Raw genomic sequence first — 72,089 nt, 5'->3', positions numbered from 1 at the left:
AATGGGAGCGACAGAGAGGGAAAGGCAGTTGGAGAGACAGAGAGTGAGAGAGGCATCGATGGAAGGAGAGAGAGGGAGTGACAGGAAGGGAAAGACTGATGGAAAGACAGAGAGCGAGAGAGACAGAGATAGAAGGAGAGTGTGGAGAGAAAGAAAGGGAAAGACAGATGGAGGGACAGACAGAGAGAGACAGGGAGAGAGATGGAGTTACAGGGAGGGAAGGACAGATGGAGGGACAGAGAGAGAGGCAGAGAGAGAAGGAGAGAGAGGGAGAGACAGAGAGGGAAAGACAGATGGAGGGACAGAGAGAGAGAGACAGAGAGAGAGACAGAGAGAGAAGGAGAGAGAGGGAGAGACAGAGAGGGAAAGGCAGATGGAGAGGCAGAGATAGAAGGAGAGAGAGGGAGAGACAGAGAAGGAAAGACAGATGGAGGGACAGAGAGAGAGACAGAGAGAGAGCGGGAGTGACAGAGATAGAAGGAGTGAGACGGAGAGACAGAGAGGGAAAGACAGATGGAGGGACAGAGAGAGAGAGACAGAGAGAGTGGCAGAGACAGAGAGAGAAGGAGAGAGAGGGAGTGTTAGGAAGGGAAAGCCAGATGGAGGGACAAAGTGAGAGACAGAGAGAGAAGGAGAGAGATGTAGTGACAGGGAGGGAAGGAAAGATGGAGGGACAGAGAGAGCGAGACAGAGATCGAAGGAGAGAGGAGGAGTGACAGAGAGGGAAAGACAGATGAAGGGACAGAGAGAAAGACAGAGAGAGTGGCAGAGACAGAGATAGTTGGAGAGGGCCTTCTCTGTTCCAAGGACAGCAACCCCTGCCTATCCTCATAGCTACAATTCTCCAGTCCTGGCAACATCCTAGAAAATGGGAGAGAGACAAAGTCCCGTGTTCATAACACATGGATAAAGAGGTTAATCATCTGAGCTGTAACTCTGAGACAGAGACAGAGAGGGAGGGAGAGAGGGAGAAAGAGAGAGAGAGGGGGAGGGAGAGAGGGAGGGAGAGATGGTGTGGGGGAGACACAAACTGAGACGTGGACAGAGGCAGTGAAAGAGAGAGAGGGAGAGATAGAGAGGGAGAGTCAGAGAGAGCGAGGCAGAGAGAGAGAGAGGCAGAGAGAGAGAGAGATGCAGAGAGAGAGAGAGATGCAGAGAGAGAGAGAGATGCAGAGAGAGAGAGGCAGAGAGAGACAGAGAGAGAGGGAGGGAGAGATGGTGTGGGGGAGACACAAACTGAGACGTGGACAGAGGCAGCGAAAGAGAGAGAGGGAGAGACGGAGAGAGAGAGACAGAGAGAGAGAGGCAGAGAGAGGGAGGCAGAGAGAGGGAGGCAGAGAGAGGGAGAGAGAGGCAGACAGAGAGCTAGAGAGAGACAGAGAGAGAGGGAGCGATTGTGTGAGGGAGGCACAAATTGAGACATGGACAGAGGTTGAGAAAGAGAGAGAGGGAGAGACAGAGAGAGAGTGCTGGGGGAGAGACAGATAGAGAGTGAGAGAGGCACAGAGAGAGAAGACGACACAGAGAGGCAGACATAGAGAGGCAGACAGAGAGCTAGAGAGAGACAGAGAGAGGGAGAGATGGTGTGAGGGAGGCACAAATTGAGACGTGGACAGAGGTAGAGAGAGAGAGGTAGAGATCGAGCAAGAGAGAGAAAAAGAGAGAGAGGGAGAGATAGAGAGAGAGGGGGGGTGGGAAAGACAGATAGCGAGGGACAGAGGCAGTGTGAGAGAGGCAGAGTGAGAGAGGCAGATTAGAAGGTAGCAAATGTAACTCCACTATTTACAAAAGGAAAGAAAGAGAAAATGGGGAACTAAAGACCTGTTCGTCTAACATCAGTCAATAGGAAAATGCTCGAATCTATAATAAAGGATGTGATAACAGGACACTTAAAGAGAGATTGCAGGGGGTGGGGGGGGGAAAGAGAGAAATGGGGGGGAGAGAGAAATGGGGGGAGGAGAGAGAGGGGGGAGAGTGTGTGAGTGAGACGGAGCAAAGGAGAGGGATACTAGGTTAGGTGGGACAATAAGCTGTGAGGAGGACACAAATAGACTACAAAGAGAGATGGTTTGGGATAGACAGCGATAAATGTCCCAGTGTTGTGGGAACATAAAATGGCCACTGAAAATGAACCTAAAATGGCTGACTGATGTGTGTGGATTTCCACAGATGAGAGGAGAGAGAGAGAGACAGACAGACAGACAGAAAGAGAGACAAAGAGGGAGACAGAAACCAAGACACAGAGCGTGATCGCAGGATATTTGTCGTCGGACAGAGGAAGAGGAGGAGGCCATTTGGCCCCTCAACCCTGTTCTGTCATTCAAGGAGCTCATGGCTGATGTGTGATCTAACTCCATGTACCTATCTTTGCCCCTTAATACCTTTGGTTAACAAAAATCTATCAAACTCAGATTTAAAAATTAACAAGTGTCTCAGCATCAATTGCTGTTTGTGGAAGAGAGTTTCAAACTGATACCACACCTGGTGTGTTGAAGTGTTTCTTCATTTCACTCCTGAAAGGTTTTTAGACTAGGTTTATATTTTTAGACTATGCCCCCATGTTCTAGACTCTGCAGCCAGTGGGAATTGTTACTCTCTGTCCACCCCATCAGTTTCCCTTATTATCTTGAAAACAATCATCAAATCACACCTGAGCCTTCAAAATTCCAGGGAGACAGAGTAAAGCTCCAGCTACACTGTCCCATTAAACATTCCCAAGCTAAGCACAATGTTGGGTTTGACACAGAGTAAATTTCCCTCTACACTGTCCCATCACACACTCCCAGGGCAGGAACATCATGGGGTGGATACAGAGTGAATCTCACTCCGCACTGTCCGAGAGAGACAGAGAGAGAGACAGAAAAAGAGAAACAGAGAGACATAGACTGACAGGGTGACTAAAAGAGAAAGAAGGATATTTAACAGGGGATATTGGAAGAGGAAGATGCAATTTAACCCCACAATCCTGTTCCGGCATCAAATGTGATCTTGGCTGATCTGTGATGTAACTTACACCATATATCCTGCCTTTGCCCCTTATCTCTTAATACCTTTGGTTAACAAGAATCTATCAATCACAGATTTAAAAATTAACCAATAAGCCAGCATGAAATTTGCACAACCAATATAATTGTGTGGGTATTTCTGTGTGTTTGTGTTTGTGTCTATGTCTGTTTGGGTGTGATGGCTCCCACAGTGGAATAGCTTGCTGGATGTTTAAAATGGAGGCTGTTCCTTCTGGATCATCAAAATTATCCGCCTGGGCCCCAACTTCATCTACATTTCCCCCTCACATGATGTTTTTTTCTCTCCATATCTATCTCTTATATGTTTGTGTACACAGCAGTGAAGGATTACATCAAATTAATATATCTTACATTATCCTTTTCATCCACCTCAACAATCTCTCTCTCTCCAATTTTGTCCCTCTCTACAGCCCTCTCTCTGCCTTCATATCTAACCCTCTCTCCCTCTGTCTCTCTCCTAATGTCAGAGATAGTAGGAGGGAGAGACAGAGAGAGAATGTTGAAGGAACTGTACTCTGTTCCTAAGCTGTGCTGAACCTGCTCTGGGAGTGTTTGATGGGCTACATTAATCGGCCGTGTACAGTCCTGTATCAGGCTGTGAAGAAGCACAGCTTGTTCAGTGTACAACGGGTCAAAGGGAACGATTCACTCCTGTCTGCTACTGGGAAGAGAGACTGACCTGAACATCAAGGCAGCGTTTGACCGAGTGTGACATCGAGGAACCCGAGTAAAACTGAAGTCAGTGGGAATCGGGGGAAATCTCTCCACTGGTTGGAATCATACCGAGCACAAAGGAAGATGGTTTTGGTTGTTGGAGGTCAATCATCTCAGTCCCAGGACATCACTGCAGGAGTTTATCAGGGTAGTGTCCTCAGCCCAGCCATCTTCAACTGAGATCCCAGCAGAAAGTGCTTTAAATACTGAGCAGGTCAGGCAGCATCTGTGGAGAGAGAAACAGAGTTAGTGATTCAGCTCGATGCTTTCCAGATTTCCAGCATCCACAGTATTTTGCCTCAGATAATGAAGCAATCCAGAGCCACATGCACCGAGACCCAGACAACATTCAGGTTTGGACCGACCAGTGACAAGTAACATTCACGTCACACAAGTGCCAGGCAATGACCATCTGCAACAAGAGAGAATCCAACCACCTCCCCTTGGCATTCAAAGCATTATCCCATCGCTGAATTTTTCAAAGAGATAGAGAGAGAGACAGGGGGTGAGGGGGAGAAAGAGAGAGAGAGAGAGAGGGGCAGGGGGTATAAAGAGAGAGAGAGGGAAAGAGGGGGTGAGGGGGAGAAAAAGAGAGAGGGGGGTGGGGGGATGAAGAGAGAGCGAGAGGGGGAGATGGGGGGGGGGGAAGGGGGAGAGAGAGAGAGAGAGAGAGAGAGAGACGGAGTGAAGGAGAAGGTGAGGAATAAAAAGTCCCAAAGACGTTGCACAGGGTGCATTCTAAAACAAAATCTGACACCAAACCCACAGAAGTTCAGATTAAGTGTGATGACCAAATGTTTGGTCAAAGAGGTTAGTTTTAAGGAACGTCTTTAAGCCGGAATGAGAGATAGAGAGACGGAGAGGTTTAGGGAAGGAATTCCCCAGTATTAACAGGCAGTGACATTAATTCCTGATTGTCGGTAGAGATTTGTTCGGAAAGGGTATTAATGTTTTCGGAGCAGAGACAGCTCGATGTGGATAAGGAGCAAATCAGCCATGACCTGAATGAATGGGCAGGACATTCTCGAGGGGACGAATGGCCTCCTCCTGTCTTCCGAAGGGCTTTATTAATATCCCTGCCAATGCATTGATGGTTTTCTGCTTCAAAAAATGAGCAGTTTGGGGTTCTCTCTAAACCCTCCCACCAGCCTCGGAACGACTCACGGATTCATGTCCAAGGGAACTGATCAATTGTTCTGGTAGAATTTCCCCCTTTGTTGATGGGTTAATAAAGCCGATGGGATCCTGAGCTTTATAAACAGGTATAGAGTGTAAAAGTCAGGAAGTGATGCGTAACATTTATAAAATAATAGTTTGTCCTCAGCTGCAGTATTGTGTCCAATTCTGGAACCACACTTTAGGAAAGACATGGAGGCTTTGGTGAATGTACAGAAGAGATTTACTAGAACGGTTCCTGGATGAGATTATTACAGTTACACTGATAGACTGGAGAAACTGGGCTTGTTCTCCTTAGAGCAGAGAAGATTAAAAGGAGATTTGATCGAGGTGTATAAAATCATGGAAGCTTTAGATGGAGGAAATAAAGAGAAAGTGTTTCCAATGGCTGAAGGATTGATAACCAGAGAGCACAGATTGAAGGTGATCGGCAAAAACAAACATTGGCGACATGAGGAAAAGGATTTTTTTTCCACACAAGTGCTTCAGATTTGAAATGCAATGTCTGATCGTGGTGGAGACAGATTCAATAGTAGCTTTCAAAAGGACAATTGGAGAAATCATTGAAAGAGAAAAAAATCAACAGGCACTTGGAGAGGTTTGAGTTCATTCGGGAAAGCCAGCAAGAATTTGATGAAGTAACAGAGAAGGTTGATGAAGGGAATGCAATGGATTTTATATGGATTTGAAGAAAGCGTTTGACAAAGTGGCACAGAAAAATCTGGTTAACAAAACTGAGGCTCATGGGATAGGAGGGCCAGTGTCAGCTTGGATCAAAAATTGGTGAAAGGACAGAAAACAGGGAGTTGTGGTAAATGGTTGTTTTTCAGACTGGAAGATGGTAGACAGCAGTGTTCCCCAAAAGTCAGTGCTTCTTGTAAAATTTTAATATTTGCCGTTAACAAACTTGGAGGAGATGCAAACAGTGAAGGTGACACCAATCGACTGCAACAGGACATAGATAGGTGAGTGGGATGGGCAGACAAGTGGCAGAAGGAATTTAATACAGGGAAATGTGAGATGGGCAGAAGGGATAGGGAGAGGGAATATAGACTTAATGGCCCAGTTCTAGGGAGTGTGCAGGGACAGAGAGACCTGGGGATACATGTACATACATCTTTGAAGGTGGCAGGACATATTGAGAAAGTAGTCAGCAAAGCATATGGGATCTTAGGCTTCATAAATAGAGACTTTGAGTACAAAAGCATGAAAATTATGCTGAATGTTTACCTGTGGAGTTGGGAGATGTGGGCATGGTTCTGAATGAATTCTCTGGGTCCGTCTTTATAAAAGAGGGGGAACAATGCAGACATTGTAGTTAAAGAGGAGGAGTGTGAAATATTGGATGGGATAAACAGAGTGAGAGGGAAATATTAAGGTGTTTAGCATCTTTGAAAGTGGATAAATGGTCAGGCCTGGATGCATTGGAACCAGTTCAGAGAAGGTTCACTCGGCTGATTCCCGGGATGAAGGGGTTGTCTTATGAGGAATGGTTGAACAGGTTGGGCCTAAACTCATTGGACTTTAGAAGAATGAGAGGTGATCTTATTGAAACATACTAAATACTAAAAGGGATAGACAGGTTAGATGCAGGTAAGATGTCTCCTTTGGTTCGGGAGTCTAGAACCAGGGGACACAATTTCAAAATAAGGGGGAAGCCACTTAGGCCAGAGATGGGGAGAAATGTCTTTGCTCAGAGGGTTGTGAATCTTTGGAATTCTCTACTCCAGTGGGCTGTGGAAACTCAGTCTGGGAAAAAGGCATTGAAGTGGATGATCAGCCATGATCGTATTGAATGGCGGAACAGGCTTGATGGGCTGAATGGCCGACTCCTGTTCCTATGTTCCCAAGCTGCTGAAATAGTTTCTCCCAAACTATGCCATCAGTTCCCCTTAATATCTCTACATCTTGGAACAAATCACCTTGATCCTCCTAAATTCCAGGCAATAAATCCCTAGTTTGTGTAATATCACCTTGTAATTTAACCCTTGGAGTCCAGTTATTATTCTGGTAAATCTACACTGCACTCAAATGGACATGGACCCCCCAAAGTCTCTTTGAACCTCCAGTGTTTCTATCTTTTCACCATTTATAAAGTACTCTGTTCTAGTCTTTTTTACTGACATTGAAATCTAACGACCACAGTTTTGCCCATTTATTTAAGATATTAATATCTCTTTGTAATTTGATGCTTCCAGCTACACTGCTTACAATGCTGCCTATTTTTGTGTCATTGGTAAACTTGGGTATGTTGCATTCTACCACAACATCTTAAATCATTAATAAATACAGCAAACTGAGACACACACGGGCTTTGCACTAGTAGACAGGAGTGAATCATTCCAACCGAGAGGCTTTTTAATTCCAGATTTATGTTTTTTTAAAGAAAAAATAGAATTCAAATTCACAACAGCCCTGTGTGGGATTTGAACTCCTGCTTTTTCAATCATCAGCTCAGGCCTTCAAATTAAAACCCATAAAAAGAGATTCATTTTCCTCCTGCTGTTGTCTGACTGACTGAGGTTTTGTATATTGTTCCCTTCTCCTCTTCTTCCATGTGTTTGAAGTCTTTGAAGTTTGTCAGACATTGGTAAACTACTTCATGTGGTGTTCTGTAAATACCTTCAATTCTGTGTATCTGGAAGGGACACAATTCAAATTCTCACCTTATTGCATCAACTAAAACCTGCAGGTCCATTCAAACAACTCTATTTCCTGTCTCTGCAAAGATAACTCACACTTCCACAATGCAGGAATGTCTGAATGGAAACAGCTTTTGACACATTTCCCAAATTGTTTGCTGACACTTTTCAGGATGAAGCTAAATTCAACTGACAAGACTCGAAGCCCCAAATTGAATCTTTCAGATATAAAAACTGACGCAGATCTCTCCAGATTCCCGATCTCTCTGAACCAGCACCCATTTTAACATTGTACTATTTAGTTTATATCGCTTTTCCTCAGCCTTCCTTCCTAAATGCATCATTTTACATTTCTCAGCATTGAAGTTAACCTGCCATGTGTCTGACCATTTCACCAGACTGCCTCTATCCTCCTGAACCGCACACTGTACCTGCCCTGACAGTGTTTTATGGAACAGAGAAGACAGAGATTTACTACTACTATTCCCTTCTCTGTTTATTACATTTCAGATGGTACAATGTTGAAGTTATGCCCTGTAAAACCCAAGTCCAATTCATTAATATATATCAAAAAGATCAGTGATCCTAATCCAAACCCCTGGGGAATACCACTGTACCACAATGTGCACTGTATACAGTCAGTACAAAAGCAGGGAGGTTATGCTGAACATTTATAAAGCTCTATTTCAGCCCCAACTGGAGAATTGTGTCCAGTTCTGGTCACCACACTTTAGGAAGGATGTGAGGTTCCTTGAGAGGGTGCAGAGATTTACCAGAATGGTTTCAGAGATGGGGGATTTTAGCTACAAGGTTAGGTTGGAAAAGCTGGGTTTGATCTCCTGAGAACAAAGGAGATAGAGGGGAGATTGAATAGAAGTGTATAAGATTATGTCAGTCAAAGATACCGCCCTCCAGTCTGAAGCAACCATTCACCACTACTCTCTGTGTCCTGTCCCTTAGCCAATGTTGTATCCACTCTGTCCCTGTCCCGTTTATTCCATCAGCATTCCTTTCGTGAATTAGTCAATTATGAGGCAGCATTATGACCTCCCATTGAGGAAATTGTTCCCAGAGCACAGAAAAACACACACAGACAGGCAATGACCATCTGCAACAAGAGAGAATCCAACCACCTCCCCATGGCATTCAAAGCATTATCTCATCGCTGAATCACCCAGCATCAACATCCTAGGGAGACATTGACCAGGAACTGAGCTGAAGTAATCACATCAGTACTGTGGCTACAAGTGACTCACCCCCTGACTCCCCAAAGCCTTTCAACCACCTGCAAGACACAAGTCAGGTGTGTGATGGCATCTCTCCACTTGCCTGGATGTGTGTAACATCGACAACACTCCAGAGGCTCGACACCATCCAGGACAAAGCAGTCCACCTGATTGGTACCCCATCCACCACTTTAAACTTTGATCAGATCACCCCTTACCCTTCTAAATTCCAGGGATACAGAGTAAAGCTCCGTCTACACTGTCCCATCAAATGCTGCCAAGCTATTAGTTAGCTATTGAGTAAATCTCTGTCTTCTCTGTTCTATAAAACACTCCCAGGGAAGGTACAGTGTGGGGTTAGATACAGAGTAAAGCTGCCTCTATATATGCCTCTCTTTCTCCTCCTCCATCCAGATGGAGAGAGTAACAGTGAGAAAGACAGGGATAGATATAGAGAGGGAAGAAAAGGGAGAGGGAAGGATAGCAATGGGGAGAGATTACCAGAGAGAAAGAGGACGAGATTGGCACGGAGAGTGTCGGTCAGCATTCCCGCAAAGCTGTGTGCAGCATCCTGGAAGGTATGACACAGTGAGAGATTGAGATTAAGAGGGTACAGAGAGAGAAATAAACAAGGAGAGAGTAGCAGAGAGGGGAACTAGTGATTGATTGAGTGAGTAAGAGAGAGGGGAAGACGGAGATGGAGAGAGATTACCAGTAAGAGTAGCTCTCCACTTCTCTCTCCATGCATATCTCTCCCTTTCTCACTGTTACCCTCTCTCCATCTATATTCCTCCCTCTCTCCTGGTGTTTCACACTCTACACCTATTTCTTGTACCTCTGTGTACACAGAATTACATCAAACTATGATCACATTTGTCATTTGCAATTTTGATCTAACCAACAACATGACTGTCTCCAACATTATCTCTGTGTCTGTGAATAGCGGGACCTTGGAGTGAATGCTCACTGATTCCTGAGGCTGACAGGACAGGTGGATAAGCTGGTTAGGAAGGGATAAGGGAGACTTTCATTTCCCGACCAGCGGAAATAATCTCTCAGTGTCCACCCTATCCAGTCCCTTTAGAATCTGATATGTTTCAATGAGATCACCTCTCATTCTTCTAAACTGCAGAGAATACAGGTCCTATTTACTCAGCCTCTCATCACAGGACAATGGCAGAGAAGCTAAACAAATACTCTCTGTCTGTCTTTATGTTCTCTCTCATGCTCTGTAATCTTCCTTGAATCATTGAACACTGCAGTTTGTGGATCATTTCACTGTTTGCTGTTGAGCTGATGAAATTGTTTGATTGGCAGTGATAATATTTTTGGACCATTGTATTGAGTCCAATGGGTTGCAACTAGGATTACTGGGTGATTTCTCTCTGCAACTTTTAATCTTTAATTAAGCTTATCTGGGCATTAACCTGCAATCTGTTTTTATATGTCTGACTCCACTCATTCTCCCGGGGATAAAGTTACTTTTGTCTGATTGTGCATCCAATTAAATGACTGTTTGACATGGCGAGACTTTCTTTCCTGTGAACGTGTGCTGATGTCTCTCTCTCTCTCACACACACACACGATCTGCCTCTCTCTCTGCCCACATATATCCCAGACTTTCCCTCTCTCTCTGACGGACACTCTATCTCTCATTCATTTTTCGCACTTTCTGTACATCCTGTGTCTGCTCTTTTCCTCTAATTTCTCATTTTCCTTCCCACTCTCTCTCTCTCTCCATCTCTCTCTCTCTCTCTCTTCTGCTCTGTTACTCTCTCCTCACCTTTATCTTTCCATTTATCTGTTTCCTCACTCTCAAACCCCACCTCTCCCTCACTCTCCACCTTCCTTTCTCCTTGATCTCTCTTCACATCTCTCTATCACTCTCTCTCCATCTCTGTCCAATTGAGGAGATTCTCCCTCCATTTCTCACCATCTCTTGCTCTCTCACTCTCTCCCTCTCACCTATTTTCTCTCAGTCTCTCCATCTCTCTATGATTCTTTCAAGCTCAGTTCTTCCTCTCTCTCTCTCTCCCCATCACTCTCTCTTTTCTATTTCCCTCTCTATTATTTGCTCTCCAAGTCTCTTGCTCTTTCTGTCCATGTTGGGTCCCTTTAAGAGTTTGGGAGAGTTCTGGTGGTGCAGGGTCCCTTTAAGAGTCTGGTGCTGACCCCCCTCCCCCACCCCAGGGGCGGGGTAACAAGTCGCCCAAACCGCGGCTGCGCGGAGGCTGCAGGCAGCTTTTGACCCCTTGACCTCCTGTCACGTGGGGTGAGGCAGCCAATGAGATCTCACCGACGCCCCGGCGGGAGGGCGGTGTCATCAGCCGCCATGTTTGCGCGACGTCACCCGCCGGCCTCTTCTTTCCGCAAACAGCAGCTGAAAGGAAAAGGAGAAGCGGCTTCAGCTGTCGATCTCAATGGAGGAAAGTTGAATGTCTGAGCCGGGGGGAGAATATAAAAAAGCGGCGGTTAACGCTCTTGTGGAGATGCGCATGTGCGGAGCATCCTCCCAGAGTGCAGCGCGGCCTGTACCGCAGATAGGGGCCTTTCTCACTCGCGGGGCATTGTGGGAGGCGCAGGACGCCATTGCCCCCTCATTAACTCAGTCAAAATTAACTCATTCCCTCTCAGCTCTCTATCCCTCCTTTTCATATTGCAGGCTGAAATGGGCTTTGTCGGCATCGATTACTCCATCCCGGGTGTGATCAGATACTCTGTCCCTTCGTAAATGATTTCCCGTCCCTCCATCAGCTTGTGATTGTTATTGGCTTTTCTCCCACCAAAATGGTTGCTGAATTTGTTGGTCTTTTTCTCCTGGCTTCATAACTGACCCCCTCTCCCTCTGTCTCTCTCCTCGTGTCAGAGATAGCAGGAGGGAGAGATAGAGAGAGGAAGACAGAGAAAGACACAGAGAACAACCCCAGCTTCTCCAATCTATCCACGCAACTGAAGTCCCTCATCCTGGAACCTTGCTCGTGAGTCTTTTCTGCATCCTCTCTAATGCCCCCACATCCTACCTAAAGTACGGTGTCCAGAATTGGACACAATACTAGATGAGGATGAAGCAGTGTTTTATAAAGCTTCATCATAACCTCCTTGCTTTTATACTCTAAGCCTCTATTTACAAAGCCTAGGATCCCATACGCCTTTTAACCACTTTCTCAACTAGCTCTGCCACCTTCAATTTGTGCATAGACATCCCCAGGTCTCTCTGTTCCTGCACCCACTTCCTTCTGTTCTTAGGTTCCCATGACAGAGAGGGACAGAGGACAGGGAGGTCTAGAAATAATGAGGGGGAGAGAGAGCAAACAAACAGGAAACACATATGGGAACACCACCACCTGCAAGTTTCCCTTCCAGTCTCACACCATCCTGACTTGGAACTATATCACCATTCCTTCACTGTCACTAGGTCAAAATCCTGGATCTCACTTCCTAACAGCACTGTGGGTGTACCTACCCCACATGGACTGCAGCGGTTCAAGAAGGTTCAACGGCAATTGGTGATGGGCAATAAAATGCTGGCATAGCCAGTAATGAACACATCCAACAAATGAATAAAACATAATAACAATTTGGTACCAAGTCACTAAAGGAGATATTGAACTGGACACAAGAACACAAGACGCAGGAGCAGGAGTAGGCCATTCTGCCCCTTGAGCCTGCCCTGCCATTCAATAAGATCATGACTGATCTGTATCAACACTCAACTCCTCTTTCAGGCCTGCTCTGCAGAAACCTCGACTCCCTGAGAGGGTTGAGAACAAATATTTTCCCACAAAGACAAACAGGGTGAGACTCCCAAATCTAGAGCCCCTTAGAAAGCAAGAATCAAACCAGGTAGAATAAGGCACAAAAGGGAAGCTTATATCAGATACCGAGAGCTCAATACCACAGAAAGCCGAGAGGAGTGAAGAAAGTGCAGGGGTGAAATTAAAAAGAAAATTAGGAAAGCAAAAAGATAGTCGGAAAATAATATTACCAAGTAAAATCAAGGAAAGCACAAAGATGTTTTATAAATACATGAAGAGCAAGAGGATAACTAAGGATAGAGTATTAGGGACCAGAAAGGGAATGTGTGTATGGAGGTGGGAGATGTGGGCACGGTTCCTAATGAATACTTTGTCTCCATCTTTATAAAAGAGGGGGAACTATGCAGACATTGTACTCAAAGAGGAGGAGTGTGAAATATTGGATGGGATAAACAGGGTGAGAGGGAAATATTAAGGTGTTTAGCATCTTTGAAAGTGAATAAATGGTCAGGCCTGGATGCATTGGAATCAGTTCAGAGAAGGTTCACTAGGCTGATTCCTGGGATTAGATTAGGGATACTGCACTGAAACAGGCCCTTCGGCCCACCGAGTCTGTGCCGACCATCAACCACCCATTTATACTAATCCTACACTAATCCCATATTCCTACCAAACATCCCCACCTGTCCCTATATTTCCCTACCAACTACCTATACTAGTGACAATTTATAATGGTCAATTTACCTACCAACCTGCAAGTCTTTTGGCGTGTGGGAGGAAACCGGAGCACCCGGAGAAAACCCACGCAGACACAGGGAGAACTTGCAAACTCCACACAGGCAGTACCCAGAATCGAACCCGGGCCCCTGGAGCTGTGAGTCTGCAGTGCTAGCCACTGTGCCGCCCTTAAATGATGAAGGGGATGAAGGGGTTATCTTATGAGGAATAGTTGAACAGGTTGGGCCTATACTCATTGGAGTTTAGAAGAATGAGAGGTGATCTTATTGAAACATACAAGATTCTGAGGGGACTTGACAGGGCGGATGTTGGGAGGATGTTTCCCTTGTGGAGGAGTCTTGAACTAGGGGGCACCGTTTAAAAATAAAGGGTCTGCCATTTAAGACTGAGCTAAGGAAGACTTCTTTCTCCCAGAGGTTGGTTAGGCTTTGGAATTCTCTTCCCCAGAGAGCAGTGGAGGTTGGGTCAATGAATTTACAAGGGAGTCAAGGGTTATGGGGGGGCAGGCAGGAAAATGGAGTGAAAGTCACTATCAGATCAATCATGATCATATTGACTGACAGAACAGGCTCAAGAGGCTGAATGGCCTACTCCTGCTCCTATTTCTTCAGATCTAGTGTATAAATTGGAGGGTTTGCTCTCCACTTTTTAAACCATTTTTATAGCAGAGACAGGTCCATGTGTAATATAAACAGAGACAGGGTCTAGTGCAGACCTAACTAGTGCATTGATAACTGAGACTAGTGTAAAAGGTATCAAGGATACAGAATTCTAAATATACATTCAGGGGAAGTTTTTTAGGCCAGTACGTAGCAAGGTCAACAAGAGATGGGTCAGTTTGACACTTAGTTTTAGGGAATGAAGCTGGGCCGGTGGAAGGCGATTTAGAAAAGGTGGACTGGAAAACGGTACTTGAAGGTAAATCAGTGTCAGAGCAGTGAGATTGAATCATTTCATCCTGGAGGATTTATTATTCCAGAGTTATTTTTTATTTTCAGAGAAATTCAAATTCACAAGAGCCCAATGTGGGATTTGAACTCCGACTTTTTCAGTCATTAGCTCAGGCTTTCAGATTACAAACTGTAAAAGACATTCACCTTCCTCCTGTTGTGACCTGACTGTCTCAGCTTTTGTGTATTGTCTCCAATCTTGTTCTTTCATGTGTTTGAAGACTTTGATGTTATTCAGACATTGGTAAACCACTTCATTCTCTCAGGACATCGGCTTAAATACCTTCAGGGACACGATCCACAATCTAATTCACACCCGATTCAAGCAACCAAAATCTTCAACTCCATTCAGACACCCCGATATCCTGTCCCTGCACAGATAACTGACAGTTCCACAATGCAGAAATGTCTGAATGAGAAACCACATTTACCTGACACAAACCAAGCTCCAAATTGAATCATTAAGATATCGAAAATACCACAGAAATGTGACTTGTTCCTTGTAACAGTGAGACTGAAACATTTCAGGGTACTATTCAACCAAGAAGGATTCCGAGAAAAGTCAGGATCAGGATTGAAAGAGGAAGAGAGACAGCAAAAAGCGGGGAGTGAGAGAGGGGGTAGAGAGAGAGAGGGAGAGACACTGTCAGCTCCTGGATGGGGAAGGATTCTCTGTTCCTTCACCCATTTTAACATTGTACCATTTAGTTTAGACAGAGAGACATAGACTGACAGGGTGACTGACAGAGAAAGAAGGATATTTAACATCGGATATTGGATGTAATTTAACCCCACAACCCTGTTCCGGCATTCAATGAGATCAGGGCTGATCTGTGATCTATCTTGCACCATATATCCTGCCTTTGCCCCTTATCTCTTACTATCTTTGTTTAACAAGAATCTATCAATCACAGGTTTAAAAATTAACCAATAAGCCAGCATGAAATTTCCACAAACAATATCATGAGGGTGTGATGGCTCCCACAGTGGAATAGCTTACTGGATGTTTAAAATGGAGGCTATTTCTTCTGGATCATCAAAAGTATCTGCCTGGGCCCCAACATCATCGACATTGCCCCCTCTCCCGATGTTTTTTTTCTCTCCATATCTATCTATTTCTGTTTGTGTCCACAGCAGTGAAAGATTACATCAAATTAATATATCTTACATTATCCTTTTCATCCACCTCAACAATCTCTCTCTCTCCAACTTTGTCCCTCTCTACAGCCCTCTCTCTGCCTTCATATCTAACCCTCTCTCCCTCAGTCTCTCTCCTCGTGTCAGAGATAGCAGGAGGGAGAGACAGAGAGAGAATGTTGAAGGAACTGTACTCTGTTCCTAAGCTGTGCTGAACCTGCTCTGGGAGTGTTTGATGGGCTACATTAATCGGCCGTGTACAGTCCTGTATCAGGCTGTGAAGAAACACAGCTTGTTCAGTGTACAACGGGTCAAAGGGAACGATTCACTCCTGTCTGCTACTGGGAAGAGAGACTGACCTTCACATCAAGGCAGTGTTTGACCGAGTGTGGCATCGAGGAGCCTGATGGACAGATGGAGGGACAGAGAGAGAGACAGAGAGAGAGGCAGAGATCGAAGGAGAGAGGCAGAGACAGAGAGAGAAGGAGAGAGAGGGACTGACAGAGAGGGAAAGACAGATGGCGAGACAGAGATAGAAGGAGAGAGAGGGAGAGACAGAGAGAGAGAGAGAGAGAGACAGAGTGAGAGGGACAGAGAGAGAGAAAAGGAGAGAGACGGAGAGACAGAGAGGGAAAGACAGATGGAGGGGCAAAGAAAGAGACAGAGAGAGGAGAGAGATGGAGAGACAGAGAGGGAAAGACAGATGGAGGGACAGAGTGAGAGGCAGACAGAGATAGAAGGAGAGAGAGGTTGTGTCAGGGAGGGAAAGACAGATGGAGGGACAGAGAGAGAGAGACAGAGAGAGAAGCAGAGAGATGGAGTAACTGGGAGGGAAGGACAGATGGAGGGATAGAACAGAGACAGCGATAGAAGGAGAGAGAGGGAGTGTCAAGTAGGGAAAAACAGGTGGATAAGGTAGTCAAGAAGGCATACAGCATGCTTGCCTTCATCGGTCGGGGAATAGAGTATAAAAATAGGCAAGTCATGTTGCAGCTGTACAGAACTTTAGTTAGGCCACACTTAGAATTCTGGTCGTCACACTACCAGAAGGACGTGGAGACTTTGGAGAGGGTACCAAAGAGGTTTACCAGGATGTTGCCTGGTCTGGAGGGCATTAGCGATGAGGAGAGGTTGGATAAACTCGGATTGTTTTCACTGGAACGACGGAGGTGGAGGGGCGACATGATAGAGGTTTACAAAGTTATAAGTGGCATGGACAGAGTGGATAGTCAGAAGCTTTTTCCCAGGGTGGAAGAGTCAGTTACTACGGGACAGAGGTTTAAGGTGAGAGGGGGCAAAGTTTAGAGGGGATGTGCGAGGCAAGTTCCTTACACAGAGGGTGGTGAGTGCCTGGAACGTGTTGCCGGGGGAGGTGGTGGAAGCAGGTACCATAGAGATGTTTAAGAGACATCTTGACAAATACATGAATAGGATGGGAATAGAGGGATACGGACCCCGGAAGTGCAGAAGGTTTTAGTTTAGGCAGGCATCAAGATCGGCGCAGTTTTGGAGGGCCGAATGGCCTGTTCCTGTGCTGTACTGTTCTTTGTTCTTTGACAGATGGAGGGACAGAGAGAGACAGAGAGAGAAGGAGAGAGTGAGAGCGACAGAGATGGAAAGACAGATGGAGAGAGAGAGAGAGAGAGAGGCAGAGATGGGAGAAGAGAGAGGGAGTGACAGAGAGGTTTCATAAAAATCTATCAAACTCAGATTTAAAAATTAACAAGTGTCTCAGCATCAATTGCTGTTTGTGGAAGAGAGTTCCAAACTGATACCACACCTGGTGTGTTGAAGTGTTTCTTCATTTCACTCCTGAAAGGTTTTTAGACTAGGTTTATATTTTTAGACTATGCCCCCATGTTCTAGACTCTGCAGCCAGTGGGAATTGTTACTCTCTGTCCACCCCATCAGTTTCCCTTATTATCTTGAAAACAATCATCAAATCACACCTGAGCCTTCAAAGTTCCAGGGATACAGAGTAAATCTCCAGCTACACTGTCCCATTAAATATTCCCAAGTCAAGCACAATGTTGGGTTTGACACAGAGTAAATTTCCCTCTACACTGTCCCATCACACACTCCCAGGGCAGGAACATCATGGGGTGGATACAGAGTGAATCTCACTCTGCACTGTCCGATAGAGACAGAGAGAGACAGAAAGAGAAAAACAGAGAGACATAGACTGACAGGGTGACTAAAAGAGAAAGAAGGATATTTAACAGGGGATACTGGAAGAGGAGGATGCAATTTAACCCCACAATCCTGTTCCGGCATCCAATGAGATCTTGGCTGATCTGTGATGTAACGTACACCATATATCCTGCCTTTGCCCCTTATCTCTTAATACCTTTGGTTAACAAGAATCTATCAATCACAGCTTTAAAAATTAACCAATATGCCAGCAAGAAATTTGCACAACAAATAACATGAGGGTGTGATGGCTCCCACAGTGGAATAGCTTACTGGATGTTTAAAATGGAGGCTGTTCCTTCTGGATCATCAAATGTATCTGCCTGTGCCCCAACTTCATCTACATTTCCCTCTCTGCCGATGTGTTTTTCTGCCATATCTATCTCTTTCTGTTTGTGTACACAGCAGTGAAGGATTACATCAAATTAATATATCTTACATTATCCTTTTCATCCACCTCAACAATCTCTCTCTCTCCAACTTTGTCCCTCTCTACAGCCCTCTCTCTGCCTTCATAACTAACCCTCTCTCCCTCTGTCTCTCTCCTAGCGTCAGAGATAGCAGGAGGGAGAGACAGAGAGAGAATGTTGAAGGAACTATACTCTATTCCTAAGCTGTGCTGAACCTGCTCTGGGAGTGTTTGATGGGCTACATTAATCGGCCGTGTACAGTCCTGTATCAGGCTGTGAAGAAGCAGAGCTTGTTCAGTGTACAAAGGGTCAAAGGGAATGATTCACTCCTGTCTGCTACTGGGAAGAGAGACTGACCTTAACATCAAGGCAGCGTTTGACCGAGTGTGACATCGAGGAGCCCGAGTAAAACTGAAGTCAGTGGGAATCCGCTGGTTGGAGTCATACCGAGCACAAAGGAAGATGGTTGTGGTTGTTGGAGGTCAATCATCTCAGTCCCAGGACATCACTGCAGGAGTTCCTCAGGGTAGTGTCCGAGGCTCAACCATCTTCAGCTGAGATCCCAGGAGAGAATACTGGAAATACTGAGCAGGTCAAGCTGCATCTGTGGAGAGAGAAACAGAGTTAGTGATTCAGCTCGATGCTTTCCAGATTTCCAGCATCCACAGTATTTTGCCTCAGATAATGAAGCAATCCAGAGCCACATGCACCAAGACCCAGACAACATTCAGGTTTGGGCCGACCAGTGACAAGTAACATTCACGTCACACAAGTGCCAGGCAATGACCATCTGCAACAAGAGAGAATCCAACCACCTCCCCTTGGCATTCAAAGCATTATCCCATCACTGAATCCCCCAGCATCAACATCCTGGGGAAACATTGACATCAAACTTAACTGAACGAAACACATCAATAGTTTCTTCACCCAGTGGCTGGTGGGTGTCTGGAACTCACTGCCTGAAAGGATTAGTATAAAATGGGTGGTTGATGGCCGGCACAGACTGGGTGGGCCGAAGGGCCTGTAAAAGTGCTGTATCTCTCTATGACTCTAAAGGATGGTAGAGGCAGAAACCCTCATCACATTTAAAACAATCTCTTGGATATTCACTTCTCTATATTTAAAATGGGTAAGGAATAACTCTCCTCGTCTGCACTGCCCCATCAAACACTCTCAGAGAAGGTACAGCACAGGTTAGATACAGAGTAAAGCTCCGTTTAAACTGTCCCTGGAGTGTCGGATTAACCCGGGTCACTCACTGTGCCCGGCTCAGCCTCAAGACTCACCTGCCTCAGTCACTGAGACGCTCCTGTATCACTTGCCTTAATGTAAGCGGATGCCGGGTTTGGGAGCAGGACAGGCACACGGGATTAGGACGACTGCTCATGTGGAGGATAAGCATCAGTAATCCCTCAGAGAATCAGAACAGACCAGCGAGACTCAGAAAAGGAAACTTGTGTTGAATCTGTGAGTCTTGCATTGTGGAATGCTTTAGTATTTGGTGAGAATGTTGAGCCAGTGACATTTTGCCCCAGTGGGATGAATAGACACTATATGACTTGATTACAACAGTAAGGTACCGTGTGTACTGTAAATATGGACTGAAATAACAATGTAACTGATCAATTTTCAGCTGAATACTATAACTACAGTTATACCTGTTATCCTGTTATATATGTGCTGCTATACCTGCTATATGTGAGAATGTACATACGACACGACGGGATGAAGTCAAAGTGGCCACTGTTAATATTTTTAGACTATGCCCCAAGTTCCTGACTCTGCAGCCAAAGGGAATATTTACTCTCAGTCCACCCTATCAGTTTCCCTTATTATTTTGTAAACCTTCATCAAATCACACAATAACCTTCCGGTAGAAAAATCTTTTCCTCAAATCCCCTCTAAACCTCCTGCCCCTTGCCTTCAATCTATGCCCCCTGGTTATTGACCCCTCCGCTAAGGGAAAAAGTTTCTTCCTATCTAACCTATCAATGCCCCTCATAATTTTGTACACCTCAATCAGGTCCCCCCTCAGCCTTCTCTGCTCTAAGGAAAACAACTCCAGCCTTTTCAGTCTCTCTTCATAGCTGAAATGCTCCAGCCCAGGCAACATCCTGGTCAATCTCCTCTGCATCCTCTCCAGTGCAATCACATCCTTCCTATAGTGTGGTGCCCAGAACTGTACACAGTACTCCAGCTGTGGCCTAACCAGTGTTTTATACAGCTCCATCATAACCTCCCTGTTCTTATATTCTATGCCTCAACTAATAAAGGCAAGTATCCCATATACCTTCCTAACCACCTTGTCTACCTGCGCTGCAGCCTTCAGTGATCTATGGACAAGTACACCAAGATCCCTCTGACACTCGGTACTTCCTATGATCCTACCATTCATTGGATATTCCCTAGCCTTGTTAGTCCTTCCAAAATTCTATGTAACCTAACCTATGTATAATCTTTAATCTTGCAGTGCATGTGTAATGTTTAATTTCTGAAAGCCAGACAGAGTAAAGCTTAACGTACTCCAAAAAACTCCAGACTTTTGGCATTTATTACCTTATCGGGTCAAATCTGTCGTTAAGTTGGACTAGACTTGTGAATAATTCTTTTGAAGTTGTTTTTCCGACAGTACTAGTGTAAATCGATTTGCAGCATCCCATCATATAATATACACTCCTGTCTATATTGTCTGAATACAGACATAAAATATCCACAAATTTTGCTATTTATTCCGGGGCAGACAGGTGAAGTGTTTATTTTGTCTGTGATTTAACTCAGCCCCCCAATGATAACCAACATGGTGGGAGAGAGTGATAGACAGAGAGAGAGGAACAGAGGTAGAGTAACAGAGAGATAGGGAGAGATAGAAATGGAGAGAGAACAGAGAGACAGTGAGGGATAGAGACAGAAGCAGAGAAATAGAAAGTGCCAGGAGACCCTGAGACACTTTAGAAGCAGGGGGACGGGGAGACAGGCTGTGTGGAGACTCTTTGGTAACCTGATAGATAGACAGGGTAGATGCAGGTAAGATGTTTCTCCTGGGGGTTGGGGAGTCTAGAACCAGGGGACACAATTTCAAAATAAGGGGGAAGCCACTTGGGACAGAGATGAGGAGAAATGTCATTACTCAGAGGGTTGTGAATCTTAGGAATTCTCTATCCCAGAGGGCTGTGGAAGCTCAGTCATTGAGTATGTTTAAAGCAGAGATTGACAGATTGCTGAATACCAATGACATAAAGGGATATGAGGATAGTCTGGGACAAACACATTGAAGTGGATGATCAGCCATGATCGTATTGAATGGCGGAGCAGGCTCGATGGGCTGAATGGCCTACTCCTGTTCATATATTCCAAAGCTGCCGAAATAGTTTCTCGCAAACTACCCCATCAGTTCCCCTTAATATCTCAACAACTTTGATAAAATCACCTTGATCTTCCTAAATTCCAGGCAATAAATCCCTAGTTTGCGTAATATCACCTTGTAATTTAACCCTTGGAGTCCAGTTATCATTCTTGTAAATCTACACTGCACTCAATTGGACATGGACCCCCCAAAGTCTCTTTCAACCTCCAGTGTTTCTATCTTTTCACCATTTATAAAGTACTCTGTTCTAGTCTTTTTTACTGACATTGAAATCTATCTACCACAGTTTTAACCATTCACTTCAGATATCTCTTTGCATTGTTCTGCTTCCAGCGACACTGCTTACAATGCTGCCTATTTTTGTGTCATTGGTAAACTTGGGTATGTTGCATTCTACCCCATCATCTTAAATCGTTAATAAATACAGCAAAACTGAGACACACACGGGCTTTGCACTAGTAGACAGGAGTGAATCATTCCATCCTCGAGGTTTTTTAATTCCAGATTTATGTTTATTTTTAGAAAATACAAAATTCAAATTCACAACAGCCCAGTGTGGGATTTGAACTCCAACTTTTTCAATCATCAGTTCAGGCCTTCAAATTAAAACCCATAAAAAGAGATTCATTTTCCTCCTGCTGTTGTCTGACTGACTGAGGTTTTGTATATTGTTCCCTTCTCCTCTTCTTCCATGTGTTTGAAGTCTTTGAAGTTTGTCAGACATTGGTAAACTACTTCATGTGGTGTTCTGTAAATACCTTCAATTCTGTGTATCTGGAAGGGACACAATTCAAATTCTCACCTTATTGTATCAACTAAAACCTGCAGGTCCATTCAAACAACTCTATTTCCTGTCTCTGCAAAGATAGCTCACACTTCCACAATGCAGGAATGTCTGAATGGGAACAGCTTTTGACACATTTCCCAACACGTTTGCTAACACTTTTCAGGATGAAGCTAAATTCAACTCAGAGATTCCAAGCCCCAAATTGATCTTTTGGGTAGAACAGGTAACATTGATGAAATCCCAGATCTCTCTGTCCTGTCACCCATTCTAACATTGTACCATTTAGTTTATATCACTCAGTCTTCCTTCCAAAATGCATCACTTCACATTTCTCAGCATTGAAGTTAACCTGCCCTGTGTCTGTCCAATGATAGGTTGGATAGTAAGCTGTCAAGAGGACATAAAGTGTCTTCAAAGAGATTTCCAGAGGTTAAGTGAGTGAGCAAAACATTGTCAGATGGAGTACAATGTGGGAAAATGTGAGGTTGTCCACTTTAGCAGGAAGAATAAAAATCAGTATATTATTGAAATGGAGAGAGACTGCAGAACTGTACGGTACAGAGGGATCTGGGTGTCCTGGTACATGAATCACAAAATGTTACCGTGTAGCTACAGCGAGTGATTAGGAAGGCAAATGGAATGTTGTTGTTTATTGCAAGGTGAATAGAATATCAAAGTAGGGAAGTGTTGTTACAGCTGTACAGGGCATAAGTTAGACAACGTCTGCAGGATTGTGGACACTTTTGGCCTCCTTACTGAAGAAATTCTATAATTGCATTCGAAGTAGTTCAGAGAAGGTTCACTGGGCTGATTCCTGGGATGAAGGGATTATCTTATGAGGAAAGGTTGAACAGGTTGGGTCTATACCCACTGGAGTTTAGAAGAATGAGAGGTGATCTGAGTGAAACATCTCAGGTCCCGAGGGGACTGGACAGGGTGGATGCTGAGAGGATGTTTCCCCTTGTCGGGGAGTCTAGAACGAGGGGACACAGTTTAAAATGAGGGCTCTCCCATTTAAGACTGAGATGAGGAGAAATGTTTTTCTCTCAGAGGGTGGTTAGTCTGTGGAATTCTCTTCCCCAGAGAGCAGTGGAGGCTGGATCATTGAATATATTCAAGGCTGAGTTCGATAGATTTTTGATCAATTAGGGAGTCAAGGGTTATGGGACACAGACAGGAAAGTGGAGTTGAGTTCACAATCAGATCAGCCATTGAATGGCAGAGCAGGCTCGAGGGGCCGAATGGCCTACTCCTGCTCCTAATTCATTTGTTCTTGTGTGTTCCATTTCACCAGACTGCCTCTCTCCTCCTGAAGTCTGCTTCTAGTCCATTCCCTGTTTATTACATTGCAGATGACACAAACATTGGCAAACATTGAAGTTATGCCCTGTAAACACAAGTCCAAGTCATTAGTATATATCAAAAAGATCAGTGGTCCGAATATAAACCTCCACTGTATACCTCCCTCCAGTCTGAAACAACCATTGTCCACTCTCTCAGCCAATGTCGTATCCACTCAGCCAATGTCCCTTTCATCCCTGGAGCACCAATATTGCTAACTGGTCAATTAGGAGGCACCATTAAGTCCTCCCCATGAGGACCCTGGTCCCAGACCTCTCTGTTTCCACTCTCCCATCAACATTCCCCAGACAGGTACAGCATGGATTAGATACAGAGTATTGCTCCTTCCACACTGTCCCATCCAACAGTCCCAGGACAGGAACATCATGGGGTGGATACAGAGTGAATCTCACTCTACACTGTCCGAAACAGACAGAGAGAGAGACAGAAAGAGAGAAACAGAGAGACATAGACTGACAGGGTGACTGAGAGAGAAAGAAGGATATTTCACAGGGGATATTGGAAGAGGAGGATGCAATTTAACCCCACACCTCCGTCCCGGCATTCAATGAGATCATGGCTGATCTGTGATCAAACTTACACCATATATCCTACCTTTGCCCCTTATCTCTTAATACATTTGTTTAACAAGAATCTATCAATCACAGGTTTAAAAGTTAACCAATAAGCCAGCATGAAATTTCCACAAACAATATCATTGTGTGGGTATTTCTGTGTGTTTGTGTGTTTGTGTCTATGCCTGTTTGGGTGTGATGGCTCCCACAGTGGAATAGCTTGCTGGATGTTTAAAATGGAGGCTATTCCTTCTGGATCATCAAAAGTGACCGCCTGGGCCCCAAATTCATCTGCATTCCTCCCTCTCCCGATGTTCGTTTTCTCTCCAGACCTATCTCAAATATGTTTGTGTACACAGCAGTGAAGGATTTCATCAAATTATTATATCTTACATTATCCTCTTCATCCACCTCAACAATCTCTCTCTCTCCACGTTTGTCCCTCACTACAGCCCTCTCTTTGCCGTCATATCTAACCCTCCCTCCCTCTGTCGCTCTCCTAGTGTCAGTGATAGCAGAGAGAGAGACAGAGAGAGAAGGAGTGAGAGGGAGTGTCAGGGAGGGAAAGACAGATGGAGGGACAGAGTGTAAGACAAAGAGAGAAGGAGCGAGATAGAGTGACAGGGAGGGAAAGACAGATGGAGGGACAGAGAGAGAGGCAGAGACAGTGAGAGAAGGAGAGAGACGGAGAGCCAGAGAGGGAAAGACAGATGGAGGGACAGAGAGAGTGAGGCAGAGATGTAAGGAGAGAGCGGGATTGACAGGGAGGGAAAGACAGATGGAGGGACAGAGTGAGAGAGAAGGAGAGAGAGGGTGACAGAGAGTGAAAGACAGGTGGAGGGACAAAGAGAGAGACAGAGATAGAAGGAGAGAGAGAGGGAGTGCAAGTGAGGGATAGACAGATGGAGGGACAGAGACAGAGAGAGAGACAGAGGGAGAGGCAGAGACAGAGAGTAGGAGAGAGAGGGAGAGACAGAGAGGGAAAGGCAGATGGACAGACAGAGATAGAAGGAGAGAGAGGGAGAGACAGAGAGGGAAAGACAGATGGAGGGACACAGTGAGAGACAGAGAGAGTAGGAGTGAGAGGGAGAGACAGAGAGGGAAAGACAGATGGAGGGACAAAGTGAGAGACAGAGAGAGAAGGAGGGAGATGGAGTGACAGGGAGGGAAGGTCAGATGGAGGAATAGAAAGAGAGAGACGGAGAGAGAGGGAGAGTCGGGGGGGAAGACAGATGGAGGGACAGAGAGAGAGAGAAGGAGAGAGAGGGAGAGACAGAGAGAAGGAGAGAGGGAGTGACAGAGAGGGAAAGACCGATGGAGGAGCAGAGAGAGAGGCAGAGACAGAGAGAAGTAGAGAGAGGGAGAGACAGAGAGGGAAAGACAGATGGACAGACAGAGATAGAAGGAGAGACAGAGAGGGAAAGACCGCTGGAGGGGCAGAGATAGAGACAGAGAGAGAGGCAGAGACAGAGAGAAGTAGAGAGAGGGAGAGACAGAGAGGGAAAGACAGATGGAGGAACACAGTGAGAGACAGAGATAGAAGGAGTGAGAGGGAGAGACAGAGAGGGAAAGAGAGATGGAGGGACAAAGTGAGAGACGGAGAGAGAAGGAGAGAGATGGAGTGACAGGGAGGGAAGGTCAGATGAAGGGATAGAGAGAGAGAGACGGAGAGAGAGGGAGTGATGGGGGGTGGAAGGCAGATGGAGGGACAGAGAGAGAGAGAGGAGAGAGATGGAGTGACAGGGAGGGAAGGACAGATGGAGGGATAGAGAGAGGCAGAGACTGAGAGAGAAGGAGAGGGTTGGAGAGACAGAGAGGGAAAGGCAGTTGGAGAGACAGAGAGAGAGAGAGGCAGCGATGGAAGGAGAGAGAGGGAGTGACAGGGAGGGAAAGACAGATGGAAAGACAGAGAGTGAGAGAGACAGAGATAGAAGGAGAGTGTGGAGAGACAGAGAGGGAAAGACAGATGGAGTGACAGAGAGAGAGACAGGGAGAGAAATGGAGTCACAGGGAGGGAAGGACAGATGGAGGGATAGAGAGAGAGAGACAGAGATAGGAGAGTGAGGGAGTGACAGAGAGGGAAAGACAGACTGAGGGACAGACAGAGAGACAGAGAAAGAGATAGAAGGAGAGAGAGGGAGTGACGCGGGGGGAAGACAGATGGAGGAACAGAGAGAGAGACAGAGATGGAAGGAGAGAGAGGGAGTGACAGAGAGTGGAAGACAGATGGAGGGACAGAGAGAGAGACAGAGAGAGAGGCAGAGAGAGAAGGAGAGAGAGGGAGAGACAGAGAGGGAAGACAGATGGAGAGACAGATAGAAGGAGAGAGACGGAGAGACAGAGAAGGAAAGACAGATGGTTGGACAGAGCGAGAGACAGAGAGAGAGCGGGAGTGACAGAGATAGAAGGAGTGAGACGGAGAGACAGAGAGGGAGACAGAGAGAGTGGCAGAGACAGAAAGCGAAGGAGAGAGAGGGAGTGTCAGGAAGGGAAAGCCAGATACAGGGACAAAGTGAGAGACAGAGAGAGAAGGAGAGAGATGGAGTGACAGGGAGGGAAAGACAGATGGACGGACAGAGAGAGAGACAGAGAGAGTGGCAGAGACAGAAAGCGAAGGAGAGAGAGGGAGTGTCAGGAAGGGAAAGCCAGATACAGGGACAAAGTGAGAGACAGAGAGAGAAGGAGAGAGATGGAGTGACAGGGAGGGAAAGACAGATGGACGGACAGAGAGAGAGACAGAGAGAGTGGCAGAGACAGAAAGCGAAGGAGAGAGAGGGAGTGTCAGGAAGGGAAAGCCAGATACAGGGACAAAGTGAGAGACAGAGAGAGAAGGAGAGAGATGGAGTGACAGGGAGGGAAAGACAGATGGACGGACAGAGAGAGAGACAGAGAGAGTGGGAGAGATGGTGTAAGGGAGCCACAAATGGAGTCATGGACTGAGACAGAGAGAGAGAGAGAGAGAGATAGGCAGAGACAGAGAATGAGAGAGATGTAAACAGAGTCATGGACAGAGGGTGAGAAAGGGAGATAGGGAGAGACAAAGTAAAAGGAGAGAGAGAGAGAGAGATAGAGAGAGGGAGAGACAGAGAGAGGGAGGGCGAGATGGTGTGAGAGAGACAGAGGTGTGGACAGAGGCAGAGAGAGAGAGAGGGAGAGACACTGAGAGACAGAGAGAGACAGCGAGAGAGAAAGAAACAGAGAGGGAGGGAGAGAGAGACAGAGAGGGAGAGACTGGGATTCAGAGGGTAACAGAGAGGGAGAGTCTGGGATTCAGATGGTAACAGAGAGGGAGAGACTTGGATTCAGAGGGTAACAGAGAGGGAGCGGCTGGGATTCAGAGGGTAACGGAGAGGGAGAGACGGGGATTCAGAGGGAAACATAGAGGGAGAGACTGGGATTCAGAGGGTAACAGAGAGGGAGAGACTGGGATTCAGAGGGTAACAGAGAGGGAGAGACTGGGATTCAGAGGGTAACAGAGAGGGAGAGTCTGGGATTCAGAGGGTAACAGAGCGGGAAAGACTGGGATCGGGAGGGTAACAGAGAGGGAGAGACTGGGATTCAGAGGGTAACAGAGAGGGAGAGTCTTGGATTCAGAGGGTAACAGAGAGGGAGAGACTGCGATTCAGAGGGTAATGGAGAGGGAGAGACTGGGATTCAGAGGGAAACATAGAGGGAGAGACTGGGATTCAGAGGGTAACAAAGAGGGAGAGACTGGGATTCAGAGGGTAACAGAGAGGGAGAGGCTGGGATTCAGAGGGTAACAGAGAGGGAGAGACTGGGATTCAGAGGGTAACAGAGAGGGAGAGTCTGGGATTCAGAGGGTAACAGAGCGGGAAAGACTGGGATCGGGAGGGTAACAGAGAGGGAGAGACTGGGATTCAGAGGGTAACAGAGAGGGAGAGTCTTGGATTCAGAGGGTAACAGAGAGGGAGAGACTGGGATTCAGAGGGTAATGGAGAGGGAGAGACTGGGATTCAGAGGGAAACATAGAGGGAGAGACTGGGATTCAGAGGGTAACAGAGAGGGAGAGTCTAGGATTCAGAGGGTAACAGAGAGGGAGAGACTGGGATTCAGAGGGTAACAGAGAGGGAGAGTCTGGGATTCAGAGGGTAACAGAGAGGGAGAGACTGGGATTCAGAGAGTAACAGAGAGGGAGAGACTGGGATTCAGAGGGTAACAGAGGGAAAAATAGAGTTGGCGAGGGCAACATAGAAATTTTAAGGCACAGAAAGAGGCCACTTGGCCCATCCTCTCTGTGCCAGCCGAAAAACGATCAACCGATTCTAATCCCACCTTCCAGCATTTGGTTGGAGCCCTGCAGCTTACCGCACTTGAGGTGTCTATCCAGACTCCTTCTGAATGAGTTGAGGGTCTCTGCCTCAACTACCCTTTCAGGCAGTGAGTTCCAGACCATTGCGACCCTCTGGGTGAAAAAGATTTTCCTCAACTCCCCTCTAATTTTTCTGCCAATCACTTTAAATCTCTGCCCCTTCGTCACTGACCTTTCTGCTATGGTTCTCTGCCCTTCACCTCCACTCTATCCAGGACCCTCAACATTTTGTACATTTCAATCAGATCTCCCCTCAGCCTTCTCTTTTCCAAGGACAACAACCCCTGCCTATCCTCATAGCTACAATTCTCCAGTCCTGGCAACATCCTGGAAAATGGGAGAGAGACAAAGTCCCGTGTTCATAACACATGGATAAAGAGGTTAATCATCTGAGCTGTAACTCTGAGACAGAGACAGAGAGAGAGAGGGAGGGAGAGAGGGAGAAAGAGAGAGAGAGAGGGAGGGAGAGAGGGAGGGAGAGATGGTGTGGAGTCGACACAAACTCAGACGTGGACAGAGGCAGCGAAAGAGAGAGAGGGAGTGACAGAGAGAGAGAGAGAGGCAGAGAGAGAGAGAGAGGCAGAGAGAGAGAGGCAGACAGAAAGATAGAGAGAGACAGAGAGAGGGAGAGATGGTGTGAGGGAGGCACAAATTGAGACGTGGACAGAGGTAGAGAGAGAGAGGTAGAGATCGAGCGAGAGAGAGAAAAAGAGAGAGAGGGAGAGATAGAGAGAGAGAGAGGGGGGAAAGACAGATAGCGAGGGACAGAGGCAGTGTGAGAGAGGCAGAGTGAGAGAGGCAGATTAGAAGGTAGCAAATGTAACCCCACTATCTACAAAAGGAAGGAGGGAGAAAATAGGGAACTAAAGACCTGTTCGTCTAACATCAGTCATAGGGAAAATGGTTGAATCTATAATAAAGGATGTGATAACAGGACACTTAAAGAGAGATTGCGGCGGGGGGGGGGGTTTGGGGGAGGAAGAGAGAAATGGGGGGAGAGAGAAATGGGGGGGGAGAGAGAGGGGGGAGAGTGCGTGAGTGAGACAGAGCAAAGGAGAGAGATACTAGGTTAGGAGGGACAATAAGCTGTGAGGAGAACACAAATAGACGACAAAGAGAGATGGTTTGGGATAGACAGCGATAAATGTCCCAGTGTTGTGGGAACATAAAATGGCCACTGAAAATGAACCTAAAATGGCTGACTGATGTGTGTGGATTTCCACAGATGAGAGGAGAGAGAGAGAGACAGACAGACAGACAGAAAGAGAGACAAAGAGGGAGACAGAGACCAAGACACAGAGCGTGATCGCAGGATATTTGTCGTAGGACAGAGGAAGAGGAGGAGGCCATTTGGCCCCTCAACCCTGTTCTGTCATTCAATGATCTCATGGCTGATCTGTGATCTAACTCCATGTACCTATCTTTGCCCCTTAATACCTTTGGTTAACAAAAATCTATCAAACTCAGATTTAAAAATTAACAAGTGTCTCAGCATCAATTGCTGTTTGTGGAAGAGAGTTCCAAACTGATACCACACCTGGTGTGTTGAAGTGTTTCTTCATTTCACTCCTGAAAGGTTTTTAGACTAGGTTTATATTTTTAGACTATGCCCCCATGTTCTAGACTCTGCAGCCAGTGGGAATTGTTACTCTCTGTCTACCCCATCAGTTTCCCTTATTATCTTGAAAACAATCATCAAATCACACCTGAGCCTTCAAAATTCCAGGGATACAGAGTAAATCTCCAGCTACACTGTCCTATTAAATATTCCCAAGCTAAGCACAATGTTGGGTTTGACACAGAGTAAATTTCCCTCTACACTGTCCCATCACACACTCCCAGGGCAGGAACATCATGGGGTGGATACAGAGTGAATCTCACTCTGCACTGTCCGATAGAGACAGACAGAGAGAGAGAGAGAGAGAGAAACAGAGAGACATAGACTGACAGGGTGACTAAAAGAGAAAGAAGGATATTTAACAGGGGATATTGGAAGAGGAGGATGCAATTCAACCCCACAGCCCTGTTCCGGCATCAAATGAGATCTTGGCTGATCTGTGATGTAACTTACACCATATATCCTGCCTTTGCCCCTTATCTCTTAATACCTTTGGTTAACAAGAATCTATCAATCACAGATTTAAAAATTAACCAATAAGTCAGCATGAAATTTGCACAACCAATATAATTGTGTGGGTATTTCTGTGTGTTTGTGTGTGTGTCTATGTCTGTTTGGGTGTGATGGCTCCCACAGTGGAATAGCTTGCTGGATGTTTAAAATGGAGACTGTTCCTTCTGGATCATCAACATTATCCGCCTGGGCCCCAACATTGTCTGCATTTCCCACTCTCCCGATGTTTTTTTCTCTCCATATCTATCTCTTATATGTTTGTGTCCACAGCAGTGAAGGATTACATCAAATTAATATATCTTACATTATCCTTTTCATCCACCTCAACAATCTCTCTCTCTCCAAATTTGTCCCTCTCTACAGCCCTCTCTCTGCCTTCATATCTAACCCTCTCTCCCTCAGTCTCTCTCCTAATGTCAGAGATAGCAGGAGGGAGAGACAGAGAGAGAATGTTGAAGGAACTGTACTCTGTTCCTAAGCTGTGCTGAAGCTGCTCTGGGAGTGTTTGATGGGCTACATTAATCGGCCATGTACAGTCCTGTATCAGGCTGTGAAGAAGCACAGCTTGTTCAGTGTACAACGGGTCAAAGGGAATGATTCACTCCTGTCTGCTACTGGGAAGAGAGACTGACCTTAACATCAAGGCAGCGTTTGACCGAGTGTGACATCGAGGAGCCCGAGTAAAACTGAAGTCAGTGGGAATCGGGGGAAATTTCTCCACTGGTTGGACACATACCGAGCACAAAGGAAGATGGTTTTGGTTGCTGGAAGTCAATCATCTCAGTCCCAGGACTTCATTGCAGGAGTTTATCAGGGTAGTGTCCGAGGATCAACCATCTTCAGCTGAGATCCCAGCAGAAAGTGCTTTAAATACTGAGCAGGTCAGGCAGCATCTGTGGAGAGAGAAACAGAGTTAGTGATTCAGCTCGATGCTTTCCAGATTTCCAGCATCCACAGTATTTTGCCTCAGATAATGAAGCAATCCAGAGCCACATGCACCAAGACCCGGACAACATTCAGGTTTGGGCCGAGCAGTGGCAAGTAACATTCACGTCACACAAGTGCCAGGCAATGACCATCTGCAACAAGAGAGAATCCAACCACCTCCCCTTGGCATTCAAAGCATTATCCCATCACTGAATCCCCCAGCGTCAACATCCTGGGGAAACATTGACATCAAACTTAACTGAACGAAACACATCAATAGTTTCTTCACCCAGTGGCTGGTGGGTGTCTGGAACTCACTGCCTGAAAGGATTAGTATAAAATGGGTGGTTGATGGCCGGCACAGACTGGGCGGGCCGAAGGGCCTGTATAAGTGCTGTATCTCTCTATAACTCTAAAGGATGGTAGAGGCAGAAACCCTCATCACATTTAAAACAATCTCTTGGATATTCACTTCTCCATGTTTAAAATGGGTAAGGAATAACTCTCCTCGTCTGCACTGCCCCATCAAACAATCTCAGAGAAGGTACAGCACGGGTTAGATACAGAGTACAGTTCAGTTTAAACTGTCCCTGGAGTGTCGGATTAACCCGGGTCACTCACTGTCCCCGGCTCAGCCTCAAGACTCACCTGCCTCAGTCACTGAGACGCTCCTGTATCACTTGCCTTAATGTAAGTGGATGCCGGGTTTGGGAGCAGGACAGGCACACGGGATTAGGACAACTGCTCATGTGGAGGATAAGCATCAGTAATCCCTCAGAGAATCAGAACAGACCAGCGAGACTCAGAAAAGGAAACTTGTGTTGAATTTGTGAGTCTTGCATTGTGGAATGCTTTAGTATTTGGTGAGAATGTTGAGCCAGTGACATTTTGCCCCAGTGGGATGAATAGACACTATATGACTTTATTACAACAGTAAGGTACCGTGTGTACTGTAAATATGGACTGAAATAACAATGTAACTGATCAATTTTCAGCTGAATACTATAACTACAGTTATACCTGTTATCCTGTTATATATGTGCTGCTATACCTGCTATATGTGAGAATGTACATACGACACGATGGGATGAAGTCAAAGTGGCCACTGTTTATATTTTTGACTATACCCCAAGTTCCTGACTCTGCAGCCAAAGGGAATATTTACTCTCAGTCCACCATATCAGTTTCCCGTATTATTTTGTAAACCTTCAACAAATCATCCAATAACGTTCCAGGAGAAAAATATTTTCCTCAAATCCCCTCTAAACCTCCTGCCCCTTACCTTCAATCTATGCCCCCTGGTTATTGACCCCTCCGCGAAGGGAAAAAGTTTCTTCCTATCTAACCTATCAATGCCCCTCATAATTTTGTACACCTCAATCAGGTCCCCCCTCAGCCTTCTCTGCTCTAAGGAAAACAACTCCAGCCTTTTCAGTCTCTCTTCATAGCTGAAATGCTCCAGCCCAGGCAACATCCTGGTCAATCTCCTCTGCATCCTCTCCAGTGCAATCACATCCTTCCTATAGTGTGGTGCCCAGAACTGTACACAGTACTCCAGCTGTGGCCTAACCAGTGTTTTATACAGCTCCATCATAACCTCCCTGTTCTTATATTCTATGCCTCAACTAATAAAGGCAAGTATCCCATATACCTTCCTCACCACCTTGTCTACCTGCGCTGCAGCCTTCAGTGATCTATGGACAAGTACACCAAGATCCCTCTGACACTCGGTACTTCCTATGATCCTACCATTCATTGGATATTCCCTAGCCTTGTTAGTCCTTCCAAAATTCTATGTAACCTAACCTATGTATAATCTTTAATCTTGCAGTGCATGTGTCATGTTTAATTTCTGAAAGCCAGACAGAGTAAAGCTTAACGTTTTCCAAAAAACTCCAGACTTTTGGCATTTATTACCTTATCGGGTCAAATCTGTCGTTAAGTTGGACTAGACTTGTGAATAATTCTTTTTAAGTTGTTTTTCCAACAGTACCAGTGTAAATCGATTTGCAGCATCCCATCATATAATATACACTCCTGTCTATATTGTCTGAATACAGACATAAAATATCCACACATTTTGCTATTTATTCCGGGGCAGACAGGTGAAGTGTTTATTTTGTCTGTGATTTAACTCAACCCCCAATGATAACCAACATGGTGGGAGAGAGTGATAGACAGAGAGAGAGGAACAGAGGTAGAGCAACAGAGAGATACTGAGGGATAGAGACAGAAGCAGAGAGATAGAAAGTGCCAGGAGACCCTGAGACACTTTAGAAGCAGGGGGACGGGGAGACAGGCTGTGTGGAGACCCTTGGGGAACATTACAGATAGACAGGGTAGATGTAAGTAAGATGTTTCTCCTGGTTGAGGAGTCTAGAACCAGGGGACACAATTTCAAAATAAGGGGGAAGCCACTTGGGACAGAGATGAGGAGAAATGTCATTACTCAGAGGGTTGTGAATCTTCGGAATTCTCTATCCCAGAGGGCTGTGGAAGCTCAGTCATTGAGTATGTTTAAAGCAGAGATTGACAGATTGCTGAATACCAATGTCATAAAGGGATATGAGGATAGTCTGGGAAAAACACATTGAAGTGGATGATCAGCCATGATAGTATTGAATGGCGGAGCAGGCTCGATGGGCTGAATGGCCTACTCCTGTTCCTATATTCCAAAGCTGCCGAAATAGTTTCTCTCAAATGACCCCATCAGTTCCCCTTAATATCTCAACAACTTTGATCAAATCACCTTGATCCTCCTAAATTCCAGGGAATAAATCCCCAGGTTGTGTAATATCACCTCGTAATTTAACCCTTGGAGTCCAGTTATCATTCTGGTAAAACTACACTGCACTCAAATGGACATGGACCCCTCAAGTCTCTTTGAACCTCCAGTGTTTCTATCTTTTCACCATTTATAAAATACTCTGTTCTAGTCTTTTTTACTGACATGGAAATCTATCTACCACAGTTTTAACCATTCACTTCAGATATCTCTTTGCATTGTTCTGCTTCCAGCTACACTGCTTACAATGCTGCCTATTTTTGTGTCATTGGTAAACTTGGGTATGTTGCATTCTACCACATCATCTTAAATCGTGAATAAATACAGCAAAACTGAGACACACACGGGCTTTGCACTAGTAGACAGGAGTGAATCATTCCAACCTAGAGGGTTTTTAATTCCAGATTTATGTTTATTTTTAGAAAAAACAAAATTCAAATTCACAACAGCCCAGCGTGGGATTTGAACTCCTACTTTTTCAATCATCAGCTCAGGCCTTCAAATTAAAACCCATAAAAAGAGATTAATTTTCCTCCTGCTGTTGTCTGACTGACTGAGGTTTTGTATATTGTTCCCTTCTCCTCTTCTTCCATGTGTTTGAAGTCTTTGAAGTTTGTCAGACATTGGTAAACTACTTCATGTGGTGTTCTGTAAATACCTTCAATTCTGTGTATCTGGAAGGGACACAATTCAAATTCTCACCTTATTGCATCAACCAAAACCTGCAGGTCCATTCAAACAACACTATTTCCTGTCTCTGCAAAGATAACTCACACTTCCACAATGCAGGAATGTCTGAATGGAAACAGCTTTTGACACATTTCCCAACACGTTTGCTAACACTTTTCAGGATGAAGCTAAATTCAACTCACAGATTCCAAGCCCCAAATTGAGCTTTTGGGTAGAACAGGTAACATTGATGAAATCCCAGATCTCTCTGTCCTGTCACCCATTCTAACATTGTACCATTTAGTTTATATCACTCAGTCTTCCTTCCAAAATGCATCACTTCACATTTCTCAGCATTGAAGTTAACCTGCCCTGTGTCTGTCCAATGATAGGTTGGATAGTAAGCTGTCAAGAGGACATAAAGTGTCTACAAAGAGATTTCGATAGGTTAAGTGAGTGAGCAAAAAATTGTCAGATGGAGTACAATGTGGGAAAATGTGAGCTTGTCCACTTTAGCAGGAAGAATAAAAATCAGTATATTATTGAAATGGAGAGAGACTGCAGAACTGTACGGTACAGAGGGATCTGGGTGTCCTGGTACATGAATCACAAAATGTTACCGTGTAGCTACAGCGAGTGATTAGGAAGGCAAATGGAATGTTGTTGTTTATTGCAAGGTGAAGAGAATATCAAAGTAGGGAAGTGTTGTTACAGCTGTACAGGGCATAAGTTAGACGACGTCTGCAGGATTTTGGACACTTTTGGTCTCCTTACTGAAGAAATTATATAATTGCATTCGAAGTAGTTCAGAGAAGGTTCACTGGGCTGATTCCTGGGATGAAGGGGTTATCTTATGAGGAAAGGTTGAACAGGTTGGGTCTACACTCACTGGAGTTTAGAAGAATGAGAGGTGATCTGAGTGAAACATCTCAGGTCCCGAGGGGACTGGACAGGGTGGATGCTGAGAGGATGTTTCCCCTTGTTGGGGAGACTAGAACTAGGGGACACAGTTTAAAAATTAGGGACGTCCCATTTAAAACTGAGATGAGGGGAAATGTGTTTCTCTCAGAGGGGGGTCAGACAGTAGAATTCTCTTCCCCAGAGAGCAGTTGAGGCTGGATCATTGAATATATTCAAGGCTGAGTTCGATAGATTTTTGATCAATGAGGGAGTCAAGGGTTATGGGACACAGACAGGAAAGTGGAGTTGAGTTCACAATCAGATCAGCCATTGAATGGCAGAGCAGGCTCGAGGGGCCGAATGGCCTACTCCTGCTCCTAATTCATTTGTTCTTGTGTGTTCCATTTCACCAGACTGCCTCTCTCCTCCTGAAGTCTGCTACTAGTCCCTTCCCTGTTTATTACATTGCAGATGACACAAACATTGGCAAACATTGAAGTTATGCCTGTAAACACAAGTCCAAGTCATTAGTATATATCAAAAAGATCAGTGGTCCTAATATAAACCTCCACTGTATACCTCCCTCCAGTCTGAAACAACCATTGTCCACTCTCTCAGCCAATGTCGTATCCACTCAGCCAATGTCCCTTTCATCCCTGGAGCAACAATATTGCTAACTGGTCAATTAGGAGGCACCATTAAGTCCTCCCCATGAGGACCCTGGTCCCAGACCTCTCTGTTTCCACTCTCCCATCAACATTCCCCAGACAGGTACAGCATGGATTAGATACAGAGTAATGCTCCTTCTACACTGTCCCATCCAACAGTCCCAGGACAGGAACATCATGGGGTGGATACAGAGTGAATCTCACTCTACACTGTCCGATAGAGACAGGGAGAGAGACAGAAAGAGAGAAACAGAGAGACATAGACTGACAGGGTGACTGACAGAGAAAGAAGGATATTTAACAGGGGATATTGGAAGAGGAGGATGCAATTCACAACTCTGTTCCTGCATTCAATGAGATCAGGGCTGATCTGTGATCAAACTTACACCATATATCCTACCTTTGCCCCTTTTCTCTTAGTACATTTGTTTAACAAGAATCTATCAATCACAGGTTTAAAAATTAACCAATAAGCCAGCATGAAATTTCCACAAACAATATCATGAGGGTGTGATGGTTCCCACAGTGGAATAGCTGGCTGAATATTTAAAATGGAGGCTATTCCTTCTGGATCATCAAAAGTGTCCGCCTGGGCCCCAACTTCATCTGCATTCCTCCCTCTCCCGATGTTTTTTTTCTCTCCATACCTATCTCAAATATGTTTGTGTACACAGCAGTGAAGGATTAAATCAAGTTAATATATCTTACATTATCCTCTTCATCCAACTCAACAATCTCTCTCTCTCTCCAAGTTTGTCTCTCTCAACAGCCCTCTCTATGCCTTCATATCTAACCCTCCGTCCCTCTGTCTCTCTCCTAGTGTCAGTGATAGCAGAGATAGAGACAGATAGAAGGAGAGGGAGGGAGTGACAGAGAGGGAAAGACAGATGGAGGGACAGAGTGAGAGACAGAGAGAGGAGAGAGATGGAGTGACAGTGAAGGAAGGGCAGATGGAGGGACAGAGAGAGAGAGAGACAGAGATAGAAGGAGAGAGATGGAGTGATGGGGCTGGGTGGGAAGACAGATGGAGAGACCAAGAGAGAGACAGAGAGAGAAGGAGAGAGATGGAGTGACAGGAAGGGAAGGACCATTGGACAGATGGAGGGATGGAGAGAGAGAGAGACAGAGACAGAAGGAGAGAGAGGGAGAGACAGAGAGGGAAAGACAGATGGAGGGACAGAGAGAGAGACAGAGAGAGAGAAGGAGAGATTGGGAGAGACAGAGAGGGAAAGGCAGTTGGAGAGACAGAGAGAAAGAGAGAGGGGCAGAGATGGAAGGAGAGAGGGGGAGTGACAGGGACGGAAAGACAGATGGAAAGACAGAGAGGGAGAGACAGTGATCGAAGGAGAGAGAGGGAGAGACCGAGATTGAAGGAGAAAGAGGGAGTGACTGGGAGGGAAAGAGAGATGGAGAGATAGAGAGAGACAGACAGAGATTGAAGGAGAGAGAGGGAGAGACAGAGAGGCAAAGACAGATGGGGGGACAGAGAGAGAGACAGAGAGAGAGGCAGAGAACGAGAGAGAAGGAGAGATTGGGAGAGACAGAGAGGGAAAGGCAGATGGAGGGACAGAGAGAGAGATAGAGGCAGAGATGGAAGGAGAGAGAGGGAGAGACAGGGAGGGAAAGACAGATGGAAAGACAGAGGGAGAGAGACAGTGAAAGAAGGAGAGAGAGGGAGAGACAGAGAGGGAAAGACAGATGGAGAGACAGCGGGAGAGGCAGAGATGGAAGTAGAGAGAGGGAGTGACGGGGAGGGAAAGACAGATGGAGAGACAGTGATAGAAGGAGAGAGAGGGAGTGACTGGGAGGGAAAGAGAGATGGAGAGATAGAGAGAGAGAGACAGAGAGGGAAAGACAGATGGAGGGACAGAGAGAGAGACAGAGAGAGAGGCAGAGACAGAGAGAGAAGGAGAGATTGGGAGAGACAGAGAGGGAAAGGCAGTTGGAGAGAGAGAGAGAGGCAGAGATGGAAGGAGAGATAGGGAGTGACAGGGAGGGAATGACAAATGGAAAGACAGAGAGAAGGAGACAGTGGTAGAAGGAGAGAGAGGGAGAGACAGAGAGGGAAAGACAGATGGAGAGACAGAGAGAGGTGCAGAGATGGAAGGAGACAGAGGGAGAGACAGGGAGGGAAAGACAAATGGATGGACAGAGAGAGAGACAGAGAGAGAAGGAGAGAGAGGGAGTGTCAGGGAGGGAAGGACAGATGGAAAGACAGTGAGAGAGACAGTGATAGAAGGAGAGAGAGGGAGAGACAGAGATTGAAGGAGAGAGAGGGAGAGACAGAGAGGGAAAGACAGATGGAGAGACAGAGAAAGAGAGAGAGGCAGAGATGGAAGGAGAGAGAGGGAGTGACAGGGAGGGAAAGAGAGAGGGAGAGATAGAGAGAGAGAGACAGAGATAGAAGGAGAGAGAGGGAGAGACAGAGAGGGAAAGGCAGTTGGAGACAGAGAGAGAGAGGGGCAGAGATGGAAGGAGAGAGAGGGAGTGACAGGGAGGGAATGACAGATGGAAAGACAGAGAGAGACAGTGATAGAAGGAGAGAGAGGGAGAGACAGAGAGGGAAAGACAGATGGAGAGACAGAGAGAGAGGCAGAGATGGAAGGAGAGAGAGGGAGAGACAGAGAGGGAAAGACAGATGGAGGGACAGAGAGAGATGCAGAGGCAGAGAGAGAAGGAGAGATTGGGAGAGACAGAGAGGGAAAGGCAGTTGGAGAGACAGAAAAAGAGAGAGACGCAGAGATGGAAGGAGAGAGAGGGAGTGACAGGGAGGGAAGGACAGATGGAAAGACAGTGAGAGAGACAGTGATAGAAGGAGAGAGAGGAAGAGACAGAGATTGAAAGAGTGAGAGGGAGTGACTGGGAGGGAAAGAGAGATGGAGAGATAGAGAGAGAGAGACAGAGATGGAAGGAGAGAGAGGGAGAGACAGAGAGGGAAAGACAGATGGAGGGACAGAGAGAGAGAGACAGAGAGAGAGGCAGAGACAAAGAGAGAAGGAGAGATTGGGAGAGACAGAGAGGGAAAGGCAGTTGGAGAGACAGAGCGAGAGAGAGAGTGGCAGAGATGGAAGGAGGGAGAGGGAATGTCAGGAAGGGAAAGACAGATGGAAAGACAGAGAGAGAGAGACAGTGATGGAAGGAGAGAGAGGGAGAGACTGGGAGGGAAAGACAGATGGAGGGACAGAGAGAGAAGGAGAGAGAGGGAGTGTCAGGGAGGGAAGGACAGATGGACAGATGGAGGGATTGAGAGAGAGAGACAGAGATAGCAGGAGAGAGAGGGTGAGACAGAGAGGGAAAGACAGATGGGGGGACAGAGAGAGAGACAGAGAGAGAGGCAGAGACAGAGAGAGAAGGAGAGATTGGGAGAAACAGAGAGGGAAAGGCAGTTGGAGAAACAGAGAGAGGCAGAGATGGAAGGAGAGAGAGGGAGTGACAGGGAGGGAAAGACAGATGGAGAGACAGAGATGGAAGGGGAGAGAGGGAGTGATGGGGAGGGAAAGACAGATGGAGAGACAGAGAGAAAGACAGAGATAGAAGGAGAGAGAGGGAGTGACAGGGAGGGAAAGACAGACGGAGGGACAAAGTGTGAGACAGAGAGAGAAGGAGAGAGAGGGAGAGACAGAGAGGGACAGACAGATGGAGAGACAGAGATAAAAGGAGAGAGATGGAGAGACAGGGAGGGAAGGACAGACGGACGGAGAGAGAGAGGGTCAGAGATAGAAGGAGAGAGAGGGAGTGACATGGGGGGAAAGACAGATGGAGGGACGGTGAGAAAGTGAAGGAGGGAGAGGGAGAGATAGAGAGAAGGAGAGTGGGATTGACAGAGAGGGTAAGACAAATGGTGGAACAGAGAGACAGAGATAGAAGGAGAGCGAGGGAGCAACAGAGAGGGAAAGACAAATGGAGGGACAGAGAGAGAGACTGAGATAGAAGGAGCGAGAGGGAGTGACATGGGGGGAAAGACAGATGGAGGGACGGCGAGAAAGTGAAGGAGGGAGAGGGAGAGATAGAGAGAAGGAGAGTGGGAGTGACAGAGAGGGAAAGACAAATGGTGGAACAGAGAGAGAGAGACAGAGATAGAAGGAGAGAGAGGGAGCAACTGAGAGGGAAAGACAAATGGAGGGACAGAGAGAGAGAAAGAGATAGAAGGAGAGAGAGGGAGTGACTGGGAGGGAAAGGCAGATAGAGGGACAGAGAGAGAGAGACAGAGAGACAGAGGGAGAGGCAGAGAAAGAGAGAGAAGGAGAGTGTGGATGAGACAGAGAAGGAAAGGCAGTTGGAGGGACAGAGAGAGAGAGAGGCAGAGATGGAAGGAGAGAGAGGGAGTGACAGGAAGGGAAAGACATATGGAAAGACAGAGAGAGAGAGACAGAGATAGATGGAGAGAGAGGGAGAGACAGAGAGGTAAAGACAGATGGATGGGCAGAGAGTGAGAGAGAGGCAGAGATGAAAGGAGAGAAAGGGACAGACAGAGAGGGAAAGACAGATGGAGAGACAGAGAGAGAGAGAGGCAGAGATGGAAGAGAAGAGCGGGAGCGTCAGAGAGGGGGAGAGAGCGGGAGAGACAGGGAGGGAAAGACAGATGGAGGGACAGAGAGAGAGACAGAGAGAGAAGGAGTGAGAGGGAGTGTCAGGGAGGGAAAGACATATGGAGGGATAGAGAGATAGAGACAGAGATAGAAGGAGAGAGATGGGGTGATGGGAGGGTGTGGGAAGACAGATGGAGGGACAGGGACAGAGGCAGAGATGGAACGAGTGAGAGAGAGTGATAGGGAGGGAAATACAGATGGAAAGACAGGGAGAAAGATAGAGACAGGAGAGCGAGGGAGTGACAGGGAGGGAAAGACGGATGGAGGGACAGAGTGAGAGAGAGGGAGAGACAGAGAAGGAGAATTGGGCTGACAGAGGGAAAAACAGATGGAGGGACAGAGAGAGATACAGAGATAGAAGGAGAGAGAGGGAGTGTCAGAGAGGGAAAGACTGATGGAGGGACAAAGTGAGGGAGAGAGAGCGAAGGAGAGAGATGGAGTGACAGGGAGGGAAGGACAGATGGAGGGACAGCGAGAGAGAGAGAGACAGAGGAAGAGGCAGAGACAGAGATAGAAGGAGAGAGAGGGAGTGACATTGGGGGAAAGACAGATGGAGGGATAGAGAGAGAGAGAAGGAGGGAGAGGAAGAGACAGAGAGAAAGAGAGTGGGAGTGACAGAGAGGGAAAGACAAATGGTGGAACAGACAGAGAGACAGAGATAGAAGGAGAGAGATGGAGCAACAGAGAGGGAAAGACAGATGGAGGGACAGACAGAGAGACAGAGATAGAAGGAGAGAGCGGGAGCAACAGAGAGGGAAAGACAGATGGAGGGACAGAGAGAGAGACAGAGATGGAAGGAGAGAGAAGGAGTGACTGGGAGGGAAAGACAGAGAGAGAGGCAGAGATGGAAGGAGAGAGAAGGAGTGACTGGGAGGGAAAGACAGAGAGAGAGGCAGAGATGGAAGGAGAGGGAGTGATGGGGAGGGAAAGACAGATGGAGAGACAGAGAGAAAGACAGAGATAGAAGGAGAGAGAGGGAGTGACAGGGAGGGAAAGACAGACGGAGGGACAAAGTGAGAGACAGAGAGAGAAGGAGAGAGAGGGAGAGACAGAGAGGGAAGGACAGATGGACAGAGAGAGAGAGGGTCAGAGATAGAAGGAGAGAGAGGGAGTGACAGCAAGGAAAGACAGATGGAGGGATTGAGAGAGAGACTGAGATAGAAGGAGCGAGAGGGAGTGACATGATGGGAAAGACAGATGGAGGGACGGCGAGAAAGTGAAGGAGGGAGAGGGAGAGACAGAGAGAAGGAGAGTGGGAGTGACAGAGAGGGAAAGACAAATGGTGGAACAGAGAGAGAGGCAGAGATAGAAGGAGAGAGAAGGAGTGACTGGGAGGGAAAGGCAGATGGAGGGACAGAGAGAGAGAGACAGAGACAGAGAGACAGAGAGAGAGGCAGAGAGTGAGGCAGAGAGAGGCAGAGACAGACAGAGAAGGAGAGTGTGGGTGAGACAGAGAGGGAAAGGCAGTTGGAGAGACAGAGAGAGAGAATGGCAGAGTTGGAAGGAGAGAGAGGGAGAGACAGGGAGGGAAATACAGGTGGAAAGACAGAGAGAGAGACAGAGAGAGAAGGAGAGAGAGGGAGTGTCAGGGAGGGAAAGACAAATGGAGGGGCAGAGAGAGAGAGACAGGGAGAGAGATGGAGTGATAGGCAGGGAAGGACAGATGGAGGGATAGAGAGAGAGAGAGACAGAGATAGAAGGAGAGAGATGGAGTGACTGGGAGGGAAAGACACATGGAGAGATAGAGAGAGAGAGAGACAGAGATAGAAGGAGAGAGAGGGAGAGACGTAGAGGGAAAGACAGATGGACGAACAGAGATAGAGACAGAGATAGAAGGACAGAGAGGTAGTGACAGACAGGGAAAGACAGATGGAGGGACAGAGAGAGCGACAGATATATCTCCCGATGTTTCTGTCTCCATACCTATCTCTGAAATGTTTGTGCACACAGCAGTGAAGGATTACATCAAATTAATTTCTCTTACATTCTCCCTTTCAATCGACCCTGCAATCTCTCTCTCTCCAACCTTGTCCCTCTCCACAACACTCTCTCTGTCTGCATATCTAACCCTCTCTCCCTCTGTCTCTCTCCTCGTGTCAGAGATAGCAGGAGGGAGAGACAGAGAGAGGAAGACAGAGAGAGAATGTTGAAGGAACTGTACTCTGTTCCTAAGCTGTGCTGAACCTGCTCTGGGAGTGTTTGATGGGCTACATTAATCGGCCGTGTACAGTCCTGTATCAGGCTGTGAAGAAACACAGCTTCTTCAGTGTACAAAGGGTCAAAGGGAATGATTCACTCCTGTCTGCTACTGGGAAGAGAGACTGACCTTAACATCAAGGCAGCATTTGACCGTGTGTGACATCGAGGAGCCCGAGTAAAACTGAAGTCAGTGGGAATCCGCTGGTTGGACACATACCGAGCACAAAGGAAGATGGTTGTGGTTGTTGGAGGTCAATCATCTCAGTCCCAGGACATCACTGCAGGAGTTCCTCAGGGTAGTGTCCGAGGCTCAACCATCTTCAGCTGAGATCCCAGCAGAAAGTGCTTTAAATACTGAGCAGGTCAGGCAGCATCTGTGGAGAGAAAAACAGAGTTAGTGATTCAGCTCGATGATTTCCAGATTTCCAACATCCACAGTATTTTGCCTCAGATAATGAAGCAATCCAGAGCCACATGCACCGAGACCCAGACAACATTCAGGTTTGGGCCGACCAGTGACAAGTAACATTCACCTCACACAAGTGCCAGGCAATGACCATCTGCAACAAGAGAGAATCCAACCACCTCCCCTTGGCATTCAAAGCATTATCCCATCGCTGAATCCCCCAACGTCAACATCCTGGGGAAACATTGACCAGGAACTGAGCTGACAAAATCACATCAATACTGGGCTACAAGTGACTCACCCCCTGACTCCCCAAAGCTTTTCCATCACTTGCAAGACACAAGTTAGGTGTGTGATGGTATTTCTGTGAGCCCACACCTGGAATATTGTGTACAGTCCTGGTCTCAGTACTGAAGGAAGGATATACTTGTCTTAGAGGTGAGGGGGAGAAAGAGAGAGGGAGGGGGGTGAGGGAGAGAAAGAAAGAGAGAGAGTGACGGAGTGAAGGAGAAGGTGAGGAATAAAAAGTCCCAAAGACGCTGCACAGGGTGCATTACAAAACAAAATCTGACACCAAACCCACAGAAGTTGAGATTAAGGCTGATGACAAAAAGCTTGGTCAAAGAGGTTAGTTTTAAGGAACGTCTTTAAGCAGGAATGAGAGATAGAGAGACGGAGAGGTTTAGGGAAGGAATTCCCCAGTATTAACAGGCAGTGACATTAATTCCTGATTGCCGGTAGAGATTTGTTCGGAAAGGGTATTAATGTTTTCGGAGCAGAGACAGCTCGATGTGGGTAAGGAGCAAATCAGCCATGACCTGAATGAATGGGCAGGACATTCTCGAGGGGACGAATGGCTTCCTCCTGTCTTCCGAAGGGCTTTATTAATATCCCTGCCAATGCATTGATGGTTTTCTGCTTCAAAAAATGACCAGTTTGGGGTTCTCTCTAAACCCTCCCTTCAGCCTCGGAACGACTCACGGATTCATGTCTAAGGGAACTGATCAATTGTTCTGGGAGAATTTCCCCCTTTGTTGATGGGTTAATAAAGCCGATGGGATCCTGAGCTTTATAAACAGGTATAGAGTGTAAAAGTCAGGAAGTGATGTTAAACATTTATAAAATAATAGTTTGTCCTCGGCTGCAGTATTGTGTCCAATTCTGGAACCACACTTTAGGAAAGACATGGAGGCTTTGGTGAATGTACAGAAGAGATTTACTAGAACGGTTCCTGGATGAGATTATTACAGTTACACTGATAGACTGGAGAAACTGGGCTTGTTCTCCTTAGAGCAGAGAAGATTAAAAGGAGATTTGATCGAGGTGTATCAAATCATGGAAGCTTTAGATGGAGGAAATAAAGAGAAAGTGTTTCCAATGGCTGAAGGATTGATAACCAGAGAGCACAGATTGAAGGTGATCGGCAAAAACAAACATTGGCGACATGAGGAAAAGGATTTTTTTTCCACACAAGTGCTTCAGATTTGAAATGCAATGTCTGATAGTGGTGGAGACAGATTCAATAGTAACTTTCAAAAGGACAATTGGAGAAATCATTGAAAGAGAAAAAAATCAACAGGCACTTGGAGAGGTTTGAGTTCATTAGGGAAAGCCAGCAAGAATTTGATGAAGTAACAGAGAAGGTTGATGAAGGGAATGCAATGGATTTGATATGGATTTGAAGAAAGCGTTTGACAAAGTGGCACATAAAATTCTGGTTAACAAAACTGAGGCTCATGGGATAGGAGGGCCAGTGTCAGCTTGGATCAAAAATTGGTGAAAGGACAGAAAACAGGGAGTTGTGGTAAATGGTTGTTTTTCAGACTGGAAGATGGGAGACAGCAGTGTTCCCCAAAAGTCAGTGCTTCTTGTAAAATTTTAATATTTGCCGTTAACGAACTTGGAGGAGATGCAAACAGTGAGGGTGACACCAATCGACTCCAACAGGACATAGATAGGTGAGTGGGATGGGCAGACAAGTGGCAGAAGGAATTTAATACAGGGAAATGTGAAATGGGCAGAAGGGATAGGGAGAGGGAATATAGACTTAATGGCCCAGTTCTAGGGAGTGTGCAGGGACAGAGAGACCTGGGGATACATGTACATACATCTTTGAAGGTGGCAGGACATATTGAGAAAGTAGGCAGCAAAGCATATGGGATCTTGGGCTTCATAAATAGAGATTTTGAATACAAAAGCATGAAAGTTATGCTGAATGTTTATAAACCTCTGGTTAGGCCTCGACCAGAATACTGCATCCAATTCTGGTGACCACACTTTCAGAAGGATGTGAGAGTCCATTGTAGGGAGCAGAGGGGATGGTGGATCCAGAGATGGGGGATTTTAGCAAAGTGGATTGGAAACAGCTCCTTGAAGGTCAATCAGTGTCAGAGCAGTGAGAGTTACTGAGGGTTGATATCAAATATGTTCACACAAAGACAAACAGGGTGGGGCTCCCAAATCTAGATCCCCTTGCATGTCAAGGATCAAACCGGGTACGATAAGGCACAAGAGGGAAGCTTATGTTGGATACCGAGAGCTCAATACCACAGAGGCCGAGATGAGTGGAGAAAGTACAAGGGTGAAATTAAAAATCAAATTAGGAGAGTAATGAAATGGCCGGAAAATAATATTACCATTAAATCAAAGAAATCACAAAGATGTTTTATAAATAAATGAAGAGCAAGAGGATAATTAAGGATAGAGTATTCGGGACCAAAAAGGGAATGTGTGTGTGGAGGTGGGAGATGTGGGCATGGTTCTTAATGAATACTTTGTCTCCATCTTTATAAAAGAGGGGGAACAATGCAGATATTGTAGTTAAAGAGGAAGAGTGTGAAATATTGGATGGGATAAACAGAGTGAGAGGGAAATATTAAGGTGTTTGGCAACTTTCAAAGTGGATAAATGGTCAGGCCTGGATGCATTGGAACCAGTTCAGAGAAGGTTCACTCGGCTGATTCCTGGGATGAAGGGGTTGTCTTATGAGGAATGGTTGAACAGGTTGGGCCGATACTCATTGGAGTTTAGAAGAATGAGAGGTGATCTTATTGAAACATACTAAATACTTAAAGGGATAGACAGGTTAGATGCAGGTAAGATGTCTCCTTTGGTTCGGGAGTCTAGAACCAGGGGACACAATTTCAAAATAAGGGGGAAGCCACTTAGGTCAGAGATGGGGAGAAATGTCTTTGCTCAGAGGGTTGTGAATCTTTGGAATTCTCTATCCCAGAGGGCTGTGGAAACTCAGTCTGGGAAAAAAGCATTGAAGTGGATGATCAGCCATGATCGTATTGAATGGCAGAGCAGGCTCGATGGGCTGAATGGCCTACTCCTGTTCCTATGTTCCCAAGCTGCTGAAATAGTTTCTCCCAAACTACCCCATCAGTTCCCCTAAATATCTCAACATCTTCGAACAAATCACCTTGATCCTCCTAAATTCCAGGCAATAAATCCCCAGTTTGTGTAATGTCACCTCGTAATTTAACCCTTGGAGTCCAGTTATCATTCTGGTAAATCTACACTGCACTCAAATGGACACGGACCCCCCCCAAAGTCTCTTTGGACCTCCAGTGTTTCTATCTTTTCACCATTTATAAAGTACTCTGTTCTGGTCCTTTTTTACTGACATTGAAATCTAACTACCACAGTTTTGCCCATTTATTTAAGATATTAATATCTCTTTGTAATTTGATGCTTCCAGCTACACTGCTTACAATGCTGCCTATTTTTGTGTCATTGGTAAACTTGGGTATGTTGCATTCTACCACAACATCTTAAATCATTAATAAATACAGCAAAACTGAGACACACACGGGCTTTGCACGAGTAGACAGGAGTGAATCATTCCAACCTCGAGGCTTTTTAACTCCACATTAATGTTTAAAAAAAAATTCAAATTCACAACAGCCCTGTGTGGGATTTGAACTCCTGCTTTTTCTATCATCAGCTCAGGCCTTCAAATTAAAACCCATAAAAAGAGATTCATTTTCCTCCTGCTGTTGTCTGACTGACTGAGGTTTTGTATATTGTTCCCTTCTCCTCTTCTTCCATGTGTTTGAAGTCTTTGAAGTTTGTCAGACATTGGTAAACTACTTCATGTGGTGTTCTGTAAATACCTTCAATTCTGTGTATCTGGAAGGGACACAATTCAAATTCTCACCTTATTGCATCAACCAAAACCTGCAGGTCCATTCAAACAACTCTATTTCCTGTCTCTGCAAAGATAGCTCACACTTCCACAATGCAGGAATGTCTGAATGGAAACAGCTTTTGACACATTTCCCAACACGTTTACTAACACTTTTCAGGATGAAGCTAAATTCAACTCACAGATTCCAAGCCCCAAATTGAGCTTTTGGGGAGAACAGGGAACATTGATGAAATCCCAGATCTCTCTGTCCTGTCACCCATTCTAACATTGTACCATTTAGTTTATATCACTCAGTCTTCCTTCCAAAATGCATCACTTCACATTTCTCAGCATTGAAGTTAACCTGCCCTGTGTCTGTCCAATGATAGGTTGGATAGTAAGCTGTCAAGAGGACATAAAGTGTCTCCAAAGAGATTTCCATAGGTTAAGTGAGTGAGCAAAAAATTGTCAGATGGAGTACAATGTGGGAAAATGTGAGCTTGTCCACTTTAGCAGGAAGAATAAAAATCAGTATATTATTGAAATGGAGAGAGACTGCAGAACTGTACGGTACAGAGGGATCTGGGTGTCCTGGTACATGAATCACAAAATGTTACCGTGTAGCTACAGCGAGTGATTAGGAAGGCAAATGGAATGTTGTTGTTTATTGCAAGGTGAATAGAATATAAAAGTAGGGAAGTGTTGTTCCAGCTGTACAGGGCATAAGTTAGACGACGTCTGCAGGATTGTGGACACTTTTGGTCTCCTTACTGAAGAAATAAGATAATTGCATTCGAAGTCGTTCAGAGAAGGTTCACTGGGCTGATTCCTGGGATGAAGGGGTTATCTTATGAGGAAAGGTTGAACAGGTTGGGTCTATACCCACTGGAGTTTAGAAGAATGAGAGGTGATCTGAGTGAAACATCTCAGGTCCCGAGGGGACTGGACAGGGTGGATGCTGAGAGGATGTTTCCCCTTGTTGGGGAGACTAGAACTAGGGGACACAGTTTAAAAATTAGGGACGTCCCATTTAAAACTGAGATGAGGAGAAATGTGTTTCTCTCAGAGGGGGGGTCAGTCTGTGGAATTCTCTTCCCCAGAGAGCAGTGGAGGCTGGATCATTGAATATATTCAAGGCTGAGTTCGATAGATTTTTGATCAATGAGGGAGTCAAGGGTTATGGGACACAGACAGGAAAGTGGAGTTGAGTTCACAATCAGATCAGCCATTGAATGGCAGAGCAGGCTCGAGGGGCCGAATGGCCTACTCCTGCTCCTAATTCATTTGTTCTTGTGTGTTCCATTTCACCAGACTGCCTCTCTCCTCCTGAAGTCTGCTACTAGTCCCTTCCCGGTTTATTACATTGCAGATGTCACAAACATTGGCAAACATTGAAGTTATGCCCTGTAAACACAAGTCCAAGTCATTAGTATATATCAAAAAGATCAGTGATCCTAATATAAACCTCCACTGTATACCTCCCTCCAGTCTGAAACAACCATTGTCCACTCTCTCAGTCAATGTCGTATCCACTCAGCCAATGTCCCTTTCATCCCTGGAGCACCAATATTGCTAACTGGTCAATTAGGAGGCACCATTAAGTCCTCCCCATGAGGACCCTGGTCCCAGACCTCTCTGTTTCCACTCTCCCATCAACATTCCCCAGACAGGTACAGCATGGATTAGATACAGAGTAATGCTCCTTCTACACTGTCCCATCCAACAGTCCCAGGACAGGAACATCATGGGGTGGATACAGAGTGAATCTCACTCTACACTGTCCAAAACAGACAGAGAGAGAGACAGAAAGAGAGAAATAGAGGGAGACACAGACTGACAGGGTGTCTGAGAGTGAAAGAAGGATACTTAACATCAGACATCGGAAGATGAGGAGGCAATTTAACCCCTCGACCCTGTTCCAGCATTCAATGAGATCAGGGCTGATCTGTGATCGAAATAACACCATATATCCCACCTTTGCCCCTTTCTCTCTTAATACATTTGGTTAACAAGAATCTATCAATCACAGGTTTAAAAATTGACCAATAAGCCAGCATGAAATTTCCACAAACAATATCATGAGGGTGTGATGGTTCCCACAGTGGAATAGCTGGCTGAATATTTAAAATGGAGGCTATTCCTTCTGGATCATCAAAAGTGTCCGCCTGGGCCCCAACTTCATCTGCATTCCTCCCTCTCCCGATGTTTTGTTTCTCTCCATACCTATCTCAAATATGTTTGTGTGCACAGCAGTGAAAGATTAAATCAAATTAATATATCTTACATTATCCTCTTCATCCAACTCAACAATCTCTTTCTCTCTCCAAGTTTGTCCCTCTCTCCAGCACTCTCTATGCCTTCATATGTAAACCTCCGTCCCTCTGTCTCTCTCCTCGTGTCAGTGATCGCAGAGATAGAGACAGAGATAGAAGGGGAGGGAGGGAGTGACAGAGAGGGAAAGACAGATGGAGGGACAGAGTGAGAGACAGAGAGAGGAGAGAGATGGAGTGACAGTGGGGGAAGGACAGATGGAGAGATAGAGAGAGAGAGACAGAGATAGAAATAGAAAGACAGAGAGGGAGTGACAGAGATGGAAGGAGAGGGGGGGAGTGACAGAGAGGGAAAGACAGATGGAGGGACAGAGTGAGAGACAGAGAGAGGAGAGAGATGGAGTGACAGTGAAGGAAGGACAGATGGAGGGATAGAGAGAGAGAGAGACAGAGATCGAAGGAGAGAGGTTGAATGATGGGGGTGGGTGGGAAGACAGATGCAGAGACCAAGAGAGAGACAGAGATTGAAGGAGAGAGAGGGAGTGACTGGGAGGCAATGAGAGATGGAGAGATAGAGACAGAGAGACAGAGATAGAAGGAGAGAGAGGGGGTGACATGGGGGGAAAGACAGATGGAGGGACAGAGAGAGAGAGAAGGAGGGAGAGGGAGAGACAGAGAGAAGGAGAGTGGGAGTGACAGCAAGGAAAGACAAATGGTGGAACAGAGAGAGAGACAGAGATAGAATGAGAGAGAAGGAGTGACTGGGAGGGAAAGGCAGATGGAGGGACAGAGAGAGAGAGAGAGAGAGAGAGGCAGAGAGAGAGGCAGAGACAGAGAGAGAAGGAGAATGTGGGTGAGACAGAAAGGGAAAGGCAGTTGGTGAAACAGAGAGAGGCAGAGATGGAAGGAGAGAGAGGGAGTGACAGGAAGGGAAAGACATATGGAGAGACAGAGAGAGAGAGAGGCAGAGATAGATGCATCGAGAGGGAGAGACAGAGAGGTAAAGACAGATGGAGAGACAGAGAGAGAGAGAGGCAGAGATGGAAGGAGTGAGCGGGAGAGACAGAGAGGGAAAGACAGATGGAGGGACAGAGAGAGAGACAGAGAGAGAAGGAGAGAGAGGGAGTGTCAGGGACAGAAAGTCAGATGGAGGGACAGAGAGAGAGAGACAGGGAGAGAAATGGAGTGACAGGGAGGGAAGGACAGATGGAGGGATCGAGAGATAGAGACAGATAGAAGGAGAGAGATGGAGTGATGGGGGGGTGGGTGGGAAATACAGATGGAGAGACAGAGAGAAAGACAGAGATAGGAGAGAGAGGGAATGACAGGGAGGGAAAGACGGATGGAGGGACAGAGTGAGAGAGAAGGAGAGAGAGGGAGAGACAGAGAAGGAGAGAGGGGGTGACAGAGGGAAATACAGATGGAGAGACAGAGAGAGATACAGAGATGGAAGGAGAGAGAGGGAATGTCAGGGAGGCAAGGACAGATAAAGGGACAGACTGAGAGACAGAGAGAGAAGGAGAGAGATGGAGTGACAGGGAGGGAGGGACAGATGGAGGAATAGAGAGAGAGAGACAGAGATAGAAGGAGAGAAAGGGAGTGACAGAGAGGGAGGGACAGATGGTGGGATAGAGAGAGAGAGACAGAGATAGAAGGAGAGAGAGGGAGTGACAGAGAGGGAAAGAAAGATGGAGGGATCGAGAGACAGAGCCAGAGATAGAAGGAGAGAGAGGGAGTGTCAGAGAGGGAAAGCAAATGGTGGAACAGAGAGAGAGACAGAGATAGAAGGAGAGAGAGGGAGCAACAGAGAGGGAAAGACAGATGGAGGGACAGAGAGAGAGACAGAGATAGAAGGAGAGAGAAGGAGTGACTGGGAGGGAAAGGCAGATGGAGGGACAGAGAGAGAGAGACAGAGAGACAGAGTGAGAGGCAGAGACAGAGAGAGAAGGAGATTGTGGGACAGACAGAGAGGGAAAGGCTGTTGGAGAGACAGAAAGAGAGAGAGGCAGAGATGGAAGGAGAGAGAGGGAGTGACAGAAAGGGAAAGACATATGGAAAGATAGAGAGAGAGAGACAGAGATAGATGGAGAGAGAGGGAGAGACAGAGAGGTAAAGACAGATGGAGAGAGAGAGAGAGAGAGAGTGAGGCACAGATGGAAGGAGAGAGCGGGCTAGACAGAGAGGGAAAGACAGATGGAGGGACAGAGAGAGAGACAGGGAAAGAAATGGAGTGACAGGGAAGGAAGGACAGAAGGAGGGATAGAGACAGAGATAAAAGGAGAGAGATGGAGTCATGAGTGGGGGGTGGGAAGACAGATGGAGGGTCAGGGAGAGAGGCAGAGATGGAACGAGTGAGAGGGAGTGATAGGGAGGGAAATACAGATGGAAAGACAGAGAGAAAGACAGAGATAGGAGAGCGAGGGAGTGACAGTGAGGGAAAGACGGATGGAGGGACAGAGTGAGAGAGAAGGAGAGAGAGAGAGAGACAGAGAAGGAGAGAGGGGTGACGGAGGGAAAAACAGATGGAGAGACAGAGAGAGGCAGGGATGGAAGGAGAGAGAGGGAGTGAGTGAAAGGGAATGACAGATGGAGAGAGAGAGAGAGACAGAAATAGAAGGAGAGAGATGGAGAGACAGAGAGGGAAATACAGATGGAGGGACAGAGAAGAGATACAGAGATAGAAGGAGAGAGAGGGAGTGTCAGGGAGGGAAGGACAGATGGAGGGATAGAGGGAGAGAGAGAGAGAGAGAGAGAGATAGAAGAACATAGAGGGAGTGAAGAGAGGGAAAGACAGATGGAGAGACAGAGAGAGGCAGGGATGGAAGGAGAGAGAGGGAGTGAGTGAAAGGGAATGACAGATGGAGAGAGAGAGAGAGACAGAAATAGAAGGAGAGAGATGGAGAGACAGAGAGGGAAATACAGATGGAGGGACAGAGAAGAGAGACAGAGATAGAAGGAGAGAGAGGGAGACACAGAGAGGGAATGACAGATGGAGAGACAGATAAAGAGGCAGAGATGGAAGGAGAGAGAGGGAGTGACAGGGAGGGACCGACAGATGGAAAGAGAGAGAGAGAGATACAGTGATAGTAGGAGAGAGAGGGAGAGACAGAGAGGGAAAGACAGATGGAGGGACAGAGAGAGAGACAGAGAGAGATGCAGAGAGAGGTAGAGACAGAGATGGGCAGACAGATGGAGAGACAGAGTTAGAAGGAGAGAGATGGAGAGACAGGGAGGGAAAGACAGAGGAAGAGGCTGAGACAGAGATAGAAGGAGAGTGAGGGAGTGATATGGGGGGAAAGACAGATGGAGGGACAGAGAGAGAGAGGAGGGAGAGGGAGAGACAGAGAAGACAAATGGTGGAACAGAGAGAGAGACAGAGACAGAAGGAGAGAGAGGGAGCAACAGAGAGGGAAAGACAGATGGAGGGACAGAGAGAGAGACAGAGATAGAAGGAGAGAGAAGGAGTGACTGGGAGGGAAAGGCAGATGGAGGGACAGAGAGAGAGAGACAGAGAGAGAGGCAGAGAGAGAGGCAGAGACAGAGAGAGGAGGAGAGTGTGGGTGAGACAGAGAGGGAAAGGCAGTTGGAGAGACAGAGAGAGAGAGGCAGAGATGGAAGGAGAGAGAGGGAGTGACAGGAAGGGAAAGACATATGGAAAGACAGAGAGAGAGAGACAGAGATAGATGGAGAGAGACAGAGAGGTAAAGACAGATGGAGAGACAGAGAGAGAGAGAGGCAGAGATGGAAGGAGTGAGCGGGAGAGACAGAGAAGGAAAGACAGATGGTGGGACAGAGAGAGAGACAGAGAGAGAAGGAGAGAGAGGGAGTGTCAGGGACGGAAAGACAGATGGAGGGACAGAGAGAGAGAGACAGGGAGAGAAATTGAGTGACAGGGATGAAAGGACAGATGGAGGGATAGAGAGATAGAGACAGAGATAGAAGGAGAGAGACGGAGAGACAGAGAGTGAGAGAGGGGGTAACAGAGGGAAAAACAGATGGAGAGACAGAGAGAGATACAGAGATAGAAGGAGAGAGAGGGAATGTCAGGGAGGCAAAGACAGATAAAGGGACAGACTGAGAGACAGAGATAGAAGGAGAGAGAGGGAGTGACAGAGAGGGAAAGGCAGAAGAAGGGACAGAGAGAGAGATACGGAGAGAGAAGGAGAGAGACGGTGTGACAGAGAGGGAAAGACAGATGAAGGGACAGAGAGAGAGTGAAGGAGGGAGAGGGAGAGACAGAGAGAAGGATAGTGGGAGTGACAGAGAGGGAAAGACAAATGGTGGAACAGAGAGAGGGACAGAGATGAAAGGAGAGAGACGGAGCAACAGAGAGGGAAAGGCAGTTGGAGGGACATAGAGAGAGATACAGAGAGACAGAGAGAGAGGCAGAGACAGAGAGAGAAGGAGAGTGTGGGTGAGACTGAGAGGGAAAGGCAGTTGGAGAGACAGACAGAGAGAGAGACAGAGAGAGAGGCAGAGAGAGAGAGAAGGAGAGAGAGGGAGAGACAGAGAGAGAGGCAGAGACAGAGAGAGAAGGAGAGAGAGGGAGAGACAGAAAGGGAAAGACAGATGGAGAGACAGGGAGAGACAGAGAGAGAGACAGAGAGAGAGGGAGAGACAGAGAGAGAAGGAGAGAGAGGGAGAGACAGAAAGGGAAAGACAGATGGAGAGACAGAGAGAGAGACACACACAGATAGAAGGAGAGAGAGGGAGAGACAGAGAGAGAGGCAGAGACAGAGAGAGAAGGAGAGAGAGGGAGAGACAGAAAGGGAAAGAGAGATGGAGAGACAGAGAGAGAAGGAGAGAGAGGGAGAGACAGAGAGAGAGGCAGAGACAGAGAGAGAAGGAGAGAGAGGGAGAGACAGAAAGGGAAAGACAGATGGACAGACACAGAGAGAAGGAGAGAGAGGGAGAGATGGAGAGAGAGGGAGAGACAGAGAGAGAGGGTGAGACAGAGAGAGAAGGAGAGAGAGGGAGAGACAGAGAGGGACAGACAGATGGAGAGATAGAGATAAAAGGAGAGAGATGGAGAGACAGGGAGGGAAGGACAGACGGACGGAGAGAGAGAGGGTCAGAGATAGAAGGAGAGAGAGGGAGTGACATGGGGGGAAACACAGATGGAGGGACGGTGAGAAAGTGAAGGAGGGAGAGGGAGAGATAGAGAGAAGGAGAGTGGGATTGACAGAGAGGGTAAGACAAATGGTGGAACAGAGAGAGAGACAGAGATAGAAGGAGAGAGAGGGAGCAACAGAGAGGGAAAGACAGATGGAGAGACAGAGAGAGAGACACACACAGATAGAAGGAGAGAGAGGGAGAGACAGAGAGAGAGGCAGAGACAGAGAGAGAAGGAGAGAGAGGGAGAGACAGAAAGGGAAAGACAGAAGGAGAGACAGAGAGAGAAGGAGAGAGAGGGAGGGACAGAGAGAGAGGCAGAGACAGAGAGAGAAGGAGAGAGAGGGAGAGACAGAAAGGGAAAGACAGATGGAGAGACAGAGAGAGAGACACACACAGATAGAAGGAGAGAGAGGGAGAGACAGAAAGGAAAAGGCAGATGGACGGGCAGAGAGAGAGAGATTAAGAGAGAGAGATAGAAGGAGAAAGACATAGAGACAGAGAGGGAAAGACAGAAGGAGGGAGAGGGAGAGAGACAGAGGGAGTGGCAGAGACAGAGATAGAAGGAGAGAGAGGGAGTGTCAGGAGGAGGGGGAGAGGGAGATAGAGGGGGGAGAGACAGATAGAGGGGGAGACAGACAGATAGAGGGGGATAGTGAGATAGAGGGGGAGAGGGAGATAGAGGGGCAGAGGGAGAGAGAGGGGGGAGAGGGAGATATAGGGGGGAGAGGGAGATATAGGGGGGAGAGGGAGAGAGAGTGGGAGAGGGAGATAGAGGGGGAGAGACAGACAGAGGGAGAGAGTGAGATAGAGGGCGAGAGACAGATAGAGGGCGAGAGACAGATAGAGGGCGAGAGACAGATAGAGGGGGAGAGTGAGAGAGAGGGGGAGAGGGAGAGAGAGGGGGTGTGTGAGATCGTGGGGGAGTGTGAGATAGTGGGGGTGTGTGAGATAGTGGGGGGAGAGACAGATAGAGGGGGAGAGGGAGATAGAGGGGCAGAGGGAGATAGAGGGGGAGAGGGAGATAGAGGGGGTAGAGACAGATAGAGGGGGAGACAAATAGAGGGAGAGAGTGAGATAGAGGGAGAGAGTGAGATAGAGGGGGAGAGTGATATAGAGGGGAAGAATGAGATCGAGGGGATGTGTGAAGTCGAGGGGGAGAGTGAGATCGAGGTAGAGAGGGAGATAGAGGGGGAGAGGGAGATAGAGGGGTGGAGAGACAGATAGAGGGGGGAGACAAATAGAGGGAGAGAGTGAGATAGAGGGGGAGAGGGAGATAGAGGGTGGAGCGGGAGATAGAGGGGTGTGAGGGAGATAGAGGGGGAGAGGGAGATAGAGGGTGGAGACGGAGATAGAGGGTGGAGACGGAGATAGAGGGGGAGAGATGGATGGGGTAGAGGGTGGTGAACCTGTGGAATTCTCTACCGCAGAAGGCAGTGGAGGCCAAGTCATTAAATATATTCATGGAGGAGAGAGATATATTTCTAAATGTCAAAGGGATCAAGGGGTATGGGGAGAAAGTGGGAACAGGGTACTGAATTAGACCATCGGTCATGATCTTTATTGAATGACGGAGCAGGCCCAAAGGGCCGAATGGCCTGTTCCTGCTCCTATTTTCTATGTTTCCATGAGAGAGGCGGATTGAGAGAGGGAGAGAGAAGGAGAAACAGAGAGAGAAGGAGAGATAGAGATGGAGCGAGGTGACCCTGATATTCTCTCTTTCTCACACACACACATCCAGACACACACAGACACAGACATAAAGGGACAGACAGAGACACACACACACGGACACACACACACACAGACACATACATAAAGGGACACACAGAGACACACACACACAGACACACACACACACACAGACACACACACACAGACAGATTTTACAATCCACACTGATGTCAGTAAAAATGACCAACAGAACCTCAGTAACAATCCCCAGTGTCTGCCCAGTCCTGAGAGAGACAGAGAGAGAGATCGGGCAGTGACAGAGAAAGACAGTGAAAGAGGGAGGACAAAACAGCTTGTGGGAGAAACTTTACATTTCTTTGTGTTCCACAGATTTTATTAAAAGTTGAAAGGGACTGGACACTGGAAAAGCTGTCAACACACAACAACAACACTGAGAGACTTTAGATGTGAGGGAAGGGGAGACACACTTTAAAATCCACACTGATGTCAGTAAAAATCCCCAAACACAACCTCAGTAACAATCCCCATTATCTGCCCAGTCCTGTATTGTGGGTTTCTTCTTTGGCCTCCTTATCTCGAGAGACAATGGGTAAGTGCCTGGAGGTGGATCAGTGGTGTGTGGAGCAGCGCCTGGAGTGGCTATAAAGGCCAATTCTCGAGTGACAAGCTCTTCTTCCACAGGTGCTGCAGAGAAATGTGATTGTCGGGGCTGTTACACAGTTGGCTCTTCCCTTGCGCCTCTGTCTTTTTTGTGGGTTTAGTGTGAGGGTTTGAGGGGGGAGGTTTGGATCAGTGTTTGATATTTTGAAACTGCAGGGAAAGAATTAAAGGTTTAAAATGAACTAAGAGATGTCTGAAAGCATTGCTGTGCTGGGATTAACATATCAATGGACTGTAAAAGTCAGGAAGGTCCTGTCCTGGGATTAACATATCAATGGACAGGCCCCCTCCCCCGCCCCCGAGGCAGGAGATTGAGAGACAGCCCAACATGTCAGAGGCTCAAGGGGTGGAGTTTGCAAACAGCTCACTCAGGATATAAACTGGGTTTGAAGATCTCAGTTCCAATCACAAAACCCACCTTTCACTCTCTGTCTGCAGAGAGTGGACACATTCCCCAGTCTGATTCAGTGTGTGTGTCTGTGTATCTGTGTTTGTGCTCTCTCTGTCTCAATCTGCTTTATAACTGTGATTTGATTGTATTTGAATATTGCTGATTGTCTGTGTAACTGAGAGAGGAAACTCTGGGCTCTTGCTGTGCAATTTTGTTTAAAAATGTCTTCGCTTTGTATTTTAATCCAATTTTCTTCTTTTTTCCCCTGAGGAATTTTCATTCTGAAAACTGCATGGTGAAGGTGAAAAGAGGGAAAGTTTGGGACGAGGAATCCTTGGACAGGAGCTTCCTCCAGAGGGGACGGACTGAGGCCTTGTCCACAGGCTGCACCCAAAGGGCCCACGTGAGTTGTGTCTGTTTATTAGCCTGAGGTTTAATTTCCTCTCTGGGGCCCTGGGTTAACCATTTCATGTTGGATTGGGGCTCCTGGTGTTTTATACAGATTGAAAGCCTGGGGTTAAAGGAGCAGCCCCAGGAGGGAGTCCCATTTGCCCCTTGCTCCTTCCAGCCCTGTCTGTGAGGTTTGCTGGTGTTTTGGTCAATGCTATGAAGCTAACAGTTAAATAAGATGCACAGTGCCCATTTTAATTCATTTTACTGTAGGTCTGAGCTTTCTCTCTGTCTCCACCTTCTTTCCCTGTGTCTCTATCTCCCCCCATGCTTTCTCTTCTCTGTCTCGGTTTCACACTCACCTTCTCCAATTAAACCTTTAATAAATTTAACTAAAAACATGCCACACACAGCAATGTGATTTGTCGTTATTTGAAATGGTGAGACAAAATCAGCAGCTTGTTCCCAGTTTAAAGAGGGATTTGCTCTTTCTGGGAACTGAAATCTGTCTATTATCACATTGCTGCTTGTGGGATCCTGCTGTGCTTATAGCGCCCTCCAGCATTTTGTCCATGACAACAGTTTAAAATTCAGCTTCCTGAGGGTCTGAATGTGGATTTCTCTGTGTTTTTACAAGAATTTTATAATAATTACAAGAGCTGAACGTGAAGCTGGATAAAGACTTGTTCGAAGTTTAAAGATGGTGTTTAGCATTTTCTGAGGACTGTGATGGGATATCTGGCTATGATCACATTGTGGGATCCTGCTGTGCATACATTCTCTGCATCAATTCCTTCATCCAACACTGAGGCAGAAACAGATGGAGAGAAAAAGAGGGAGAGTGAGTAACAGCTGGAGGTGGCAGGTTAAACAGAGAGAGAGAGAGGGAGAAACAGGCAGAGTGTGTGTGAGGGAGCGAATGCAGAGAAAGATCGAGAAAGACAGAGAGAGAGAGAGAGAGAGAAATCCACACTCAAAAGCTTGGTACACTGAATATTGAAGTGTCACCATTGCTGGGATCTTTCTGTGCACTAAAAACAGATTATCTGCATATTTGCATTATCTGAAGGCTTGGAATTAAAGTCCTGAGCTTGAAGCCGGTATAATTCCCGAGTAATGATGGTGTTTTGGGCAGTGCCGTGAATTTGAGGGTGAAATGAAATTGTGGGATCTTGCTGTGCACAAATGGCATTCAGTGTTTCCAACATTGCAACAGTGACGAACACTTTGACAATCAATTCACTGAGCGTCAAATGTTCCCGATTCATTTCAGTTCATTTGACTGAAGTTCTGAGTTTCGATTTCTCTCTCTGTCTCTCTCTTTAAACCTTTAATAGTTAAAAACACACACAGCTGTGTGATTTGTTGTTGTTTTCAATGGTGAGACAGAAATATTTCACAGCTATTTTCAGTCAACATTACATATGAGATAAAGGGACAAGAACAGATATGGACAAAGAGAAAGAGAGACAGGGGACGAATGTGACAGGAACAGAGAGAGATACAGAGACAGGGGAGAGAGAGATACAGAGACAGACACACACACACACACACACACACACAGAGGTGGAGGTTGCTGTCACAATCCTTTTATCCTCTGGTTTATTAACTGTGATTTGTTTGTATTTGGGTGTTGCTGAGAGAGTGTCTGTGTAACCGAGGGCAATTCCTGGGCTCTTGCTGTGCTATTTTGTTTAACAATGCCTTTTCATCAATTTTCTCTCCCTCCCTCTTGCCTTAGGAAATTTCTTTCTGAAAACTGCACGGTGAAGGTGAAAAGAGGGAAAGTTTGGGACGAGGAATCCTTGGACAGGAGCTTCCTCCAGAGGGGACGGACTGAGGCCTTGTCCACAGGCTGCACCCAAAGGGCCCACGTGAGTTGTGTCTGTTTATGACCCTGAGGTTTAATTTCCTCTCTGGGGCCCTGGGTTAACCATTTCATGTTGGATTGGGGCTCCTGGTGTTTTATACAGATTGAAAGCCTGGGGTTAAAGGAGCAGCCCCAGGAGGGAGTCCCATTTGCCCCTTGCTCCTTCCAGCCCTGTCTGTGAGGTTTGCTGGTGTTTTGGTCAATGCTATGAAGCTAACAGTTAAATAAGATGCACAGTGCCCATTTTAATTCATTTTACTGCAGGTCTGAGCTTTCTCTCTGTCTCCACCTTCTTTCCCTGTGTCTCTATCTCCCCCCATGCTTTCTCTTCTCTGTCTCGGTTTCACACTCACCTTCTCCAATTAAACCTTTAATAAATTAAACTAAAAACACGCCACACACAGCAATGTGATTTGTCGTTATTTGAAATGGTGAGACAAAATCAGCAGCTTGTTCCCAGTTTAAAGAGGGAGTTTTGCCCTTTCTGGGGACTGAAATCTAGCTTTTATCACATTGCTGCTCGTGGGATCTTGCTGTGCATCTCGCGCCCAGCAACATTTCCTGCACAGTAATGAGGACACTTTAAAATTCAGCTTCCTGAGGGTGTAGTGTGGATTTCTCTGTTTTCTCTCCATCTTCCTCTGCTTTTCTCTCCCCCGCACTTTCTCTATTTTAACCATTAATCAATAGGTGCCACAATGTATGCACAGCAAGATCCCACAGGCAGCAATATGATGATATACAGATAATGTGTTTTCAGTGATGTAAGTTTCGGGATCGCAGAGGGAGGGACTTTCCTGCAGTGGCTAAGTGGTTAGTACCGCAGCCTCACAGCTCCAGTAACCCAGGTTGGGTTCTGGGTACTGCCTGTGCGGAGTTTGCAAGTTCTCCGTGTGGGTTTCCTCCGGGTGCTCTGGTTTCCTGCCACATGCCAAAGACTTGCGGGTCGATAGGTAAATTGGCCATTATAAAAATTGCCCCTCGTGTAGGTAGGTGGTGGGAGAATTGAGGGAAGGTGGGGATGTGAGAGGGGGGAAAATGGCATTAATGTAGGATTAGCATAAATGGGTGGCTGATGGTCAGCGTTGGGCCGAAGGGCCTGTTTTAGTGCTGTATCTCTCTATGAATCGAATGTGATGTGTGGTTATTTTAAACGGTGACAGAAACATTTCAGCGGACGTTTCAATCTAGATTAAATCCCAGATCGAGAGAAAAAGAAACAGATGTGGATGGGGTGCAGGGGGGAGGGAGCAGGAGAAAGACAGGGAGAGGGGTGTTTGAGATTTTCAAACTGCAGGAATGTCCCTCCCTCTGATTTCTCGAAACTTACGTCACTGAAAACAGATTATCTGCATATTAGCATATTGTTGCCTTTGGGATCTTGCTGTGCACAGATTGCCTACAGGTTTCCTGCATTGCAACAGTGAGGACCACTTTAAAAATTAGTTCATTGATTCTCAACTGCTCCTGAGGGCCAATAATTACAAGAGCTGAACGTGAAGCTGTCTAAAGTCTTGTGAAAAGTTTAAAGATGGAGTTCAGCATTTTCAGAGGACTGTGATAGGATATCTGGCTATGATCACATTGTGGAATCCCGCTGTGCATACATTCCCTGCATCAATTCTTACATTACAACACTGAGGCAGGAACAGATGGAGAGAAAAAGAGGGAGAGAGAGAAACAGCTGGAGGTGGCAGGTAAATCAGAGAGAGAGAGAGAGAGAGACAGGCGGAGTGTGGATGAGGGAGGGAAGGCAGAGAAAGATGGAGAAAGACAGAGAGAGAGAGAAATCCACACTCAAAATCTTGGTAAACTGAATTTTGAAGTGTCACCATTGCTGGGATCTTGCTGTGCCCAGCTTGCCTGCAGAATTCCCTGCATTGTGACAGTGAGTGCATTTTAGAAGTGAATTCATTGTGTGTAAAGCTCTCCTGAAGGCCTGGAATTTAAGTCCGGAGCTTGAAGCCGGTATAATTCCCGAATAATGCTGGTGTTTTGGGCAGTGACGTGAATTTCTCTCTCTCTCTCCATCTGTCTCTCTGAATGAGAGTAACAGGAGGGAGAGAGATGCAGGAGAGTGAGGGAAACATGGAGGGAATCAGAGGGGGAGAGAGTGGTAGCCGGCTGTAAGCACACTGCTGCTTGTGGGATCTTGCTGTGCATCAATGGCCGACAGCATTTCCAACGTTGCAACAGTGACGAGCACTTTAAAAATTGATTCATTGAGTGTCAAATACTTCTGTGAATCAGCAATGAAATGGGTGAAATGTGAAGGTTTGTAAAGGCTTGTTCTCATTCCCGAATATTGCTGGTGTTTCAGGCTGTGGGCTGAATTTGACAGTGAAATGAAACACCGGGGGACCATTTGAATTCAGATTTTCAGGGATGGGAATGTGGATTTCTCTCTCTATCCTTCTACAGGAGAGGGGATGGGGGTCTCCAGTGTTTGTGTGCTTTTACAATGAGGCAGAAACAGATGTAGAGAGACACACAGAGAGAAATAGAGAGAGAGAGGGAGAGAGACAGCAGGAAATGACAGGGTAAACACATCTACACTTCCCAGTCTCTGGCTCTGTGTCAGGGGATGTGTTTGTAAGTCACTGAGAGATTGTTTTATGTCAGTGAGTTTGAGAGAGAGTCCTGGGCTCTCGCTGTGTTTCATTTCTGTGCAAAAATGCTTTGCTTTGTTTGAATCAATTTTATTTCTCTTATTCCCAAGGAGAATCTTTTCGGAAGCTGCAGCTGTGATGATGCAGAGGGAGAATCTTTTGGCCACGTGGAATTCTCCGACAAGAGCTTTAACCGGAGAGGGAAAGTAATAATAAAAATATATTTGTCATTGTCAAATTAATTTCTAGATCCAGAAAAGAAGACTGTTTGTGATTTCGGGACTGATAGAAAAACAAAGTGCTGGAAATGCTCAGTAATTCCAGAACAGTTTTTATTTCAGATTTCCAGCATCCTCAGTATTTTGATTTTGTGTTTTCGGGGGTCTGTGGATTTTATTTTAACACAAGGGAGGGGGCTGGATGGTGCTCCGAAGGGAATAGTTTGGGAATCGCTGCTCCAGAACAGTCAATGTAATCCCATAGATTTCCCTCTCTCCATCTCTTGCTGCAACTTGTTCCCTGCACCTTCCTCTTTGTTCCTAACTCTGTTTCTTCACATCTTTAAATCCCTATCTCTGTATCTCACAACATCCTTTCTTTCTTTGCCTCTCTCTGGAGTCTCACAAGTTTCCATTGTCATTCTCTTTCTGTGACTCTCTGTATCTTTATCTGTCTCTCTCTCAGTCCATTTCTTCTCTCACTCACTTCCAAATCCCTGAATCTTTCCATCTCTGCTCCTCCTTTCCTGCAAGATTATCTCTGCATTTCCCTCCCACCTGTCCCGGGACACCCCTCTCTATTCTGTGAACACATCTTACTTTGTATCTCTGCCCCTCCACCTCTTTCTGTCTCTGCATATTTCGATGGTATTTAGATGGGGGTCTGTCCCCGGAGGCGGGTGGGGGGGAAGATAGATGGGGGTCTGTCCCGGAAGGTATTTGTAACAGGGGTATTATAAGTGTATAATTAGATTGGGGTCTGTCCCCGGGTGGGCTATCTAAATGGGGGTCTGTCCCCGGGGTTTTATTTAGTTGGGGGTCTGTCCCCCGGGGATTTATTTAGATGGGGGTCTGTCCCCCGGGGATTTATTTACATGGGGGTCTGTCCCCGGGGATGTATTTAGATGGGGGTCTGTCCCCCGGGGATTTATTTACATGGGGGTCTGTCCCCGGGGATGTATTTAGATGGGGGTCTGTCCCCGGGGATTTATTTACATGGCGGTCTGTCCCCGGGGATTTATTTTGATGGTGGTCTGTCCCCGGGGATGTATTTAGATGGCGGTCTGTCCCCGGGTGGGGTATTTAGATGGGGGTCTGTCCCCGGGTGGGGTATTTAGATGGCGGTCTGTCCCCGGGTGGGGTATTTAGATGGCGGTCTGTATCCTGGTATGTATTTAGATGGCGGTCTGTCCCCGGGGATGTATTTAGATGGCGGTCTGTCCCCGGGGATGTATTTAGATGGGGGTCTGTCCCTGGGGATGTATTTAGATGGGGGTCTGTCCCTGGGGATGTATTTAGATGGGGGTCTGTCCCCGGGGATGTATTTAGATGGCGGTCTGTATCCTGGTATGTATTTAGATGGGGGTCTGTCCCTGGGGATGTATTTAGATGGGGGTCTGTCCCTGGGGATGTATTTAGATGGGGGTCTGTCCCCGGGGATGTATTTAGATGGCGGTCTGTATCCTGGTATGTATTTAGATGGCGGTCTGTCCCCGGGGATGTATTTAGGTGGCGGTCTGTCCCCGGGGATGTATTTAGATGGGGGTCTGTATCCTGGTATGTATTTAGATGGCGGTCTGTCCCCGGGGATGTATTTAGGTGGCAGTCTGTCCCCGGGGATGTATTTAGATGGGGGTCTGTCCCCGGGGATGTATTTAGATGGGGGTCTGTCCCCGGGGATGTATTTGTAATAGGGGTATTATAAGGGTATAATTAGATGGGGGTCTGTCCCCGGGGGGTAGTTAGTTGGGAGTCTGTCCCCGGGGGGGTATCTAGAGGGAAGTCTGTCCCCGGGGGGGTATCCAGATGGGAGTCTGTTATTGGCGGGGTATTTAGATGGGAGTCTGTTCCTGGGGGGGGTTATCGAGATGGGACTCGGTCCTGGGGGGGTATCTAGATGGGACTCGGTCCTGGGGGGGTATCTAGATGGGACTCGGTTCCTGGGGGGGTATCTAGATGGGTGCCTGTTCCTGGGGGGGGGGTATCTAGATGGGACTCGGTCCTGGGGGGGTATGTAGATGGGACTCGGTCCTGGGGGGGGGGTATCTAGATGGGAGTCTGTTCCTGGGGGGGGGCTTTCTAGATGGGACTCGGTCCTGGGGGGGGGGTATCTAGATGGGAGTCTGTTCCTGGGGGGGGTATCTAGATGGGAGTCTGTTCCTGGGGGGTATCTAGATGGGACTCGGTCCTGGATGGGGATAATTAGATGGGGGTCTGTTCCTGGGTCTGGTGATAGTGAGGGTATTAGATGGGGGTCAGTTAACTTGAGATATCAGATAGGGGTCTGTAGATGAGGATTATTTAGATTGGGTGGGGGTCTGTACAAAAGGGAAATGTTGTGGGGGGGGGGAGAAATATTGCAGGGGATAAAATTTACATCGTGGATATAAATTGCGGTTGGAGGAAATTTTTTTTGGGGGGGTATAATTGCAGAGGAGGGGGAAATAATTGCGGGGGGGGGTATTAATTGCGGGGGGGGATAAATTGCGGGGGGGGAATAAATTGCGGGGGGGGGATAAATTGCGGGGGGGGGGGATAAATTGCGGGGGGTGAAATAATTGCGGGGGGGGATAAATTGCGGGGGGGGGATAAATTGCGGGGGGGGGGATAAATTGTGGGGGGGGGATAAATTGTGGGGGGGGGGATAAATTGTGGGGGGGGGATAAATTGTGGGGGGGGGGATAAATTGTGGGGGGGGGATAAATTGTGGGGGGGAATAAATTGCGGGGGGGGGAAATAATTGCGGGGGGGGGAAAAATTGCGGGGGGGGATAAATTGCGGGGGGGGATAAATTGCGGGGGGGGGGATAAATTGCGGGGGGGGGATAAATTGCGGGGGGGGGATAAATTGCGGGGGGGGGATAAATTGCGGGGGGGGGGATAAATTGTGGGGGGGGATAAATTGTGGGGGGGGATAAATTGTGGGGGGGGGAATAAATTGTGGGGGGGGGATAAATTGTGGGGGGGAATAAATTGTGGGGGGGAATAAATTGCGGGGGGGGGAAATAATTGCGGGGGGGGGATAAATTGCGGGGGGGGGATAAATTGCGGGGGGGGATAAATTGCGGGGGGGGGATAAATTGCGGGGGGGGGGGATAAATTGCGGGGGGGGGATAAATTGCGGGGGGGGGATAAATTGCGGGGGGGGGGATAAATTGCGGGGGGGGGGGATAAATTGCGGGGGGGGGGGATAAATTGCGGGGGGGGGGGGATAAATTGCGGGGGGGGGGGGATAAATTGCGGGGGGGGGGGGATAAATTGCGGGGGGGGGGGGATAAATTGCGGGGGGGGGATAAATTGCGGGGGGGGATAAATTGCGGGGGGGGGGATAAATTGCGGGGGGGGGATAAATTGCGGGGGGGGGGATAAATTGCGGGGGGGGGGATAAATTGCGGGGGGGGGGATAAATTGCGGGGGGGGGATAAATTTCGGGGGGGATAAATTGCGGGGGGGGGATAAATTTCGGGGGGGATAAATTGCAGGGGGGCGGATTAATTGCGGGGGGGAATTATTGCGGGGGATAAAATTTACATCGTGGATATAAATTGCGGTTGGAGGAAATTTTTTGGGGGGGATAATTGCAGAGGAGGGGGAAATAATTGCGGGGGAGATAAATTGCAGGGGGGGGATAAATTGCGGGGGGGGGATAAATTGCGGGGGGGGGGGATAAATTGCGGGGGGGGGGATAAATTGCGGGGGGGGGGATAAATTGCGGGGGGGGGGGATAAATTGCGGGGGGGGGATAAATTGCGGGGGGGGATAAATTGCGGGGGGGGGGGATAAATTGCGGGGGGGGGGATAAATTGCGGGGGGGGGGATAAATTGCGGGGGGGGGGATAAATTGCGGGGGGGGGGATAAATTGCGGGGGGGGGATAAATTTCGGGGGGGATAAATTGCGGGGGGGATAAATTGCGGGGGGGATAAATTGCGGGGGGGGGATAAATTTCGGGGGGGATAAATTGCAGGGGGGCGGATTAATTGCGGGGGGGAATTATTGCGGGGGATAAAATTTACATCGTGGATATAAATTGCGGTTGGAGGAAATTTTTTGGGGGGGATAATTGCAGAGGAGGGGGAAATAATTGCGGGGGAGATAAATTGCGGGGGGGGGATAATTGCGGGGGGGGGGATAATTGCGGGGGGGGGATAATTGCGGGGGGGGATAATTGCGGGGGGGGGATAAATTGCGGGGGGGGGATAAATTGCGGGGGGGGGATAAATTGCGGGGGGGGGATAAATTGCGGGGGGGGATTAATTGCGGGGGGGGATTAATTGCAGGGGGGGATTAATTGCGGGGGGGGATTAATTGCGGGGGGGGATTAATTGCGGGGGGGGGAATTGAGAAAAGACAGAGTCAGAAAGAGAGAAAAGACAAAGTCAGAAAAAGACAGAGTCAGAAATAGAGAAAAGACAGAGTCAGAAAGAGAGAAAAGACAAAGTCAGAAAAAGACAGAGTCAGAAATAGAGAAAAGACAGAGTCAGAAAAAGACAGAGTCAGAAAAAGACAGAGTCAGAAAAAGACAGAGTCAGAAAGAGAGAAAAGACAGAGTCAGAAAGAGACAGAGTCAGAAAGAGACAGAGTCAGAAAGAGAGAAAAGACAAAGTCAGAAAAAGACAGAGTCAGAAAGAGAGAAAAGACAAAGTCAGAAAAAGACAGAGTCAGAAAGAGAGAAAAGACAGAGTCAGAAAAAGACAGAGTCAGAAAGAGAGAAAAGACAAAGTCAGAAAAAGACAGAGTCAGAAATAGAGAAAAGACAAAGTCAGAAAAAGACAGAGTCAGAAATAGAGAAAAGACAAAGTCAGAAAAAGACAGAGTCAGAAAGAGAGAAAAGACAAAGTCAGAAAAAGACAGAGTCAGAAATAGAGAAAAGACAAAGTCAGAAAAAGACAGAGTCAGAAATAGAGAAAAGACAAAGTCAGAAAAAGACAGAGTCAGAAATAGAGAAAAGACAGAGAGTCAGAAATAGAGATAAGACAAAGTCAGAAAAAGACAGAGAGTCAGAAATAGAGAAAAGACAAAGTCAGAAAAAGACAGAGTCAGAAATAGAGAAAAGACAGAGTCAGAAAAAGACAGAGTCAGAAATACAGAAAAGACAAAGTCAGAAATTGCGGGGGGGGGGGGGGGGTGGGCGGGGTTGGATAAAACACGAGAGAAAAGAGAGAATGAGCGAGAAAGAAGGAGCGAAAAGATAGAGAAATAAAGAGAGAAGGAAGGAGAGAAAAGATAGAAGAAAGAGACAAAGAAGGGAGAGAAAAAGAATGAGAGAAAAGATAGAAACAGAAGTCAGAAATAGAGAAAAGACAAAGTCAGAAAAAGACAGAAAGTCAGAAATAGAGAAAAGACAGAAAGTCAGAAATAGAGAAAAGACAGAGTCAAAGAGAGAAAAGACAGAGTCAGAAAGAGAGAAAAGACAGAGTCAGAAAGAGAGAAAAGACAGAGTCAGAAAAAGACAGAGAGTCGGAAATAGAGAAAAGACAAAGTCAGAAAAAGACAGAAGGTCAGAAATAGAGAAAAGACAGAAGGTCAGAAATACAGAAAAGACAAAGTCAGAAATACAGACAAGACAGAGAGTCAGAAATAGAGAAAAGACAAAGTCAGAAAAAGACAGAAAGTCAGAAATAGAGAAAAGACAGAGAGTCAGAAATAGAGAAAAGAGTCAGAAATGGAGAAAAGACAGAAAGTCAGAAATGGAGAAAAGACAGAAAGTCAGAAATAGAGAAAAGACAGAGAGTCAGAAATAGAGAAAAGACAAAGTCAGAAATACAGAAAAGACAAAGTCAGAAATAGAGAAAAGACAAACTCAGAGAAATAGAGAAAAGACAGATAGTCAGAAATACAGAAAAGACAGAGAGTCAGAAAAAGACAGAAATAGAGAAAAGACAGAAAGTCAGATATAGAGAAAAGACAAAGTCAGAAATACAGTAGAAAGAAAGTCAGAGGAATAGAGAAAAGGCCGAAAGAGACACTGAAAAAGAGGGAAAAAAGTGGAGGGAAAGAACTGTGACACAAAGAAATTGCAGGCAGCAAAGAGACAGACAGAAAGCCAGTGAGAAAGGCACACAGAGAATCACAAAGAGATTGAGAGAGAGAAGGACAGAGAATCACAGAGAGATTGAGAGAGAGAAGGACAGAGAATCACAGAGAGATTGAGAGAGAGAAAGACAAAGAAATCCATTGAAACAGAAAGACACACAATCATTCAGAGAGAAACAGAGAGAGAGACAAACACAAAGTGAGAGGGAGAGATGGAGGAACACAGAGGGAGAGAGAGAACCAGAGAGAGAGAAAAAAACAGAGCGAGAGAGAGAAAAAAAAGAGGGAGAGAAACACAGAGCGAGAATCGAGAGAGACAGAAACACAGAGAGAGAGAAACACAGAGAGAGAGAAACAGACAGAGAGAGTAACAGAGAGATTGAGAGAGAGATTGAGGAACATAGAGAGAGAATCAGAGAGAGAAATAGACACAGAGAGATTGAGGCAAAAGGAGAAAGGCAGAGAGGGACAATAAAGATGTGATACTCACCATCCCACACGGTCTGCGCTCCATCATTGGACTCTAACACCTTCCCTCCATCAGCTCCTCCATGGGGAAAAGATCCTGGAGAGGGAGATTGGGGTGGGAATTGGAGACAAGGGTCAGGACTGGGACAGCGAGAGCAGGGGATTCAGACTGGACTCTCTCTCACACACACACACACACACACTGTAAGCAGCTTGCAATTCACCTGGGCACAGAGACACAGAGACTGAGATACAGAAACTCACCTGAACAAACCAGCCGCATGGAAAGAAAGAATGGAGGCTGATGTTGTCCTAATATATCCCAGAACCTGTCACTCAAAACAGACAGTCCACCCCAAATACAGCTCACCCAACCAGCTATCAGCTTCCTTCATCTGGACACTGCCTCCCAGGTATGGGACAGTCCAAGGTGAGTCTCTGTGTAAACAGGGAATGGGGAGAGAGGGATATTCCAGCCATATCCCAAATGGAACATTCCAGACAGAAACCTGTCTGTCTGTCTCTCTCTCTCTCTCTCTCTCTCTCTCTCCCCCAACAACATCATCAACAGAGCAGAAAAACTGCTGTCATTTAAAACCTGGAGGGGCTGGTTTGGATAATGGCCTTTTAACACTAATTGTATTAAATGTCTTCCACTATTCACCTCCAGTTAACAGTTCAGAAAATGACTGAAAATGTCTCACTGCAGTTACCTTGTAATTCTGACAATGAGTTTTTGCTGGAGAGGCCTGTTTGACTGCAGTATAAACAGGATGTTTTTATTCAGATTTTCAATTCCACTGTCTTTCAAACTAAACTCGAGCCCGGTTAATGCTGCAGCCAAGAGAACTTTAACAACTGGTGACATTTCACACAATTCTCACCCATATTTACAGTTATATTTCTCAATGATACTTTGCACATTCTTTGCTGCTGCTGTATTTATGCATTAGGCTGTAATCAATTAAAAATACCTTCTTAATATTTACCAGTTTAATGTTACAAGGGTTTACAAAGCTGGAAAATGGACATTTAACACAAATTGTATTAAAGATCTTCCACTTGTCACCTCCAGTTTATATAAAGCTCAGCGAGAACGACCTCCACATTCTGACAAAGAGTTTTTTGCTGCTGTAATAAAGTGTCACTTGTTTCCATTTGCTTCCTGACTGTTTCTTTCCTCTGCTCTCCTGGGGGATTCAGAGATGATTTTTGTTCATTGCTTGTCCACATTCAGGAGGTTTCAGCTCCTCTGCAGTTGCTGTCCTGGATAAATTAATTGTATTCAAAATCTTTCCCTCAGTTTGGAGACGTGAGAAGAGACTGTTTACACTAGCAGATGGGAGAAACAATTAGGCAGGGAGTTATTCTGGTCTGAAATTCACTGACAGGTTTCTGAAAGCTGATTCGAAATTAACTTTCAAAAGACAATCGGATCAAAACTTCAATTAGTCTGAGTTATATTACAGAAGATACCAGCATAGAAAGAGAAGTGAGAGAGAGAGATGTCATAACGTTAGTGATGAAGAACTCAACACAACTTATTTAGAGAGTTTTTATTTGTAAATGATTGTTTGAGTTTAATTTGATGCTGTTGTTTTATTTATAAATTATCTTTTATCACTAAAAATACTTTTCCAAACAGGAACCAGTTTAATGTTACAAGTGTTCACATAGTAGGAAGATAGCCATTTAACAGAAATTGACTTGAAATTATTTCATTCAGCATCTCAAGTTTACACAAAGTAAACTCCTCAAACTTTTGGAAACTTTCAAACTCAGTAACACAGAATCTCCCATCAGCAATGGCTCAGCATCTCCATCTGCTGGTGTCCCTCTCTCACTGCAGTTACTGTCTCCCCTCTCACCATCTCCATCTGCTGGTGTCCCTGTCTCACTGCAGAGAGAGAGAGACGGAGAGAGAGGGAGTGATGGGGGGTGGAAGACAGATGGAGGGACAGAGAGAGAGAGAGAAGGAGAGAGATGGAGTGACAGGGAGGGAAGGACAGATGGAGGGATAGAGAGAGGCAGAGACTGAGAGAGAAGGAGAGGGTGGGAGAGACAGAGAGGGAAAGGCAGTTGGCGAGACAGAAAGAGAGAGAGGCAGCGATGGAAGGAGAGAGAGGGAGTGACAGGGAGGGAAAGACAGATGGAGGGATAGAGAGAGGCAGAGACTGAGAGAGAAGGAGAGGGTGGGAGAGACAGAGAGGAAAAGGCAGTTGGCGAGACAGAGAGAGAGAGAGGCAGCGATGGAAGGAGAGAGAGGGAGTGACAGGGAGGGAAAGACAGATGGAAAGACAGAGAGTGAGAGAGACAGAGATAGAAGGAGAGTGTGGAGAGACAGAGAGGGAAAGACAGATGGAGGGACAGAGAGAGAGACAGGGAGAGAAATGGAGTCACAGGGAGGGAAGGACAGATGGAGGGATAGAGAGAGAGAGACAGAGATAGGAGAGTGAGGGAGTGACAGAGAGGGAAAGACAGACTGAGGGACAGACAGAGAGACAGAGACAGAGATAGAAGGAGAGAGAGGGAGTGACAGAGAGTGAAAGACAGATGGAGGGACAGAGAGAGAGACAGAGAGAGAGGCAGAGAGAGAAGGAGAGAG

General features: G+C 46.6%; 1 long non-coding RNA gene across 1 annotated transcript; it reads right to left on the bottom strand.

The window, feature by feature from the left end:
- Positions 1 to 18,540: 18,540 nt before the first annotated feature.
- LOC137358801 (uncharacterized) lies at positions 18,541 to 43,467 on the bottom strand. Its single transcript, XR_010971318.1, has 3 exons — positions 43,357 to 43,467; positions 31,125 to 31,385; positions 18,541 to 18,568 (listed from the first exon to the last, which is right to left on the bottom strand). It is a non-coding gene; the product is annotated as an uncharacterized lncRNA (long non-coding RNA).
- Positions 43,468 to 72,089: the final 28,622 nt, after the last annotated feature.

Source organism: Heterodontus francisci, unplaced genomic scaffold (genome assembly GCF_036365525.1).
Source record: "Heterodontus francisci isolate sHetFra1 unplaced genomic scaffold, sHetFra1.hap1 HAP1_SCAFFOLD_249, whole genome shotgun sequence".
In the NCBI taxonomy this organism is placed as follows: domain Eukaryota; kingdom Metazoa; phylum Chordata; class Chondrichthyes; order Heterodontiformes; family Heterodontidae; genus Heterodontus; species Heterodontus francisci.
Note: the sequence above shows the minus strand (reverse complement) of the source record. Positions and strands in the feature narration are given on the sequence as shown.